We start from the raw sequence: 72,089 nt of genomic DNA, 5'->3' as shown, positions 1-72,089 counted from the left end.
GGGCTGTGCGACAGCTATCAACCCTTTGTCAACTCATCAGGATGCTCTCCATCATGGATTTAGCACAGATTGCTGACAAGTACATCATAATTGTAATCGGTGTAACAAGTCAATAAATAGCAAGGGAAGCTGAACCCCACAGAATAGCACTGACCTTGTTATTTTCACATGCGCATGAAGATTTGAATGGTGTGGCTAAGCACGACACTCATACCATCATATCAATGTTAAACTTCAGACTAATAATACAGATGACCGCACTCAAAAACACCATAGCAACTGCCGTGTACAAAACGCGAAATTCCACAAGCACATACAACTACGCACTGGGTACTAGTTTGGTTTTCATGTGCACGATTTCATTCAGGAACAAACACACAAGTCCTAAACACCAGTGTGCAGCTCCCGACAATGTTCTCTAAAGCTTCTCCAAAATGGTCTGCATCTGGGTTATCCAAACACTTTCAGTTATCAAAAGATTCACTTTGGTAACAAGACCCTTCATCCACTATCATAATGCCGACGAACCACACAACTAACTCAATTACCTTGTACATCCACGTGAACTTCCACTAAATCAGTAACATGATAAAACAGAATCCTCTCACCAAATCAACACAGTCTTCGGCGTACATGGATATACTTCAGTGGATCACTTCTTGACCTCGTCAAAATCCTCAACCAAAATGGTTTAGCATCAAACAACATAGCTGCTCAATTACTTCTGCCTATCCACTACCAGTTGCAGAAAGAACTCCTTTGGTAGTACACACCGAACGCTACACGCCCGTCAGACGCGTTCACTGACCAGAGAATCATTGTCTCTGACGTCAGCTGATTGTTGACGTATTATATTTATGACGAAATCACTTATGGGGACACAGAAACCAATGACGTGGCGCTATTGTTGACGTCACCGACTCCAGTTTGACCACATCCCCACTCTATTCCTGAGTCTTTGGGGATTCCTGCATGTATTTTGCAAGGGTGGCGATTTATTATCCGGGGCTATGCGACAGCTATCAACCCTTTGTCAACTCATCAGGATGCTCTCCATCATGGATTTAGCACAGATTGCTGACAAGTACATCATAATTGTAATCGGTGTAACAAGTCAATAAATAGCAAGGGAAGCTGAACCCTACAGAATAGCACTGACCTTGTTATTTTCACATGCGCATGAAGATTTGAATGGTGTGGCTAAGCACGACACTCATACCATCATATCAATGTTAAACTTCAGAGTAATAATACACATGACCGCACTCAAAAACACCATAGCAACTGCCGTGTACAAAACGCGAAATTCCACAAGCACATACAACTACGCACTGGGTACTAGTTTGGTTTTCATGTGCACGATTTCATTCAGGAACAAACACACAAGTCCTAAACACCAGTGTGCAGCTGACGACAATGTTCTCTAAAGCTTCTCCAAAATGGTCTGCATCTGGGTTATCCAAACACTTTCAGTTATCAAAAGATTCACTTTGGTAACAAGACCCTTCATCCACTATCATAATGCCGACGAACCACACAACTAACTCAATTACCTTGTACATCCACGTGAACTTCCACTAAATCAGTAACATGATAAAACAGAATCCTCTCACCAAATCAACACAGTCTTCGGCGTACATGGATATACTTCAGTGGATCACTTCTTGACCTCGTCAAAATCCTCAACCAAAATGGTTTAGCATCAAACAACATAGCTGCTCAATTACTTCTGCCTATCCACTACCAGTTGCAGAAAGAACTCCTTTGGTAGTACACACCGAACGCTACACGCCCGTCAGACGCGTTCACTGACCAGAGAATCATTGTCTCTGACGTCAGCTGATTGTTGACGTATTATATTTATGACGAAATCACTTATGGGGACACAGAAACCAATGACGTGGCGCTATTGTTGACGTCACCGACTCCAGTTTGACCACATCCCCACTCTATTCCTGAGTCTTTGGGGATTCCTGCATGTATTTTGCAAGGGTGGCGATTTATTATCCAGGGCTGTGCGACAGCTATCAACCCTTTGTCAACTCATCAGGATGCTCTCCATCATGGATTTAGCACAGATTGCTGACAAGTACATCATAATTGTAATCGGTGTAACAAGTCAATAAATAGCAAGGGAAGCTGAACCCTACAGAATAGCACTGACCTTGTTATTTTCACATGCGCATGAAGATTTGAATGGTGTGGCCAAGCACGACACTCATACCATCATATCAATGTTAAACTTCAGAGTAATAATACACATGACCGCACTCAAAAACACCATAGCAACTGCCGTGTACAAAACGCGAAATTCCACAAGCACATACAACTACGCACTGGGTACTAGTTTGGTTTTCATGTGCACGATTTCATTCAGGAACAAACACACAAGTCCTAAACACCAGTGTGCAGCTGACGACAATGTTCTCTAAAGCTTCTCCAAAATGGTCTGCATCTGGGTTATCCAAACACTTTCAGTTATCAAAAGATTCACTTTGGTAACAAGACCCTTCATCCACTATCATAATGCCGACGAACCACACAACTAACTCAATTACCTTGTACATCCACGTGAACTTCCACTAAATCAGTAACATGATAAAACAGAATCCTCTCACCAAATCAACACAGTCTTCGGCGTACATGGATATACTTCAGTGGATCACTTCTTGACCTCGTCAAAATCCTCAACCAAAATGGTTTAGCATCAAACAACATAGCTGCTCAATTACTTCTGCCTATCCACTACCAGTTGCAGAAAGAACTCCTTTGGTAGTACACACCGAACGCTACACGCCCGTCAGACGCGTTCACTGACCAGAGAATCATTGTCTCTGACGTCAGCTGATTGTTGACGTATTATATTTATGACGAAATCACTTATGGGGACACAGAAACCAATGACGTGGTGCTATTGTTGACGTCACCGACTCCAGTTTGACCACATCCCCACTCTATTCCTGAGTCTTTGGGGATTCCTGCATGTATTTTGCAAGGGTGGCGATTTATTATCCAGGGCTGTGCGACAGCTATCAACCCTTTGTCAACCCATCAGGAAGCTCTCCATCATGGATTTAGCACAGATTGCTGACAAGTACATCATAATTGTAATCGGTGTAACAAGTCAATAAATAGCAAGGGAAGCTGAACCCTACAGAATAGCACTGACCTTGTTATTTTCACATGCGCATGAAGATTTGAATGGTGTGGCCAAGCACGACACTCATACCATCATATCAATGTTAAACTTCAGAGTAATAATACAGATGACCGCACTCAAAAACACCATAGCAACTGCCGTGTACAAAACGCGAAATTCCACAAGCACATACAACCACGCACTGGGTACTAGTTTGGTTTTCATGTGCACGATTTCATTCAGGAACAAACACACAAGTCCTAAACACCAGTGTGCAGCTGACGACAATGTTCTCTAAAGCTTCTCCAAAATGGTCTGCATCTGGGTTATCCAAACACTTTCAGTTATCAAAAGATTCACTTTGGTAACAAGACCCTTCATCCACTATCATAATGCCGACGAACCACACAACTAACTCAATTACCTTGTACATCCACGTGAACTTCCACTAAATCAGTAACATGATAAAACAGAATCCTCTCACCAAATCAACACAGTCTTCGGCGTACATGGATATACTTCAGTGGATCACTTCTTGACCTCGTCAAAATCCTCAACCAAAATGGTTTAGCATCAAACAACATAGCTGCTCAATTACTTCTGCCTATCCACTACCAGTTGCAGAAAGAACTCCTTTGGTAGTACACACCGAACGCTACACGCCCGTCAGACGCGTTCACTGACCAGAGAATCATTGTCTCTGACGTCAGCTGATTGTTGACGTATTATATTTATGACGAAATCACTTATGGGGACACAGAAACCAATGACGTGGTGCTATTGTTGACGTCACCGACTCCAGTTTGACCACATCCCCACTCTATTCCTGAGTCTTTGGGGATTCCTGCATGTATTTTGCAAGGGTGGCGATTTATTATCCAGGGCTGTGCGACAGCTATCAACCCTTTGTCAACCCATCAGGAAGCTCTCCATCATGGATTTAGCACAGATTGCTGACAAGTACATCATAATTGTAATCGGTGTAACAAGTCAATAAATAGCAAGGGAAGCTGAACCCTACAGAATAGCACTGACCTTGTTATTTTCACATGCGCATGAAGATTTGAATGGTGTGGCCAAGCACGACACTCATACCATCATATCAATGTTAAACTTCAGAGTAATAATACAGATGACCGCACTCAAAAACACCATAGCAACTGCCGTGTACAAAACGCGAAATTCCACAAGCACATACAACTACGCACTGGGTACTAGTTTGGTTTTCATGTGCACGACTTCATTCAGGAACAAACACACAAGTCCTAAACACCAGTGTGCAGCTGACGACAATGTTCTCTAAAGCTTCTCCAAAATGGTCTGCATCTGGGTTATCCAAACACTTTCAGTTATCAAAAGATTCACTTTGGTAACAAGACCCTTCATCCACTATCATAATGCCGACGAACCACACAACTAACTCAATTACCTTGTACATCCACGTGAACTTCCACTAAATCAGTAACATGATAAAACAGAATCCTCTCACCAAATCAACACAGTCTTCGGCGTACATGGATATACTTCAGTGGATCACTTCTTGACCTCGTCAAAATCCTCAACCAAAATGGTTTAGCATCAAACAACATAGCTGCTCAATTACTTCTGCCTATCCACTACCAGTTGCAGAAAGAACTCCTTTGGTAGTACACACCGAACGCTACACGCCCGTCAGACGCGTTCACTGACCAGAGAATCATTGTCTCTGACGTCAGCTGATTGTTGACGTATTATATTTATGACGAAATCACTTATGGGGACACAGAAACCAATGACGTGGCGCTATTGTTGACGTCACCGACTCCAGTTTGACCACATCCCCACTCTATTCCTGAGTCTTTGGGGATTCCTGCATGTATTTTGCAAGGGTGGCGATTTATTATCCGGGGCTATGCGACAGCTATCAACCCTTTGTCAACTCATCAGGATGCTCTCCATCATGGATTTAGCACAGATTGCTGACAAGTACATCATAATTGTAATCGGTGTAACAAGTCAATAAATAGCAAGGGAAGCTGAACCCTACAGAATAGCACTGACCTTGTTATTTTCACATGCGCATGAAGATTTGAATGGTGTGGCTAAGCACGACACTCATACCATCATATCAATGTTAAACTTCAGAGTAATAATACACATGACCGCACTCAAAAACACCATAGCAACTGCCGTGTACAAAACGCGAAATTCCACAAGCACATACAACTACGCACTGGGTACTAGTTTGGTTTTCATGTGCACGATTTCATTCAGGAACAAACACACAAGTCCTAAACACCAGTGTGCAGCTGACGACAATGTTCTCTAAAGCTTCTCCAAAATGGTCTGCATCTGGGTTATCCAAACACTTTCAGTTATCAAAAGATTCACTTTGGTAACAAGACCCTTCATCCACTATCATAATGCCGACGAACCACACAACTAACTCAATTACCTTGTACATCCACGTGAACTTCCACTAAATCAGTAACATGATAAAACAGAATCCTCTCACCAAATCAACACAGTCTTCGGCGTACATGGATATACTTCAGTGGATCACTTCTTGACCTCGTCAAAATCCTCAACCAAAATGGTTTAGCATCAAACAACATAGCTGCTCAATTACTTCTGCCTATCCACTACCAGTTGCAGAAAGAACTCCTTTGGTAGTACACACCGAACGCTACACGCCCGTCAGACGCGTTCACTGACCAGAGAATCATTGTCTCTGACGTCAGCTGATTGTTGACGTATTATATTTATGACGAAATCACTTATGGGGACACAGAAACCAATGACGTGGCGCTATTGTTGACGTCACCGACTCCAGTTTGACCACATCCCCACTCTATTCCTGAGTCTTTGGGGATTCCTGCATGTATTTTGCAAGGGTGGCGATTTATTATCCAGGGCTGTGCGACAGCTATCAACCCTTTGTCAACTCATCAGGATGCTCTCCATCATGGATTTAGCACAGATTGCTGACAAGTACATCATAATTGTAATCGGTGTAACAAGTCAATAAATAGCAAGGGAAGCTGAACCCTACAGAATAGCACTGACCTTGTTATTTTCACATGCGCATGAAGATTTGAATGGTGTGGCCAAGCACGACACTCATACCATCATATCAATGTTAAACTTCAGAGTAATAATACACATGACCGCACTCAAAAACACCATAGCAACTGCCGTGTACAAAACGCGAAATTCCACAAGCACATACAACTACGCACTGGGTACTAGTTTGGTTTTCATGTGCACGATTTCATTCAGGAACAAACACACAAGTCCTAAACACCAGTGTGCAGCTGACGACAATGTTCTCTAAAGCTTCTCCAAAATGGTCTGCATCTGGGTTATCCAAACACTTTCAGTTATCAAAAGATTCACTTTGGTAACAAGACCCTTCATCCACTATCATAATGCCGACGAACCACACAACTAACTCAATTACCTTGTACATCCACGTGAACTTCCACTAAATCAGTAACATGATAAAACAGAATCCTCTCACCAAATCAACACAGTCTTCGGCGTACATGGATATACTTCAGTGGATCACTTCTTGACCTCGTCAAAATCCTCAACCAAAATGGTTTAGCATCAAACAACATAGCTGCTCAATTACTTCTGCCTATCCACTACCAGTTGCAGAAAGAACTCCTTTGGTAGTACACACCGAACGCTACACGCCCGTCAGACGCGTTCACTGACCAGAGAATCATTGTCTCTGACGTCAGCTGATTGTTGACGTATTATATTTATGACGAAATCACTTATGGGGACACAGAAACCAATGACGTGGTGCTATTGTTGACGTCACCGACTCCAGTTTGACCACATCCCCACTCTATTCCTGAGTCTTTGGGGATTCCTGCATGTATTTTGCAAGGGTGGCGATTTATTATCCAGGGCTGTGCGACAGCTATCAACCCTTTGTCAACCCATCAGGAAGCTCTCCATCATGGATTTAGCACAGATTGCTGACAAGTACATCATAATTGTAATCGGTGTAACAAGTCAATAAATAGCAAGGGAAGCTGAACCCTACAGAATAGCACTGACCTTGTTATTTTCACATGCGCATGAAGATTTGAATGGTGTGGCCAAGCACGACACTCATACCATCATATCAATGTTAAACTTCAGAGTAATAATACAGATGACCGCACTCAAAAACACCATAGCAACTGCCGTGTACAAAACGCGAAATTCCACAAGCACATACAACCACGCACTGGGTACTAGTTTGGTTTTCATGTGCACGATTTCATTCAGGAACAAACACACAAGTCCTAAACACCAGTGTGCAGCTGACGACAATGTTCTCTAAAGCTTCTCCAAAATGGTCTGCATCTGGGTTATCCAAACACTTTCAGTTATCAAAAGATTCACTTTGGTAACAAGACCCTTCATCCACTATCATAATGCCGACGAACCACACAACTAACTCAATTACCTTGTACATCCACGTGAACTTCCACTAAATCAGTAACATGATAAAACAGAATCCTCTCACCAAATCAACACAGTCTTCGGCGTACATGGATATACTTCAGTGGATCACTTCTTGACCTCGTCAAAATCCTCAACCAAAATGGTTTAGCATCAAACAACATAGCTGCTCAATTACTTCTGCCTATCCACTACCAGTTGCAGAAAGAACTCCTTTGGTAGTACACACCGAACGCTACACGCCCGTCAGACGCGTTCACTGACCAGAGAATCATTGTCTCTGACGTCAGCTGATTGTTGACGTATTATATTTATGACGAAATCACTTATGGGGACACAGAAACCAATGACGTGGTGCTATTGTTGACGTCACCGACTCCAGTTTGACCACATCCCCACTCTATTCCTGAGTCTTTGGGGATTCCTGCATGTATTTTGCAAGGGTGGCGATTTATTATCCAGGGCTGTGCGACAGCTATCAACCCTTTGTCAACCCATCAGGAAGCTCTCCATCATGGATTTAGCACAGATTGCTGACAAGTACATCATAATTGTAATCGGTGTAACAAGTCAATAAATAGCAAGGGAAGCTGAACCCTACAGAATAGCACTGACCTTGTTATTTTCACATGCGCATGAAGATTTGAATGGTGTGGCCAAGCACGACACTCATACCATCATATCAATGTTAAACTTCAGAGTAATAATACAGATGACCGCACTCAAAAACACCATAGCAACTGCCGTGTACAAAACGCGAAATTCCACAAGCACATACAACTACGCACTGGGTACTAGTTTGGTTTTCATGTGCACGACTTCATTCAGGAACAAACACACAAGTCCTAAACACCAGTGTGCAGCTGACGACAATGTTCTCTAAAGCTTCTCCAAAATGGTCTGCATCTGGGTTATCCAAACACTTTCAGTTATCAAAAGATTCACTTTGGTAACAAGACCCTTCATCCACTATCATAATGCCGACGAACCACACAACTAACTCAATTACCTTGTACATCCACGTGAACTTCCACTAAATCAGTAACATGATAAAACAGAATCCTCTCACCAAATCAACACAGTCTTCGGCGTACATGGATATACTTCAGTGGATCACTTCTTGACCTCGTCAAAATCCTCAACCAAAATGGTTTAGCATCAAACAACATAGCTGCTCAATTACTTCTGCCTATCCACTACCAGTTGCAGAAAGAACTCCTTTGGTAGTACACACCGAACGCTACACGCCCGTCAGACGCGTTCACTGACCAGAGAATCATTGTCTCTGACGTCAGCTGATTGTTGACGTATTATATTTATGACGAAATCACTTATGGGGACACAGAAACCAATGACGTGGTGCTATTGTTGACGTCACCGACTCCAGTTTGACCACATCCCCACTCTATTCCTGAGTCTTTGGGGATTCCTGCATGTATTTTGCAAGGGTGGCGATTTATTATCCAGGGCTGTGCGACAGCTATCAACCCTTTGTCAACCCATCAGGAAGCTCTCCATCATGGATTTAGCACAGATTGCTGACAAGTACATCATAATTGTAATCGGTGTAACAAGTCAATAAATAGCAAGGGAAGCTGAACCCTACAGAATAGCACTGACCTTGTTATTTTCACATGCGCATGAAGATTTGAATGGTGTGGCCAAGCACGACACTCATACCATCATATCAATGTTAAACTTCAGAGTAATAATACACATGACCGCACTCAAAAACACCATAGCAACTGCCGTGTACAAAACGCGAAATTCCACAAGCACATACAACCACGCACTGGGTACTAGTTTGGTTTTCATGTGCACGATTTCATTCAGGAACAAACACACAAGTCCTAAACACCAGTGTGCAGCTGACGACAATGTTCTCTAAAGCTTCTCCAAAATGGTCTGCATCTGGGTTATCCAAACACTTTCAGTTATCAAAAGATTCACTTTGGTAACAAGACCCTTCATCCACTATCATAATGCCGACGAACCACACAACTAACTCAATTACCTTGTACATCCACGTGAACTTCCACTAAATCAGTAACATGATAAAACAGAATCCTCTCACCAAATCAACACAGTCTTCGGCGTACATGGATATACTTCAGTGGATCACTTCTTGACCTCGTCAAAATCCTCAACCAAAATGGTTTAGCATCAAACAACATAGCTGCTCAATTACTTCTGCCTATCCACTACCAGTTGCAGAAAGAACTCCTTTGGTAGTACACACCGAACGCTACACGCCCGTCAGACGCGTTCACTGACCAGAGAATCATTGTCTCTGACGTCAGCTGATTGTTGACGTATTATATTTATGACGAAATCACTTAAGGGGACACAGAAACCAATGACGTGGTGCTATTGTTGACGTCACCGACTCCAGTTTGACCACATCCCCACTCTATTCCTGAGTCTTTGGGGATTCCTGCATGTATTTTGCAAGGGTGGCGATTTATTATCCAGGGCTGTGCGACAGCTATCAACCCTTTGTCAACCCATCAGGAAGCTCTCCATCATGGATTTAGCACAGATTGCTGACAAGTACATCATAATTGTAATCGGTGTAACAAGTCAATAAATAGCAAGGAAAGCTGAACCCTACAGAATAGCACTGACCTTGTTATTTTCACATGCGCATGAAGATTTGAATGGTGTGGCCAAGCACGACACTCATACCATCATATCAATGTTAAACTTCAGAGTAATAATACAGATGACCGCACTCAAAAACACCATAGCAACTGCCGTGTACAAAACGCGAAATTCCACAAGCACATACAACTACGCACTGGGTACTAGTTTGGTTTTCATGTGCACGATTTCATTCAGGAACAAACACACAAGTCCTAAACACCAGTGTGCAGCTGACGACAATGTTCTCTAAAGCTTCTCCAAAATGGTCTGCATCTGGGTTATCCAAACACTTTCAGTTATCAAAAGATTCACTTTGGTAACAAGACCCTTCATCCACTATCATAATGCCGACGAACCACACAACTAACTCAATTACCTTGTACATCCACGTGAACTTCCACTAAATCAGTAACATGATAAAACAGAATCCTCTCACCAAATCAACACAGTCTTCGGCGTACATGGATATACTTCAGTGGATCACTTCTTGACCTCGTCAAAATCCTCAACCAAAATGGTTTAGCATCAAACAACATAGCTGCTCAATTACTTCTGCCTATCCACTACCAGTTGCAGAAAGAACTCCTTTGGTAGTACACACCGAACGCTACACGCCCGTCAGACGCGTTCACTGACCAGAGAATCATTGTCTCTGACGTCAGCTGATTGTTGACGTATTATATTTATGACGAAATCACTTAAGGGGACACAGAAACCAATGACGTGGTGCTATTGTTGACGTCACCGACTCCAGTTTGACCACATCCCCACTCTATTCCTGAGTCTTTGGGGATTCCTGCATGTATTTTGCAAGGGTGGCGATTTATTATCCAGGGCTGTGCGACAGCTATCAACCCTTTGTCAACCCATCAGGAAGCTCTCCATCATGGATTTAGCACAGATTGCTGACAAGTACATCATAATTGTAATCGGTGTAACAAGTCAATAAATAGCAAGGGAAGCTGAACCCTACAGAATAGCACTGACCTTGTTATTTTCACATGCGCATGAAGATTTGAATGGTGTGGCCAAGCACGACACTCATACCATCATATCAATGTTAAACTTCAGAGTAATAATACAGATGACCGCACTCAAAAACACCATAGCAACTGCCGTGTACAAAACGCGAAACTCCACAAGCACATACAACTACGCACTGGGTACTAGTTTGGTTTTCATGTGCACGATTTCATTCAGGAACAAACACACAAGTCCTAAACACCAGTGTGCAGCTGACGACAATGTTCTCTAAAGCTTCTCCAAAATGGTCTGCATCTGGGTTATCCAAACACTTTCAGTTATCAAAAGATTCACTTTGGTAACAAGACCCTTCATCCACTATCATAATGCCGACGAACCACACAACTAACTCAATTACCTTGTACATCCACGTGAACTTCCACTAAATCAGTAACATGATAAAACAGAATCCTCTCACCAAATCAACACAGTCTTCGGCGTACATGGATATACTTCAGTGGATCACTTCTTGACCTCGTCAAAATCCTCAACCAAAATGGTTTAGCATCAAACAACATAGCTGCTCAATTACTTCTGCCTATCCACTACCAGTTGCAGAAAGAACTCCTTTGGTAGTACACACCGAACGCTACACGCCCGTCAGACGCGTTCACTGACCAGAGAATCATTGTCTCTGACGTCAGCTGATTGTTGACGTATTATATTTATGACGAAATCACTTATGGGGACACAGAAACCAATGACGTGGTGCTATTGTTGACGTCACCGACTCCAGTTTGACCACATCCCCACTCTATTCCAGAGTCTTTGGGGATTCCTGCATGTATTTTGCAAGGGTGGCGATTTATTATCCAGGGCTGTGCGACAGCTATCAACCCTTTGTCAACCCATCAGGAAGCTCTCCATCATGGATTTAGCACAGATTGCTGACAAGTACATCATAATTGTAATCGGTGTAACAAGTCAATAAATAGCAAGGGAAGCTGAACCCTACAGAATAGCACTGACCTTGTTATTTTCACATGCGCATGAAGATTTGAATGGTGTGGCCAAGCACGACACTCATACCATCATATCAATGTTAAACTTCAGAGTAATAATACAGATGACCGCACTCAAAAACACCATAGCAACTGCCGTGTACAAAACGCGAAATTCCACAAGCACATACAACCACGCACTGGGTACTAGTTTGGTTTTCATGTGCACGATTTCATTCAGGAACAAACACACAAGTCCTAAACACCAGTGTGCAGCTGACGACAATGTTCTCTAAAGCTTCTCCAAAATGGTCTGCATCTGGGTTATCCAAACACTTTCAGTTATCAAAAGATTCACTTTGGTAACAAGACCCTTCATCCACTATCATAATGCCGACGAACCACACAACTAACTCAATTACCTTGTACATCCACGTGAACTTCCACTAAATCAGTAACATGATAAAACAGAATCCTCTCACCAAATCAACACAGTCTTCGGCGTACATGGATATACTTCAGTGGATCACTTCTTGACCTCGTCAAAATCCTCAACCAAAATGGTTTAGCATCAAACAACATAGCTGCTCAATTACTTCTGCCTATCCACTACCAGTTGCAGAAAGAACTCCTTTGGTAGTACACACCGAACGCTACACGCCCGTCAGACGCGTTCACTGACCAGAGAATCATTGTCTCTGACGTCAGCTGATTGTTGACGTATTATATTTATGACGAAATCACTTATGGGGACACAGAAACCAATGACGTGGTGCTATTGTTGACGTCACCGACTCCAGTTTGACCACATCCCCACTCTATTCCTGAGTCTTTGGGGATTCCTGCATGTATTTTGCAAGGGTGGCGATTTATTATCCAGGGCTGTGCGACAGCTATCAACCCTTTGTCAACCCATCAGGAAGCTCTCCATCATGGATTTAGCACAGATTGCTGACAAGTACATCATAATTGTAATCGGTGTAACAAGTCAATAAATAGCAAGGGAAGCTGAACCCTACAGAATAGCACTGACCTTGTTATTTTCACATGCGCATGAAGATTTGAATGGTGTGGCCAAGCACGACACTCATACCATCATATCAATGTTAAACTTCAGAGTAATAATACAGATGACCGCACTCAAAAACACCATAGCAACTGCCGTGTACAAAACGCGAAATTCCACAAGCACATACAACCACGCACTGGGTACTAGTTTGGTTTTCATGTGCACGATTTCATTCAGGAACAAACACACAAGTCCTAAACACCAGTGTGCAGCTGACGACAATGTTCTCTAAAGCTTCTCCAAAATGGTCTGCATCTGGGTTATCCAAACACTTTCAGTTATCAAAAGATTCACTTTGGTAACAAGACCCTTCATCCACTATCATAATGCCGACGAACCACACAACTAACTCAATTACCTTGTACATCCACGTGAACTTCCACTAAATCAGTAACATGATAAAACAGAATCCTCTCACCAAATCAACACAGTCTTCGGCGTACATGGATATACTTCAGTGGATCACTTCTTGACCTCGTCAAAATCCTCAACCAAAATGGTTTAGCATCAAACAACATAGCTGCTCAATTACTTCTGCCTATCCACTACCAGTTGCAGAAAGAACTCCTTTGGTAGTACACACCGAACGCTACACGCCCGTCAGACGCGTTCACTGACCAGAGAATCATTGTCTCTGACGTCAGCTGATTGTTGACGTATTATATTTATGACGAAATCACTTATGGGGACACAGAAACCAATGACGTGGTGCTATTGTTGACGTCACCGACTCCAGTTTGACCACATCCCCACTCTATTCCTGAGTCTTTGGGGATTCCTGCATGTATTTTGCAAGGGTGGCGATTTATTATCCAGGGCTGTGCGACAGCTATCAACCCTTTGTCAACCCATCAGGAAGCTCTCCATCATGGATTTAGCACAGATTGCTGACAAGTACATCATAATTGTAATCGGTGTAACAAGTCAATAAATAGCAAGGGAAGCTGAACCCTACAGAATAGCACTGACCTTGTTATTTTCACATGCGCATGAAGATTTGAATGGTGTGGCCAAGCACGACACTCATACCATCATATCAATGTTAAACTTCAGAGTAATAATACAGATGACCGCACTCAAAAACACCATAGCAACTGCCGTGTACAAAACGCGAAATTCCACAAGCACATACAACTACGCACTGGGTACTAGTTTGGTTTTCATGTGCACGACTTCATTCAGGAACAAACACACAAGTCCTAAACACCAGTGTGCAGCTGACGACAATGTTCTCTAAAGCTTCTCCAAAATGGTCTGCATCTGGGTTATCCAAACACTTTCAGTTATCAAAAGATTCACTTTGGTAACAAGACCCTTCATCCACTATCATAATGCCGACGAACCACACAACTAACTCAATTACCTTGTACATCCACGTGAACTTCCACTAAATCAGTAACATGATAAAACAGAATCCTCTCACCAAATCAACACAGTCTTCGGCGTACATGGATATACTTCAGTGGATCACTTCTTGACCTCGTCAAAATCCTCAACCAAAATGGTTTAGCATCAAACAACATAGCTGCTCAATTACTTCTGCCTATCCACTACCAGTTGCAGAAAGAACTCCTTTGGTAGTACACACCGAACGCTACACGCCCGTCAGACGCGTTCACTGACCAGAGAATCATTGTCTCTGACGTCAGCTGATTGTTGACGTATTATATTTATGACGAAATCACTTATGGGGACACAGAAACCAATGCCGTGGTGCTATTGTTGACGTCACCGACTCCAGTTTGACCACATCCCCACTCTATTCCTGAGTCTTTGGGGATTCCTGCATGTATTTTGCAAGGGTGGCGATTTATTATCCAGGGCTGTGCGACAGCTATCAACCCTTTGTCAACCCATCAGGAAGCTCTCCATCATGGATTTAGCACAGATTGCTGACAAGTACATCATAATTGTAATCGGTGTAACAAGTCAATAAATAGCAAGGGAAGCTGAACCCTACAGAATAGCACTGACCTTGTTATTTTCACATGCGCATGAAGATTTGAATGGTGTGGCCAAGCACGACACTCATACCATCATATCAATGTTAAACTTCAGAGTAATAATACAGATGACCGCACTCAAAAACACCATAGCAACTGCCGTGTACAAAACGCGAAATTCCACAAGCACATACAACCACGCACTGGGTACTAGTTTGGTTTTCATGTGCACGATTTCATTCAGGAACAAACACACAAGTCCTAAACACCAGTGTGCAGCTGACGACAATGTTCTCTAAAGCTTCTCCAAAATGGTCTGCATCTGGGTTATCCAAACACTTTCAGTTATCAAAAGATTCACTTTGGTAACAAGACCCTTCATCCACTATCATAATGCCGACGAACCACACAACTAACTCAATTACCTTGTACATCGACGTGAACTTCCACTAAATCAGTAACATGATAAAACAGAATCCTCTCACCAAATCAACACAGTCTTCGGCGTACATGGATATACTTCAGTGGATCACTTCTTGACCTCGTCAAAATCCTCAACCAAAATGGTTTAGCATCAAACAACATAGCTGCTCAATTACTTCTGCCTATCCACTACCAGTTGCAGAAAGAACTCCTTTGGTAGTACACACCGAACGCTACACGCCCGTCAGACGCGTTCACTGACCAGAGAATCATTGTCTCTGACGTCAGCTGATTGTTGACGTATTATATTTATGACGAAATCACTTATGGGGACACAGAAACCAATGACGTGGTGCTATTGTTGACGTCACCGACTCCAGTTTGACCACATCCCCACTCTATTCCTGAGTCTTTGGGGATTCCTGCATGTATTTTGCAAGGGTGGCGATTTATTATCCAGGGCTGTGCGACAGCTATCAACCCTTTGTCAACCCATCAGGAAGCTCTCCATCATGGATTTAGCACAGATTGCTGACAAGTACATCATAATTGTAATCGGTGTAACAAGTCAATAAATAGCAAGGAAAGCTGAACCCTACAGAATAGCACTGACCTTGTTATTTTCACATGCGCATGAAGATTTGAATGGTGTGGCCAAGCACGACACTCATACCATCATATCAATGTTAAACTTCAGAGTAATAATACAGATGACCGCACTCAAAAACACCATAGCAACTGCCGTGTACAAAACGCGAAATTCCACAAGCACATACAACTACGCACTGGGTACTAGTTTGGTTTTCATGTGCACGATTTCATTCAGGAACAAACACACAAGTCCTAAACACCAGTGTGCAGCTGACGACAATGTTCTCTAAAGCTTCTCCAAAATGGTCTGCATCTGGGTTATCCAAACACTTTCAGTTATCAAAAGATTCACTTTGGTAACAAGACCCTTCATCCACTATCATAATGCCGACGAACCACACAACTAACTCAATTACCTTGTACATCCACGTGAACTTCCACTAAATCAGTAACATGATAAAACAGAATCCTCTCACCAAATCAACACAGTCTTCGGCGTACATGGATATACTTCAGTGGATCACTTCTTGACCTCGTCAAAATCCTCAACCAAAATGGTTTAGCATCAAACAACATAGCTGCTCAATTACTTCTGCCTATCCACTACCAGTTGCAGAAAGAACTCCTTTGGTAGTACACACCGAACGCTACACGCCCGTCAGACGCGTTCACTGACCAGAGAATCATTGTCTCTGACGTCAGCTGATTGTTGACGTATTATATTTATGACGAAATCACTTAAGGGGACACAGAAACCAATGACGTGGTGCTATTGTTGACGTCACCGACTCCAGTTTGACCACATCCCCACTCTATTCCTGAGTCTTTGGGGATTCCTGCATGTATTTTGCAAGGGTGGCGATTTATTATCCAGGGCTGTGCGACAGCTATCAACCCTTTGTCAACCCATCAGGAAGCTCTCCATCATGGATTTAGCACAGATTGCTGACAAGTACATCATAATTGTAATCGGTGTAACAAGTCAATAAATAGCAAGGGAAGCTGAACCCTACAGAATAGCACTGACCTTGTTATTTTCACATGCGCATGAAGATTTGAATGGTGTGGCCAAGCACGACACTCATACCATCATATCAATGTTAAACTTCAGAGTAATAATACAGATGACCGCACTCAAAAACACCATAGCAACTGCCGTGTACAAAACGCGAAATTCCACAAGCACATACAACTACGCACTGGGTACTAGTTTGGTTTTCATGTGCACGATTTCATTCAGGAACAAACACACAAGTCCTAAACACCAGTGTGCAGCTGACGACAATGTTCTCTAAAGCTTCTCCAAAATGGTCTGCATCTGGGTTATCCAAACACTTTCAGTTATCAAAAGATTCACTTTGGTAACAAGACCCTTCATCCACTATCATAATGCCGACGAACCACACAACTAACTCAATTACCTTGTACATCCACGTGAACTTCCACTAAATCAGTAACATGATAAAACAGAATCCTCTCACCAAATCAACACAGTCTTCGGCGTACATGGATATACTTCAGTGGATCACTTCTTGACCTCGTCAAAATCCTCAACCAAAATGGTTTAGCATCAAACAACATAGCTGCTCAATTACTTCTGCCTATCCACTACCAGTTGCAGAAAGAACTCCTTTGGTAGTACACACCGAACGCTACACGCCCGTCAGACGCGTTCACTGACCAGAGAATCATTGTCTCTGACGTCAGCTGATTGTTGACGTATTATATTTATGACGAAATCACTTAAGGGGACACAGAAACCAATGACGTGGTGCTATTGTTGACGTCACCGACTCCAGTTTGACCACATCCCCACTCTATTCCTGAGTCTTTGGGGATTCCTGCATGTATTTTGCAAGGGTGGCGATTTATTATCCAGGGCTGTGCGACAGCTATCAACCCTTTGTCAACCCATCAGGAAGCTCTCCATCATGGATTTAGCACAGATTGCTGACAAGTACATCATAATTGTAATCGGTGTAACAAGTCAATAAATAGCAAGGGAAGCTGAACCCTACAGAATAGCACTGACCTTGTTATTTTCACATGCGCATGAAGATTTGAATGGTGTGGCCAAGCACGACACTCATACCATCATATCAATGTTAAACTTCAGAGTAATAATACAGATGACCGCACTCAAAAACACCATAGCAACTGCCGTGTACAAAACGCGAAACTCCACAAGCACATACAACTACGCACTGGGTACTAGTTTGGTTTTCATGTGCACGATTTCATTCAGGAACAAACACACAAGTCCTAAACACCAGTGTGCAGCTGACGACAATGTTCTCTAAAGCTTCTCCAAAATGGTCTGCATCTGGGTTATCCAAACACTTTCAGTTATCAAAAGATTCACTTTGGTAACAAGACCCTTCATCCACTATCATAATGCCGACGAACCACACAACTAACTCAATTACCTTGTACATCGACGTGAACTTCCACAAAATCAGTAACATGATAAAACAGAATCCTCTCACCAAATCAACACAGTCTTCGGCGTACATGGATATACTTCAGTGGATCACTTCTTGACCTCGTCAAAATCCTCAACCAAAATGGTTTAGCATCAAACAACATAGCTGCTCAATTACTTCTGCCTATCCACTACCAGTTGCAGAAAGAACTCCTTTGGTAGTACACACCGAACGCTACACGCCCGTCAGACGCGTTCACTGACCAGAGAATCATTGTCTCTGACGTCAGCTGATTGTTGACGTATTATATTTATGACGAAATCACTTATGGGGACACAGAAACCAATGACGTGGTGCTATTGTTGACGTCACCGACTCCAGTTTGACCACATCCCCACTCTATTCCTGAGTCTTTGGGGATTCCTGCATGTATTTTGCAAGGGTGGCGATTTATTATCCAGGGCTGTGCGACAGCTATCAACCCTTTGTCAACCCATCAGGAAGCTCTCCATCATGGATTTAGCACAGATTGCTGACAAGTACATCATAATTGTAATCGGTGTAACAAGTCAATAAATAGCAAGGGAAGCTGAACCCTACAGAATAGCACTGACCTTGTTATTTTCACATGCGCATGAAGATTTGAATGGTGTGGCCAAGCACGACACTCATACCATCATATCAATGTTAAACTTCAGAGTAATAATACAGATGACCGCACTCAAAAACACCATAGCAACTGCCGTGTACAAAACGCGAAATTCCACAAGCACATACAACCACGCACTGGGTACTAGTTTGGTTTTCATGTGCACGATTTCATTCAGGAACAAACACACAAGTCCTAAACACCAGTGTGCAGCTGACGACAATGTTCTCTAAAGCTTCTCCAAAATGGTCTGCATCTGGGTTATCCAAACACTTTCAGTTATCAAAAGATTCACTTTGGTAACAAGACCCTTCATCCACTATCATAATGCCGACGAACCACACAACTAACTCAATTACCTTGTACATCCACGTGAACTTCCACTAAATCAGTAACATGATAAAACAGAATCCTCTCACCAAATCAACACAGTCTTCGGCGTACATGGATATACTTCAGTGGATCACTTCTTGACCTCGTCAAAATCCTCAACCAAAATGGTTTAGCATCAAACAACATAGCTGCTCAATTACTTCTGCCTATCCACTACCAGTTGCAGAAAGAACTCCTTTGGTAGTACACACCGAACGCTACACGCCCGTCAGACGCGTTCACTGACCAGAGAATCATTGTCTCTGACGTCAGCTGATTGTTGACGTATTATATTTATGACGAAATCACTTATGGGGACACAGAAACCAATGACGTGGTGCTATTGTTGACGTCACCGACTCCAGTTTGACCACATCCCCACTCTATTCCTGAGTCTTTGGGGATTCCTGCATGTATTTTGCAAGGGTGGCGATTTATTATCCAGGGCTGTGCGACAGCTATCAACCCTTTTTCAACCCATCAGGAAGCTCTCCATCATGGATTTAGCACAGATTGCTGACAAGTACATCATAATTGTAATCGGTGTAACAAGTCAATAAATAGCAAGGAAAGCTGAACCCTACAGAATAGCACTGACCTTGTTATTTTCACATGCGCATGAAGATTTGAATGGTGTGGCCAAGCACGACACTCATACCATCATATCAATGTTAAACTTCAGAGTAATAATACAGATGACCGCACTCAAAAACACCATAGCAACTGCCGTGTACAAAACGCGAAATTCCACAAGCACATACAACTACGCACTGGGTACTAGTTTGGTTTTCATGTGCACGATTTCATTCAGGAACAAACACACAAGTCCTAAACACCAGTGTGCAGCTGACGACAATGTTCTCTAAAGCTTCTCCAAAATGGTCTGCATCTGGGTTATCCAAACACTTTCAGTTATCAAAAGATTCACTTTGGTAACAAGACCCTTCATCCACTATCATAATGCCGACGAACCACACAACTAACTCAATTACCTTGTACATCCACGTGAACTTCCACTAAATCAGTAACATGATAAAACAGAATCCTCTCACCAAATCAACACAGTCTTCGGCGTACATGGATATACTTCAGTGGATCACTTCTTGACCTCGTCAAAATCCTCAACCAAAATGGTTTAGCATCAAACAACATAGCTGCTCAATTACTTCTGCCTATCCACTACCAGTTGCAGAAAGAACTCCTTTGGTAGTACACACCGAACGCTACACGCCCGTCAGACGCGTTCACTGACCAGAGAATCATTGTCTCTGACGTCAGCTGATTGTTGACGTATTATATTTATGACGAAATCACTTATGGGGACACAGAAACCAATGACGTGGTGCTATTGTTGACGTCACCGACTCCAGTTTGACCACATCCCCACTCTATTCCTGAGTCTTTGGGGATTCCTGCATGTATTTTGCAAGGGTGGCGATTTATTATCCAGGGCTGTGCGACAGCTATCAACCCTTTGTCAACCCATCAGGAAGCTCTCCATCATGGATTTAGCACAGATTGCTGACAAGTACATCATAATTGTAATCGGTGTAACAAGTCAATAAATAGCAAGGGAAGCTGAACCCTACAGAATAGCACTGACCTTGTTATTTTCACATGCGCATGAAGATTTGAATGGTGTGGCCAAGCACGACACTCATACCATCATATCAATGTTAAACTTCAGAGTAATAATACAGATGACCGCACTCAAAAACACCATAGCAACTGCCGTGTACAAAACGCGAAATTCCACAAGCACATACAACTACGCACTGGGTACTAGTTTGGTTTTCATGTGCACGATTTCATTCAGGAACAAACACACAAGTCCTAAACACCAGTGTGCAGCTGACGACAATGTTCTCTAAAGCTTCTCCAAAATGGTCTGCATCTGGGTTATCCAAACACTTTCAGTTATCAAAAGATTCACTTTGGTAACAAGACCCTTCATCCACTATCATAATGCCGACGAACCACACAACTAACTCAATTACCTTGTACATCCACGTGAACTTCCACTAAATCAGTAACATGATAAAACAGAATCCTCTCACCAAATCAACACAGTCTTCGGCGTACATGGATATACTTCAGTGGATCACTTCTTGACCTCGTCAAAATCCTCAACCAAAATGGTTTAGCATCAAACAACATAGCTGCTCAATTACTTCTGCCTATCCACTACCAGTTGCAGAAAGAACTCCTTTGGTAGTACACACCGAACGCTACACGCCCGTCAGACGCGTTCACTGACCAGAGAATCATTGTCTCTGACGTCAGCTGATTGTTGACGTATTATATTTATGACGAAATCACTTAAGGGGACACAGAAACCAATGACGTGGTGCTATTGTTGACGTCACCGACTCCAGTTTGACCACATCCCCACTCTATTCCTGAGTCTTTGGGGATTCCTGCATGTATTTTGCAAGGGTGGCGATTTATTATCCAGGGCTGTGCGACAGCTATCAACCCTTTGTCAACCCATCAGGAAGCTCTCCATCATGGATTTAGCACAGATTGCTGACAAGTACATCATAATTGTAATCGGTGTAACAAGTCAATAAATAGCAAGGGAAGCTGAACCCTACAGAATAGCACTGACCTTGTTATTTTCACATGCGCATGAAGATTTGAATGGTGTGGCCAAGCACGACACTCATACCATCATATCAATGTTAAACTTCAGAGTAATAATACAGATGACCGCACTCAAAAACACCATAGCAACTGCCGTGTACAAAACGCGAAATTCCACAAGCACATACAACTACGCACTGGGTACTAGTTTGGTTTTCATGTGCACGATTTCATTCAGGAACAAACACACAAGTCCTAAACACCAGTGTGCAGCTGACGACAATGTTCTCTAAAGCTTCTCCAAAATGGTCTGCATCTGGGTTATCCAAACACTTTCAGTTATCAAAAGATTCACTTTGGTAACAAGACCCTTCATCCACTATCATAATGCCGACGAACCACACAACTAACTCAATTACCTTGTACATCCACGTGAACTTCCACTAAATCAGTAACATGATAAAACAGAATCCTCTCACCAAATCAACACAGTCTTCGGCGTACATGGATATACTTCAGTGGATCACTTCTTGACCTCGTCAAAATCCTCAACCAAAATGGTTTAGCATCAAACAACATAGCTGCTCAATTACTTCTGCCTATCCACTACCAGTTGCAGAAAGAACTCCTTTGGTAGTACACACCGAACGCTACACGCCCGTCAGACGCGTTCACTGACCAGAGAATCATTGTCTCTGACGTCAGCTGATTGTTGACGTATTATATTTATGACGAAATCACTTAAGGGGACACAGAAACCAATGACGTGGTGCTATTGTTGACGTCACCGACTCCAGTTTGACCACATCCCCACTCTATTCCTGAGTCTTTGGGGATTCCTGCATGTATTTTGCAAGGGTGGCGATTTATTATCCAGGGCTGTGCGACAGCTATCAACCCTTTGTCAACTCATCAGGAAGCTCTCCATCATGGATTTAGCACAGATTGCTGACAAGTACATCATAATTGTAATCGGTGTAACAAGTCAATAAATAGCAAGGGAAGCTGAACCCTACAGAATAGCACTGACCTTGTTATTTTCACATGCGCATGAAGATTTGAATGGTGTGGCCAAGCACGACACTCATACCATCATATCAATGTTAAACTTCAGAGTAATAATACAGATGACCGCACTCAAAAACACCATAGCAACTGCCGTGTACAAAACGCGAAATTCCACAAGCACATACAACTACGCACTGGGTACTAGTTTGGTTTTCATGTGCACGATTTCATTCAGGAACAAACACACAAGTCCTAAACACCAGTGTGCAGCTGACGACAATGTTCTCTAAAGCTTCTCCAAAATGGTCTGCATCTGGGTTATCCAAACACTTTCAGTTATCAAAAGATTCACTTTGGTAACAAGACCCTTCATCCACTATCATACTGCCGACGAACCACACAACTAACTCAATTACCTTGTACATCCACGTGAACTTCCACTAAATCAGTAACATGATAAAACAGAATCCTCTCACCAAATCAACACAGTCTTCGGCGTACATGGATATACTTCAGTGGATCACTTCTTGACCTCGTCAAAATCCTCAACCAAAATGGTTTAGCATCAAACAACATAGCTGCTCAATTACTTCTGCCTATCCACTACCAGTTGCAGAAAGAACTCCTTTGGTAGTACACACCGAACGCTACACGCCCGTCAGACGCGTTCACTGACCAGAGAATCATTGTCTCTGACGTCAGCTGATTGTTGACGTATTATATTTATGACGAAATCACTTATGGGGACACAGAAACCAATGACGTGGTGCTATTGTTGACGTCACCGACTCCAGTTTGACCACATCCCCACTCTATTCCTGAGTCTTTGGGGATTCCTGCATGTATTTTGCAAGGGTGGCGATTTATTATCCAGGGCTGTGCGACAGCTATCAACCCTTTGTCAACTCATCAGGAAGCTCTCCATCATGGATTTAGCACAGATTGCTGACAAGTACATCATAATTGTAATCGGTGTAACAAGTCAATAAATAGCAAGGGAAGCTGAACCCTACAGAATAGCACTGACCTTGTTATTTTCACATGCGCATGAAGATTTGAATGGTGTGGCCAAGCACGACACTCATACCATCATATCAATGTTAAACTTCAGAGTAATAATACAGATGACCGCACTCAAAAACACCATAGCAACTGCCGTGTACAAAACGCGAAATTCCACAAGCACATACAACTACGCACTGGGTACTAGTTTGGTTTTCATGTGCACGATTTCATTCAGGAACAAACACACAAGTCCTAAACACCAGTGTGCAGCTGACGACAATGTTCTCTAAAGCTTCTCCAAAATGGTCTGCATCTGGGTTATCCAAACACTTTCAGTTATCAAAAGATTCACTTTGGTAACAAGACCCTTCATCCACTATCATAATGCCGACGAACCACACAACTAACTCAATTACCTTGTACATCCACGTGAACTTCCACTAAATCAGTAACATGATAAAACAGAATCCTCTCACCAAATCAACACAGTCTTCGGCGTACATGGATATACTTCAGTGGATCACTTCTTGACCTCGTCAAAATCCTCAACCAAAATGGTTTAGCATCAAACAACATAGCTGCTCAATTACTTCTGCCTATCCACTACCAGTTGCAGAAAGAACTCCTTTGGTAGTACACACCGAACGCTACACGCCCGTCAGACGCGTTCACTGACCAGAGAATCATTGTCTCTGACGTCAGCTGATTGTTGACGTATTATATTTATGACGAAATCACTTATGGGGACACAGAAACCAATGACGTGGTGCTATTGTTGACGTCACCGACTCCAGTTTGACCACATCCCCACTCTATTCCTGAGTCTTTGGGGATTCCTGCATGTATTTTGCAAGGGTGGCGATTTATTATCCAGGGCTGTGCGACAGCTATCAACCCTTTGTCAACCCATCAGGAAGCTCTCCATCATGGATTTAGCACAGATTGCTGACAAGTACATCATAATTGTAATCGGTGTAACAAGTCAATAAATAGCAAGGGAAGCTGAACCCTACAGAATAGCACTGACCTTGTTATTTTCACATGCGCATGAAGATTTGAATGGTGTGGCCAAGCACGACACTCATACCATCATATCAATGTTGAACTTCAGAGTAATAATACAGATGACCGCACTCAAAAACACCATAGCAACTGCCGTGTACAAAACGCGAAATTCCACAAGCACATACAACTACGCACTGGGTACTAGTTTGGTTTTCATGTGCACGATTTCATTCAGGAACAAACACACAAGTCCTAAACACCAGTGTGCAGCTGACGACAATGTTCTCTAAAGCTTCTCCAAAATGGTCTGCATCTGGGTTATCCAAACACTTTCAGTTATCAAAAGATTCACTTTGGTAACAAGACCCTTCATCCACTATCATAATGCCGACGAACCACACAACTAACTCAATTACCTTGTACATCCACGTGAACTTCCACTAAATCAGTAACATGATAAAACAGAATCCTCTCACCAAATCAACACAGTCTTCGGCGTACATGGATATACTTCAGTGGATCACTTCTTGACCTCGTCAAAATCCTCAACCAAAATGGTTTAGCATCAAACAACATAGCTGCTCAATTACTTCTGCCTATCCACTACCAGTTGCAGAAAGAACTCCTTTGGTAGTACACACCGAACGCTACACGCCCGTCAGACGCGTTCACTGACCAGAGAATCATTGTCTCTGACGTCAGCTGATTGTTGACGTATTATATTTATGACGAAATCACTTGTGGGGACACAGAAACCAATGACGTGGTGCTATTGTTGACGTCACCGACTCCAGTTTGACCACATCCCCACTCTATTCCTGAGTCTTTGGGGATTCCTGCATGTATTTTGCAAGGGTGGCGATTTATTATCCAGGGCTGTGCGACAGCTATCAACCCTTTGTCAACCCATCAGGAAGCTCTCCATCATGGATTTAGCACAGATTGCTGACAAGTACATCATAATTGTAATCGGTGTAACAAGTCAATAAATAGCAAGGGAAGCTGAACCCTACAGAATAGCACTGACCTTGTTATTTTCACATGCGCATGAAGATTTGAATGGTGTGGCCAAGCACGACACTCATACCATCATATCAATGTTAAACTTCAGAGTAATGATACAGATGACCGCACTCAAAAACACCATAGCAACTGCCGTGTACAAAACGCGAAACTCCACAAGCACATACAACTACGCACTGGGTACTAGTTTGGTTTTCATGTGCACGATTTCATTCAGGAACAAACACACAAGTCCTAAACACCAGTGTGCAGCTGACGACAATGTTCTCTAAAGCTTCTCCAAAATGGTCTGCATCTGGGTTATCCAAACACTTTCAGTTATCAAAAGATTCACTTTGGTAACAAGACCCTTCATCCACTATCATAATGCCGACGAACCACACAACTAACTCAATTACCTTGTACATCCACGTGAACTTCCACTAAATCAGTAACATGATAAAACAGAATCCTCTCACCAAATCAACACAGTCTTCGGCGTACATGGATATACTTCAGTGGATCACTTCTTGACCTCGTCAAAATCCTCAACCAAAATGGTTTAGCATCAAACAACATAGCTGCTCAATTACTTCTGCCTATCCACTACCAGTTGCAGAAAGAACTCCTTTGGTAGTACACACCGAACGCTACACGCCCGTCAGACGCGTTCACTGACCAGAGAATCATTGTCTCTGACGTCAGCTGATTGTTGACGTATTATATTTATGACGAAATCACTTAAGGGGACACAGAAACCAATGACGTGGTGCTATTGTTGACGTCACCGACTCCAGCTTGACCACATCCCCACTCTATTCCTGAGTCTTTGGGGATTCCTGCATGTATTTTGCAAGGGTGGCGATTTATTATCCAGGGCTGTGCGACAGCTATCAACCCTTTGTCAACTCATCAGGAAGCTCTCCATCATGGATTTAGCACAGATTGCTGACAAGTACATCATAATTGTAATCGGTGTAACAAGTCAATAAATAGCAAGGGAAGCTGAACCCCACAGAATAGCACTGACCTTGTTATTTTCACATGCGCATGAACATTTTAATGGTGTGGCCAAGCACGACACTCATACCATCATATCAATGTTGAACTTCAGAGTAATAATACAGATGACCGCACTCAAAAACACCATAGCAACTGCCGTGTACAAAACGCGAAATTCCACAAGCACATACAACTACGCACTGGGTACTAGTTTGGTTTTCATGTGCACGATTTCATTCAGGAACAAACACACAAGTCCTAAACACCAGTGTGCAGCTGACGACAATGTTCTCTAAAGCTTCTCCAAAATGGTCTGCATCTGGGTTATCCAAACACTTTCAGTTATCAAAAGATTCACTTTGGTAACAAGACCCTTCATCCACTATCATAATGCCGACGAACCACACAACTAACTCAATTACCTTGTACATCCACGTGAACTTCCACTAAATCAGTAACATGATAAAACAGAATCCTCTCACCAAATCAACACAGTCTTCGGCGTACATGGATATACTTCAGTGGATCACTTCTTGACCTCGTCAAAATCCTCAACCAAAATGGTTTAGCATCAAACAACATAGCTGCTCAATTACTTCTGCCTATCCACTACCAGTTGCAGAAAGAACTCCTTTGGTAGTACACACCGAACGCTACACGCCCGTCAGACGCGTTCACTGACCAGAGAATCATTGTCTCTGACGTCAGCTGATTGTTGACGTATTATATTTATGACGAAATCACTTGTGGGGACACAGAAACCAATGACGTGGTGCTATTGTTGACGTCACCGACTCCAGTTTGACCACATCCCCACTCTATTCCTGAGTCTTTGGGGATTCCTGCATGTATTTTGCAAGGGTGGCGATTTATTATCCAGGGCTGTGCGACAGCTATCAACCCTTTGTCAACCCATCAGGAAGCTCTCCATCATGGATTTAGCACAGATTGCTGACAAGTACATCATAATTGTAATCGGTGTAACAAGTCAATAAATAGCAAGGGAAGCTGAACCCTACAGAATAGCACTGACCTTGTTATTTTCACATGCGCATGAAGATTTGAATGGTGTGGCCAAGCACGACACTCATACCATCATATCAATGTTAAACTTCAGAGTAATGATACAGATGACCGCACTCAAAAACACCATAGCAACTGCCGTGTACAAAACGCGAAACTCCACAAGCACATACAACTACGCACTGGGTACTAGTTTGGTTTTCATGTGCACGATTTCATTCAGGAACAAACACACAAGTCCTAAACACCAGTGTGCAGCTGACGACAATGTTCTCTAAAGCTTCTCCAAAATGGTCTGCATCTGGGTTATCCAAACACTTTCAGTTATCAAAAGATTCACTTTGGTAACAAGACCCTTCATCCACTATCATAATGCCGACGAACCACACAACTAACTCAATTACCTTGTACATCCACGTGAACTTCCACTAAATCAGTAACATGATAAAACAGAATCCTCTCACCAAATCAACACAGTCTTCGGCGTACATGGATATACTTCAGTGGATCACTTCTTGACCTCGTCAAAATCCTCAACCAAAATGGTTTAGCATCAAACAACATAGCTGCTCAATTACTTCTGCCTATCCACTACCAGTTGCAGAAAGAACTCCTTTGGTAGTACACACCGAACGCTACACGCCCGTCAGACGCGTTCACTGACCAGAGAATCATTGTCTCTGACGTCAGCTGATTGTTGACGTATTATATTTATGACGAAATCACTTAAGGGGACACAGAAACCAATGACGTGGTGCTATTGTTGACGTCACCGACTCCAGCTTGACCACATCCCCACTCTATTCCTGAGTCTTTGGGGATTCCTGCATGTATTTTGCAAGGGTGGCGATTTATTATCCAGGGCTGTGCGACAGCTATCAACCCTTTGTCAACTCATCAGGAAGCTCTCCATCATGGATTTAGCACAGATTGCTGACAAGTACATCATAATTGTAATCGGTGTAACAAGTCAATAAATAGCAAGGGAAGCTGAACCCCACAGAATAGCACTGACCTTGTTATTTTCACATGCGCATGAACATTTTAATGGTGTGGCCAAGCACGACACTCATACCATCATATCAATGTTAAACTTCAGAGTAATAATACAGATGACCGCACTCAAAAACACCATAGCAACTGCTGTGTACAAAACGCAAAACTCCACAAGCACATACAACTACGCACTGGGTACTAGTTTGGTTTTCATGTGCACGATTTCATTCAGGAACAAACACACAAGTCCTAAACACCAGTGTGCAGCTGACGACAATGTTCTCTAAAGCTTCTCCAAAATGGTCTGCATCTGGGTTATCCAAACACCTTCAGTTATCAAAAGATTCACTTTGGTAACAAGACCCTTCATCCACTATCATAATGCCGACGAACCACACAACTAACTCAATTACCTTGTACATCCACGTGAACTTCCACTAAATCAGTAACATGATAAAACAGAATCCTCTCACCAAATCAACACAGTCTTCGGCGTACATGGATATACTTCAGTGGATCACTTCTTGACCTCGTCAAAATCCTCAACCAAAATGGTTTAGCATCAAACAACATAGCTGCTCAATTACTTCTGCCTATCCACTACCAGTTGCAGAAAGAACTCCTTTGGTAGTACACACCGAACGCTACACGCCCGTCAGACGCGTTCACTGACCAGAGAATCATTGTCTCTGACGTCAGCTGATTGTTGACGTATTATATTTATGACGAAATCACTTATGGGGACACAGAAACCAATGACGTGGCGCTATTGTTGACGTCACCGACTCCAGTTTGACCACATCCCCACTCTATTCCTGAGTCTTTGGGGATTCCTGCATGTATTTTGCAAGGGTGGCGATTTATTATCCAGGGCTGTGCGACAGCTATCAACCCTTTGTCAACCCATCAGGAAGCTCTCCATCATGGATTTAGCACAGATTGCTGACAAGTACATCATAATTGTAATCGGTGTAACAAGTCAATAAATAGCAAGGGAAGCTGAACCCTACAGAATAGCACTGACCTTGTTATTTTCACATGCGCATGAAGATTTGAATGGTGTGGCCAAGCACGACACTCATACCATCATATCAATGTTAAACTTCAGAGTAATAATACAGATGACCGCACTCAAAAACACCATAGCAACTGCCGTGTACAAAACGCGAAATTCCACAAGCACATACAACTACGCACTGGGTACTAGTTTGGTTTTCATGTGCACGATTTCATTCAGGAACAAACACACAAGTCCTAAACACCAGTGTGCAGCTGACGACAATGTTCTCTAAAGCTTCTCCAAAATGGTCTGCATCTGGGTTATCCAAACACTTTCAGTTATCAAAAGATTCACTTTGGTAACAAGACCCTTCATCCACTATCATAATGCCGACGAACCACACAACTAACTCAATTACCTTGTACATCCACGTGAACTTCCACTAAATCAGTAACATGATAAAACAGAATCCTCTCACCAAATCAACACAGTCTTCGGCGTACATGGATATACTTCAGTGGATCACTTCTTGACCTCGTCAAAATCCTCAACCAAAATGGTTTAGCATCAAACAACATAGCTGCTCAATTACTTCTGCCTATCCACTACCAGTTGCAGAAAGAACTCCTTTGGTAGTACACACCGAACGCTACACGCCCGTCAGACGCGTTCACTGACCAGAGAATCATTGTCTCTGACGTCAGCTGATTGTTGACGTATTATATTTATGACGAAATCACTTAAGGGGACACAGAAACCAATGACGTGGTGCTATTGTTGACGTCACCGACTCCAGTTTGACCACATCCCCACTCTATTCCTGAGTCTTTGGGGATTCCTGCATGTATTTTGCAAGGGTGGCGATTTATTATCCAGGGCTGTGCGACAGCTATCAACCCTTTGTCAACCCATCAGGAAGCTCTCCATCATGGATTTAGCACAGATTGCTGACAAGTACATCATAATTGTAATCGGTGTAACAAGTCAATAAATAGCAAGGGAAGCTGAACCCTACAGAATAGCACTGGCCTTGTTATTTTCACATGCGCATGAAGATTTGAATGGTGTGGCCAAGCACGACACTCATACCATCATATCAATGTTAAACTTCAGAGTAATAATACAGATGACCGCACTCAAAAACACCATAGCAACTGCTGTGTACAAAACGCAAAACTCCACAAGCACATACAACTACGCACTGGGTACTAGTTTGGTTTTCATGTGCACGATTTCATTCAGGAACAAACACACAAGTCCTAAACACCAGTGTGCAGCTGACGACAATGTTCTCTAAAGCTTCTCCAAAATGGTCTGCATCTGGGTTATCCAAACACCTTCAGTTATCAAAAGATTCACTTTGGTAACAAGACCCTTCATCCACTATCATAATGCCGACGAACCACACAACTAACTCAATTACCTTGTACATCCACGTGAACTTCCACTAAATCAGTAACATGATAAAACAGAATCCTCTCACCAAATCAACACAGTCTTCGGCGTACATGGATATACTTCAGTGGATCACTTCTTGACCTCGTCAAAATCCTCAACCAAAATGGTTTAGCATCAAACAACATAGCTGCTCAATTACTTCTGCCTATCCACTACCAGTTGCAGAAAGAACTCCTTTGGTAGTACACACCGAACGCTACACGCCCGTCAGACGCGTTCACTGACCAGAGAATCATTGTCTCTGACGTCAGCTGATTGTTGACGTATTATATTTATGACGAAATCACTTATGGGGACACAGAAACCAATGACGTGGCGCTATTGTTGACGTCACCGACTCCAGTTTGACCACATCCCCACTCTATTCCTGAGTCTTTGGGGATTCCTGCATGTATTTTGCAAGGGTGGCGATTTATTATCCAGGGCTGTGCGACAGCTATCAACCCTTTGTCAACCCATCAGGAAGCTCTCCATCATGGATTTAGCACAGATTGCTGACAAGTACATCATAATTGTAATCGGTGTAACAAGTCAATAAATAGCAAGGGAAGCTGAACCCTACAGAATAGCACTGACCTTGTTATTTTCACATGCGCATGAAGATTTGAATGGTGTGGCCAAGCACGACACTCATACCATCATATCAATGTTAAACTTCAGAGTAATAATACAGATGACCGCACTCAAAAACACCATAGCAACTGCCGTGTACAAAACGCGAAATTCCACAAGCACATACAACTACGCACTGGGTACTAGTTTGGTTTTCATGTGCACGATTTCATTCAGGAACAAACACACAAGTCCTAAACACCAGTGTGCAGCTGACGACAATGTTCTCTAAAGCTTCTCCAAAATGGTCTGCATCTGGGTTATCCAAACACTTTCAGTTATCAAAAGATTCACTTTGGTAACAAGACCCTTCATCCACTATCATAATGCCGACGAACCACACAACTAACTCAATTACCTTGTACATCCACGTGAACTTCCACTAAATCAGTAACATGATAAAACAGAATCCTCTCACCAAATCAACACAGTCTTCGGCGTACATGGATATACTTCAGTGGATCACTTCTTGACCTCGTCAAAATCCTCAACCAAAATGGTTTAGCATCAAACAACATAGCTGCTCAATTACTTCTGCCTATCCACTACCAGTTGCAGAAAGAACTCCTTTGGTAGTACACACCGAACGCTACACGCCCGTCAGACGCGTTCACTGACCAGAGAATCATTGTCTCTGACGTCAGCTGATTGTTGACGTATTATATTTATGACGAAATCACTTAAGGGGACACAGAAACCAATGACGTGGTGCTATTGTTGACGTCACCGACTCCAGTTTGACCACATCCCCACTCTATTCCTGAGTCTTTGGGGATTCCTGCATGTATTTTGCAAGGGTGGCAATTTATTATCCAGGGCTGTGCGACAGCTATCAACCCTTTGTCAACCCATCAGGAAGCTCTCCATCATGGATTTAGCACAGATTGCTGACAAGTACATCATAATTGTAATCGGTGTAACAAGTCAATAAATAGCAAGGGAAGCTGAACCCTACAGAATAGCACTGGCCTTGTTATTTTCACATGCGCATGAAGATTTGAATGGTGTGGCCAAGCACGACACTCATACCATCATATCAATGTTAAACTTCAGAGTAATAATACAGATGACCGCACTCAAAAACACCATAGCAACTGCCGTGTACAAAACGCGAAATTCCACAAGCACATACAACTACGCATTGGGTACTAGTTTGGTTTTCATGTGCACGATTTCATTCAGGAACAAACACACAAGTCCTAAACACCAGTGTGCAGCTGACGACAATGTTCTCTAAAGCTTCTCCAAAATGGTCTGCATCTGGGTTATCCAAACACTTTCAGTTATCAAAAGATTCACTTTGGTAACAAGACCCTTCATCCACTATCATAATGCCGACGAACCACACAACTAACTCAATTACCTTGTACATCGACGTGAACTTCCACTAAATCAGTAACATGATAAAACAGAATCCTCTCACCAAATCAACACAGTCTTCGGCGTACATGGATATACTTCAGTGGATCACTTCTTGACCTCGTCAAAATCCTCAACCAAAATGGTTTAGCATCAAACAACATAGCTGCTCAATTACTTCTGCCTATCCACTACCAGTTGCAGAAAGAACTCCTTTGGTAGTACACACCAAACGCTACACGCCCGTCAGACGCGTTCACTGACCAGAGAATCATTGTCTCTGACGTCAGCTGATTGTTGACGTATTATATTTATGACGAAATCACTTAAGGGGACACAGAAACCAATGACGTGGTGCTATTGTTGACGTCACCGACTCCAGTTTGACCACATCCCCACTCTATTCCTGAGTCTTTGGGGATTCCTGCATGTATTTTGCAAGGGTGGCGATTTATTATCCAGGGCTGTGCGACAGCTATCAACCCTTTGTCAACTCATCAGGAAGCTCTCCATCATGGATTTAGCACAGATTGCTGACAAGTACATCATAATTGTAATCGGTGTAACAAGTCAATAAATAGCAAGGGAAGCTGAACCCTACAGAATAGCACTGACCTTGTTATTTTTACATGCGCATGAAGATTTGAATGGTGTGGCCAAGCACGACACTCATGCCATCATATCAATGTTAAACTTCAGAGTAATAATACAGATGACCGCACTCAAAAACACCATAGCAACTGCCGTGTACAAAACGCAAAACTCCACAAGCACATACAACTACGCACTGGGTACTAGTTTGGTTTTCATGTGCACGATTTCATTCAGGAACAAACACACAAGTCCTAAACACCAGTGTGCAGCTCCCGACAATGTTCTCTAAAGCTTCTCCAAAATGGTCTGCATCTGGGTTATCCAAACACTTTCAGTTATCAAAAGATTCACTTTGGTAACAAGACCCTTCATCCACTATCATAATGCCGACGAACCACACAACTAACTCAATTACCTTGTACATCCACGTGAACTTCCACTAAATCAGTAACATGATAAAACAGAATCCTCTCACCAAATCAACACAGTCTTCGGCGTACATGGATATACTTCAGTGGATCACTTCTTGACCTCGTCAAAATCCTCAACCAAAATGGTTTAGCATCAAACAACATAGCTGCTCAATTACTTCTGCCTATCCACTACCAGTTGCAGAAAGAACTCCTTTGGTAGTACACACCGAACGCTACACGCCCGTCAGACGCGTTCACTGACCAGAGAATCATTGTCTCTGACGTCAGCTGATTGTTGACGTATTATATTTATGACGAAATCACTTGTGGGGACACAGAAACCAATGACGTGGCGCTATTGTTGACGTCACCGACTCCAGTTTGACCACATCCCCACTCTATTCCTGAGTCTTTGGGGATTCTTGCATGTATTTTGCAAGGGTGGCGATTTATTATCCGGGGCTGTGCGACAGCTATCAACCCTTTGTCAACCCATCAGGAAGCTCTCCATCATGGATTTAGCACAGATTGCTGACAAGTACATCATAATTGTAATCGGTATAACAAGTCAATAAATAGCAAGGGAAGCTGAACCCTACAGAATAGCACTGACCTTGTTATTTTCACATGCGCATGAAGATTTGAATGGTGTGGCCAAGCACGACACTCATACCATCATATCAATGTTAAACTTCAGAGTAATAATACAGATGACCGCACTCAAAAACACCATAGCAACTGCCGTGTACAAAACGCGAAATTCCACAAGCACATACAACTACGCACTGGGTACTAGTTTGGTTTTCATGTGCACGATTTCATTCAGGAACAAACACACAAGTCCTAAACACCAGTGTGCAGCTGACGACAATGTTCTCTAAAGCTTCTCCAAAATGGTCTGCATCTGGGTTATCCAAACACTTTCAGTTATCAAAAGATTCACTTTGGTAACAAGACCCTTCATCCACTATCATAATGCCGACGAACCACACAACTAACTCAATTACCTTGTACATCCACGTGAACTTCCACTAAATCAGTAACATGATAAAACAGAATCCTCTCACCAAATCAACACAGTCTTCGGCGTACATGGATATACTTCAGTGGATCACTTCTTGACCTCGTCAAAATCCTCAACCAAAATGGTTTAGCATCAAACAACATAGCTGCTCAATTACTTCTGCCTATCCACTACCAGTTGCAGAAAGAACTCCTTTGGTAGTACACACCGAACGCTACACGCCCGTCAGACGCGTTCACTGACCAGAGAATCATTGTCTCTGACGTCAGCTGATTGTTGACGTATTATATTTATGACGAAATCACTTATGGGGACACAGAAACCAATGACGTGGCGCTATTGTTGACGTCACCGACTCCAGTTTGGCCACATCCCCACTCTATTCCTGAGTCTTTGGGGATTCCTGCATGTATTTTGCAAGGGTGGCGATTTATTATCCGGGGCTGTGCGACAGCTATCAACCCTTTGTCAACTCATCAGGATGCTCTCCATCATGGATTTAGCACAGATTGCTGACAAGTACATCATAATTGTAATCGGTGTAACAAGTCAATAAATAGCAAGGGAAGCTGAACCCTACAGAATAGCACTGACCTTGTTATTTTCACATGCGCATGAAGATTTGAATGGTGTGGCCAAGCACGACACTCATACCATCATATCAATGTTAAACTTCAGAGTAATAATACAGATGACCGCACTCAAAAACACCATAGCAACTGCCGTGTACAAAACGCGAAATTCCACAAGCACATACAACTACGCACTGGGTACTAGTTTGGTTTTCATGTGCACGATTTCATTCAGGAACAAACACACAAGTCCTAAACACCAGTGTGCAGCTGACGACAATATTCTCTAAAGCTTCTCCAAAATGGTCTGCATCTGGGTTATCCAAACACTTTCAGTTATCAAAAGATTCACTTTGGTAACAAGACCCTTCATCCACTATCATAATGCCGACGAACCACACAACTAACTCAAATATCTTGTACATCGACGTGAACTTCCACTAAATCAGTAACATGATAAAACAGAATCCTCTCACCAAATCAACACAGTCTTCGGCGTACATGGATATACTTCAGTGGATCACTTCTTGACCTCGTCAAAATCCTCAACCAAAATGGTTTAGCATCAAACAACATAGCTGCTCAATTACTTCTGCCTATCCACTACCAGTTGCAGAAAGAACTCCTTTGGTAGTACACACCGAACGCTACACGCCCGTCAGACGCGTTCACTGACCAGAGAATCATTGTCTCTGACGTCAGCTGATTGTTGACGTATTATATTTATGACGAAATCACTTGTGGGGACACAGAAACCAATGACGTGGCGCTATTGTTGACGTCACCGACTCCAGTTTGACCACATCCCCACTCTATTCCTGAGTCTTTGGGGATTCCTGCATGTATTTTGCAAGGGTGGCGATTTATTATCCAGGGCTGTGCGACAGCTATCAACCCTTTGTCAACCCATCAGGAAGCTCTCCATCATGGATTTAGCACAGATTGCTGACAAGTACATCATAATTGTAATCGGTGTAACAAGTCAATAAATAGCAAGGGAAGCTGAACCCTACAGAATAGCACTGACCTTGTTATTTTCACATGCGCATGAAGATTTGAATGGTGTGGCCAAGCACGACACTCATACCATCATATCAATGTTAAACTTCAGAGTAATAATACAGATGACCGCACTCAAAAACACCATAGCAACTGCCGTGTACAAAACGCGAAATTCCACAAGCACATACAACTACGCATTGGGTACTAGTTTGGTTTTCATGTGCACGATTTCATTCAGGAACAAACACACAAGTCCTAAACACCAGTGTGCAGCTGACGACAATATTCTCTAAAGCTTCTCCAAAATGGTCTGCATCTGGGTTATCCAAACACTTTCAGTTATCAAAAGATTCACTTTGGTAACAAGACCCTTCATCCACTATCATAATGCCGACGAACCACACAACTAACTCAAATATCTTGTACATCGACGTGAACTTCCACTAAATCAGTAACATGATAAAACAGAATCCTCTCACCAAATCAACACAGTCTTCGGCGTACATGGATATACTTCAGTGGATCACTTCTTGACCTCGTCAAAATCCTCAACCAAAATGGTTTAGCATCAAACAACATAGCTGCTCAATTACTTCTGCCTATCCACTACCAGTTGCAGAAAGAACTCCTTTGGTAGTACACACCGAACGCTACACGCCCGTCAGACGCGTTCACTGACCAGAGAATCATTGTCTCTGACGTCAGCTGATTGTTGACGTATTATATTTATGACGAAATCACTTATGGGGACACAGAAACCAATGACGTGGCGCTATTGTTCACGTCACCGACTCCAGTTTGGCCACATCCCCACTCTATTCCTGAGTCTTTGGGGATTCCTGCATGTATTTTGCAAGGGTGGCGATTTATTATCCGGGGCTGTGCGACAGCTATCAACCCTTTGTCAACTCATCAGGATGCTCTCCATCATGGATTTAGCACAGATTGCTGACAAGTACATCATAATTGTAATCGGTATAACAAGTCAATAAATAGCAAGGGAAGCTGAACCCTACAGAATAGCACTGACCTTGTTATTTTCACATGCACATGAAGATTTGAATGGTGTGGCCAAGCACGACACTCATACCATCATATCAATGTTAAACTTCAGAGTAATAATACAGATGACCGCACTCAAAAACACCATAGCAACTGCCGTGTACAAAACGCGAAATTCCACAAGCACATACAACTACGCACTGGGTACTAGTTTGGTTTTCATGTGCACGATTTCATTCAGGAACAAACACACAAGTCCTAAACACCAGTGTGCAGCTCCCGACAATGTTCTCTAAAGCTTCTCCAAAATGGTCTGCATCTGGGTTATCCAAACACTTTCAGTTATCAAAAGATTCACTTTGGTAACAAGACCCTTCATCCACTATCATAATGCCGACGAACCACACAACTAACTCAATTACCTTGTACATCGACGTGAACTTCCACTAAATCAGTAACATGATAAAACAGAATCCTCTCACCAAATCAACACAGTCTTCGGCGTACATGGATATACTTCAGTGGATCACTTCTTGACCTCGTCAAAATCCTCAACCAAAATGGTTTAGCATCAAACAACATAGCTGCTCAATTACTTCTGCCTATCCACTACCAGTTGCAGAAAGAACTCCTTTGGTAGTACACACCGAACGCTACACGCCCGTCAGACGCGTTCACTGACCAGAGAATCATTGTCTCTGACGTCAGCTGATTGTTGACGTATTATATTTATGACGAAATCACTTATGGGGACACAGAAACCAATGACGTGGTGCTATTGTTGACGTCACCGACTCCAGTTTGACCACATCCCCACTCTATTCCTGAGTCTTTGGGGATTCCTGCATGTATTTTGCAAGGGTGGCGATTTATTATCCGGGGCTGTGCGACAGCTATCAACCCTTTGTCAACTCATCAGGAAGCTCTCCATCATGGATTTAGCACAGATTGCTGACAAGTACATCATAATTGTAATCGGTATAACAAGTCAATAAATAGCAAGGGAAGCTGAACCCTACAGAATAGCACTGACCTTGTTATTTTCACATGCACATGAAGATTTGAATGGTGTGGCCAAGCACGACACTCATACCATCATATCAGTGTTAAACTTCAGAGTAATAATACAGATGACCGCACTCAAAAACACCATAGCAACTGCCGTGTACAAAACGCGAAATTCCACAAGCACATACAACTACGCACTGGGTACTAGTTTGGTTTTCATGTGCACGATTTCATTCAGGAACAAACACACAAGTCCTAAACACCAGTGTGCAGCTGACGACAATATTCTCTAAAGCTTCTCCAAAATGGTCTGCATCTGGGTTATCCAAACACTTTCAGTTATCAAAAGATTCACTTTGGTAACAAGACCCTTCATCCACTATCATAATGCCGACGAACCACACAACTAACTCAAATATCTTGTACATCGACGTGAACTTCCACTAAATCAGTAACATGATAAAACAGAATCCTCTCACCAAATCAACACAGTCTTCGGCGTACATGGATATACTTCAGTGGATCACTTCTTGACCTCGTCAAAATCCTCAACCAAAATGGTTTAGCATCAAACAACATAGCTGCTCAATTACTTCTGCCTATCCACTACCAGTTGCAGAAAGAACTCCTTTGGTAGTACACACCGAACGCTACACGCCCGTCAGACGCGTTCACTGACCAGAGAATCATTGTCTCTGACGTCAGCTGATTGTTGACGTATTATATTTATGACGAAATCACTTATGGGGACACAGAAACCAATGACGTGGCGCTATTGTTCACGTCACCGACTCCAGTTTGGCCACATCCCCACTCTATTCCTGAGTCTTTGGGGATTCCTGCATGTATTTTGCAAGGGTGGCGATTTATTATCCGGGGCTGTGCGACAGCTATCAACCCTTTGTCAACTCATCAGGATGCTCTCCATCATGGATTTAGCACAGATTGCTGACAAGTACATCATAATTGTAATCGGTATAACAAGTCAATAAATAGCAAGGGAAGCTGAACCCTACAGAATAGCACTGACCTTGTTATTTTCACATGCACATGAAGATTTGAATGGTGTGGCCAAGCACGACACTCATACCATCATATCAATGTTAAACTTCAGAGTAATAATACAGATGACCGCACTCAAAAACACCATAGCAACTGCCGTGTACAAAACGCGAAATTCCACAAGCACATACAACTACGCACTGGGTACTAGTTTGGTTTTCATGTGCACGATTTCATTCAGGAACAAACACACAAGTCCTAAACACCAGTGTGCAGCTCCCGACAATGTTCTCTAAAGCTTCTCCAAAATGGTCTGCATCTGGGTTATCCAAACACTTTCAGTTATCAAAAGATTCACTTTGGTAACAAGACCCTTCATCCACTATCATAATGCCGACGAACCACACAACTAACTCAATTACCTTGTACATCCACGTGAACTTCCACTAAATCAGTAACATGATAAAACAGAATCCTCTCACCAAATCAACACAGTCTTCGGCGTACATGGATATACTTCAGTGGATCACTTCTTGACCTCGTCAAAATCCTCAACCAAAATGGTTTAGCATCAAACAACATAGCTGCTCAATTACTTCTGCCTATCCACTACCAGTTGCAGAAAGAACTCCTTTGGTAGTACACACCAAACGCTACACGCCCGTCAGACGCGTTCACTGACCAGAGAATCATTGTCTCTGACGTCAGCTGATTGTTGACGTAATATATTTATGACGAAATCACTTATGGGGACACAGAAACCAATGACGTGGTGCTATTGTTGACGTCACCGACTCCAGTTTGACCACATCCCCACTCTATTCCTGAGTCTTTGGGGATTCCTGCATGTATTTTGCAAGGGTGGCGATTTATTATCCGGGGCTGTGCGACAGCTATCAACCCTTTGTCAACTCATCAGGATGCTCTCCATCATGGATTTAGCACAGATTGCTGACAAGTACATCATAATTGTAATCGGTATAACAAGTCAATAAATAGCAAGGGAAGCTGAACCCTACAGAATAGCACTGACCTTGTTATTTTCACATGCACATGAAGATTTGAATGGTGTGGCCAAGCACGACACTCATACCATCATATCAATGTTAAACTTCAGAGTAATAATACAGATGACCGCACTCAAAAACACCATAGCAACTGCCGTGTACAAAACGCGAAATTCCACAAGCACATACAACTACGCACTGGGTACTAGTTTGGTTTTCATGTGCACGATTTCATTCAGGAACAAACACACAAGTCCTAAACACCAGTGTGCAGCTCCCGACAATGTTCTCTAAAGCTTCTCCAAAATGGTCTGCATCTGGGTTATCCAAACACTTTCAGTTATCAAAAGATTCACTTTGGTAACAAGACCCTTCATCCACTATCATAATGCCGACGAACCACACAACTAACTCAATTACCTTGTACATCCACGTGAACTTCCACTAAATCAGTAACATGATAAAACAGAATCCTCTCACCAAATCAACACAGTCTTCGGCGTACATGGATATACTTCAGTGGATCACTTCTTGACCTCGTCAAAATCCTCAACCAAAATGGTTTAGCATCAAACAACATAGCTGCTCAATTACTTCTGCCTATCCACTACCAGTTGCAGAAAGAACTCCTTTGGTAGTACACACCGAACGCTACACGCCCGTCAGACGCGTTCACTGACCAGAGAATCATTGTCTCTGACGTCAGCTGATTGTTGACGTAATATATTTATGACGAAATCACTTATGGGGACACAGAAACCAATGACGTGGTGCTATTGTTGACGTCACCGACTCCAGTTTGACCACATCCCCACTCTATTCCTGAGTCTTTGGGGATTCCTGCATGTATTTTGCAAGGGTGGCGATTTATTATCCGGGGCTGTGCGACAGCTATCAACCCTTTGTCAACTCATCAGGATGCTCTCCATCATGGATTTAGCACAGATTGCTGACAAGTACATCATAATTGTAATCGGTATAACAAGTCAATAAATAGCAAGGGAAGCTGAACCCTACAGAATAGCACTGACCTTGTTATTTTCACATGCACATGAAGATTTGAATGGTGTGGCCAAGCACGACACTCATACCATCATATCAGTGTTAAACTTCAGAGTAATAATACAGATGACCGCACTCAAAAACACCATAGCAACTGCCGTGTACAAAACGCGAAATTCCACAAGCACATACAACTACGCACTGGGTACTAGTTTGGTTTTCATGTGCACGATTTCATTCAGGAACAAACACACAAGTCCTAAACACCAGTGTGCAGCTCCCGACAATGTTCTCTAAAGCTTCTCCAAAATGGTCTGCATCTGGGTTATCCAAACACTTTCAGTTATCAAAAGATTCACTTTGGTAACAAGACCCTTCATCCACTATCATAATGCCGACGAACCACACAACTAACTCAATTACCTTGTACATCGACGTGAACTTCCACTAAATCAGTAACATGATAAAACAGAATCCTCTCACCAAATCAACACAGTCTTCGGCGTACATGGATATACTTCAGTGGATCACTTCTTGACCTCGTCAAAATCCTCAACCAAAATGGTTTAGCATCAAACAACATAGCTGCTCAATTACTTCTGCCTATCCACTACCAGTTGCAGAAAGAACTCCTTTGGTAGTACACACCGAACGCTACACGCCCGTCAGACGCGTTCACTGACCAGAGAATCATTGTCTCTGACGTCAGCTGATTGTTGACGTAATATATTTATGACGAAATCACTTATGGGGACACAGAAACCAATGACGTGGTGCTATTGTTGACGTCACCGACTCCAGTTTGACCACATCCCCACTCTATTCCTGAGTCTTTGGAGATTCCTGCATGTATTTTGCAAGGGTGGCGATTTATTATCCGGGGCTGTGCGACAGCTATCAACCCTTTGTCAACTCATCAGGATGCTCTCCACCATGGATTTAGCACAGATTGCTGACAAGTACATCATAATTGTAATCGGTATAACAAGTCAATAAATAGCAAGGGAAGCTGAACCCTACAGAATAGCACTGACCTTGTTATTTTCACATGCACATGAAGATTTGAATGGTGTGGCCAAGCACGACACTCATACCATCATATCAATGTTAAACTTCAGAGTAATAATACAGATGACCGCACTCAAAAACACCATAGCAACTGCCGTGTACAAAACGCGAAATTCCACAAGCACATACAACTACGCACTGGGTACTAGTTTGGTTTTCATGTGCACGATTTCATTCAGGAACAAACACACAAGTCCTAAACACCAGTGTGCAGCTCCCGACAATGTTCTCTAAAGCTTCTCCAAAATGGTCTGCATCTGGGTTATCCAAACACTTTCAGTTATCAAAAGATTCACTTTGGTAACAAGACCCTTCATCCACTATCATAATGCCGACGAACCACACAACTAACTCAATTACCTTGTACATCGACGTGAACTTCCACTAAATCAGTAACATGATAAAACAGAATCCTCTCACCAAATCAACACAGTCTTCGGCGTACATGGATATACTTCAGTGGATCACTTCTTGACCTCGTCAAAATCCTCAACCAAAATGGTTTAGCATCAAACAACATAGCTGCTCAATTACTTCTGCCTATCCACTACCAGTTGCAGAAAGAACTCCTTTGGTAGTACACACCGAACGCTACACGCCCGTCAGACGCGTTCACTGACCAGAGAATCATTGTCTCTGACGTCAGCTGATTGTTGACGTAATATATTTATGACGAAATCACTTATGGGGACACAGAAACCAATGACGTGGCGCTATTGTTGACGTCACCGACTTCAGTTTGACCACATCCCAACTCTATTCCTGAGTCTTTGGGGATTCCTGCATGTATTTTGCAAGGGTGGCGATTTATTATCCGGGGCTGTGCGACAGCTATCAACCCTTTGTCAACTCATCAGGATGCTCTCCATCATGGATTTAGCACAGATTGCTGACAAGTACATCATAATTGTAATCGGTATAACAAGTCAATAAATAGCAAGGGAAGCTGAACCCTACAGAATAGCACTGACCTTGTTATTTTCACATGCACATGAAGATTTGAATGGTGTGGCCAAGCACGACACTCATACCATCATATCAATGTTAAACTTCAGAGTAATAATACAGATGACCGCACTCAAAAACACCATAGCAACTGCCGTGTACAAAACGCGAAATTCCACAAGCACATACAACTACGCACTGGGTACTAGTTTGGTTTTCATGTGCACGATTTCATTCAGGAACAAACACACAAGTCCTAAACACCAGTGTGCAGCTCCCGACAATGTTCTCTCAAGCTTCTCCAAAATGGTCTGCATCTGGGTTATCCAAACACTTTCAGTTATCAAAAGATTCACTTTGGTAACAAGACCCTTCATCCACTATCATAATGCCGACGAACCACACAACTAACTCAATTACCTTGTACATCGACGTGAACTTCCACTAAATCAGTAACATGATAAAACAGAATCCTCTCACCAAATCAACACAGTCTTCGGCGTACATGGATATACTTCAGTGGATCACTTCTTGACCTCGTCAAAATCCTCAACCAAAATGGTTTAGCATCAAACAACATAGCTGCTCAATTACTTCTGCCTATCCACTACCAGTTGCAGAAAGAACTCCTTTGGTAGTACACACCGAACGCTACACGCCCGTCAGACGCGTTCACTGACCAGAGAATCATTGTCTCTGACGTCAGCTGATTGTTGACGTAATATATTTATGACGAAATCACTTATGGGGACACAGAAACCAATGACGTGGCGCTATTGTTGACGTCACCGACTTCAGTTTGACCACATCCCAACTCTATTCCTGAGTCTTTGGGGATTCCTGCATGTATTTTGCAAGGGTGGCGATTTATTATCCGGGGCTGTGCGACAGCTATCAACCCTTTGTCAACTCATCAGGATGCTCTCCATCATGGATTTAGCACAGATTGCTGACAAGTACATCATAATTGTAATCGGTATAACAAGTCAATAAATAGCAAGGGAAGCTGAACCCTACAGAATAGCACTGACCTTGTTATTTTCACATGCACATGAAGATTTGAATGGTGTGGCCAAGCACGACACTCATACCATCATATCAATGTTAAACTTCAGAGTAATAATACAGATGACCGCACTCAAAAACACCATAGCAACTGCCGTGTACAAAACGCGAAATTCCACAAGCACATACAACTACGCACTGGGTACTAGTTTGGTTTTCATGTGCACGATTTCATTCAGGAACAAACACACAAGTCCTAAACACCAGTGTGCAGCTCCCGACAATGTTCTCTCAAGCTTCTCCAAAATGGTCTGCATCTGGGTTATCCAAACACTTTCAGTTATCAAAAGATTCACTTTGGTAACAAGACCCTTCATCCACTATCATAATGCCGACGAACCACACAACTAACTCAATTACCTTGTACATCGACGTGAACTTCCACTAAATCAGTAACATGATAAAACAGAATCCTCTCACCAAATCAACACAGTCTTCGGCGTACATGGATATACTTCAGTGGATCACTTCTTGACCTCGTCAAAATCCTCAACCAAAATGGTTTAGCATCAAACAACATAGCTGCTCAATTACTTCTGCCTATCCACTACCAGTTGCAGAAAGAACTCCTTTGGTAGTACACACCGAACGCTACACGCCCGTCAGACGCGTTCACTGACCAGAGAATCATTGTCTCTGACGTCAGCTGATTGTTGACGTATTATATTTATGACGAAATCACTTGTGGGGACACAGAAACCAATGACGTGGCGCTATTGTTCACGTCACCGACTCCAGTTTGGCCACATCCCCACTCTATTCCTGAGTCTTTGGGGATTCCTGCATGTATTTTGCAAGGGTGGCGATTTATTATCCGGGGCTGTGCGACAGCTATCAACCCTTTGTCAACCCATCAGGAAGCTCTCCATCATGGATTTAGCACAGATTGCTGACAAGTACATCATAATTGTAATCGGTATAACAAGTCAATAAATAGCAAGGGAAGCTGAACCCTACAGAATAGCACTGACCTTGTTATTTTCACATGCACATGAAGATTTGAATGGTGTGGCCAAGCACGACACTCATACCATCATATCAATGTTAAACTTCAGAGTAATAATACAGATGACCGCACTCAAAAACACCATAGCAACTGCCGTGTACAAAACGCGAAATTCCACAAGCACATACAACTACGCACTGGGTACTAGTTTGGTTTTCATGTGCACGATTTCATTCAGGAACAAACACACAAGTCCTAAACACCAGTGTGCAGCTGACGACAATGTTCTCTAAAGCTTCTCCAAAATGGTCTGCATCTGGGTTATCCAAACACTTTCAGTTATCAAAAGATTCACTTTGGTAACAAGACCCTTCATCCACTATCATAATGCCGACGAACCACACAACTAACTCAATTACCTTGTACATCCACGTGAACTTCCACTAAATCAGTAACATGATAAAACAGAATCCTCTCACCAAATCAACACAGTCTTCGGCGTACATGGATATACTTCAGTGGATCACTTCTTGACCTCGTCAAAATCCTCAACCAAAATGGTCTAGCATCAAACAACATAGCTGCTCAATTACTTCTGCCTATCCACTACCAGTTGCAGAAAGAACTCCTTTGGTAGTACACACCGAACGCTACACGCCCGTCAGACGCGTTCACTGACCAGAGAATCATTGTCTCTGACGTCAGCTGATTGTTGACGTATTATATTTATGACGAAATCACTTATGGGGACACAGAAACCAATGACGTGGTGCTATTGTTCACGTCACCGACTCCAGTTTGGCCACATCCCCACTCTATTCCTGAGTCTTTGGGGATTCCTGCATGTATTTTGCAAGGGTAGCGATTTATTATCCGGGGCTGTGCGACAGCTATCAATCCTTTGTCAACTCATCAGGATGCTCTCCATCATGGATTTAGCACAGATTGCTGACAAGTACATCATAATTGTAATCGGTGTAACAAGTCAATAAATAGCAAGGGAAGCTGAACCCTACAGAATAGCACTGACCTTGTTATTTTCACATGCGCATGAAGATTTGAATGGTGTGGCCAAGCACGACACTCATACCATCATATCAATGTTAAACTTCATCATGGATTTAGCACAGATTGCTGACAAGTACATCATAACTGTAATCGGTATAACAAGTCTATCTGTAGGAACAGAAGCGGAACCCTACAGAATAGCACTGACCTTGTTATTTTTTACATCCGCAATGTGGTTTTAATGGTGTGCCTATGATGGCAAAAGACACTCCTAGCTTCATATCAATGTTAAACACGATGCCAACTACCGTGTACAAAAACGAAATTGCACAAGCACTTACAACTGGCTTCATTCAAACAAATCAGATAAGTATCAGTCTTCTCGGGATATCCTATCACGCATCCCACTGAAAGTCCAGTTATATGATAACCTATTGCTACTTTGATTCAAACGAAAGACTCCATCGTAACCACACCCACTACCAGTGGAGTCTACAATAGAGCCTGTCTTCATATCTATTACATCATAAAGCCGCTTTGGTCTGGAGCCAGCAAACTTAGTTTTGATTATCTTTGTCACAGAACTAAGAATATGTCAACTTGATCACGCTGTGGTCATTAATATCTTGGTGTCGTCATAATGTTACAAATGGACTTTCAGAAATTTGAAATATTCATATGTTTTATGTGGGTGTTCACTGAATATATAAAACTATGTCAGGAGGGACACGATGGAGATGGGACTCAACCCCGCATAAAGTACTAGAATTCATGCTTTACTAAGAAAGTGAAATCACAAATACGACTTATGTTGTATTTTCTTAACGTTATCATTGTTAAATAATAGTTGTAGTTGCAATAACACTGAACATAATATATCAGGTACCAGACCGTTTTGAACAAGCAAATTTTTGGACGTGCCAGTCATAATCAGTCGCGTAGAAATTCTTGTTCGTATAACGTTTATGAAGTATAAATAATTGTCTTGCAAAACTTACTTTCCAAACTTCCGGTTAACATTCAACATGGCAGTAGGTCTAGTTTTCACGTGCACGTAAAGTTGTCATTCGGCAGGCAGAATGTTTAAAAGTGTAATGCATCAGTTTTTTCGCACCGTAGCACGTTGCTCGTCAACAACAGTGCGGGGATATGCGCGACGGGGACACATCCCATTCCACAAGCCGACAGAGTTTGAGGAGTTAAACGAATATGATGTTGCAGACGAATCGGAAATAATTTCAGACTTGGATCATATGGAACACCAGCTCCTCCGGTCTAAAGCAGAGAAGACACGGTTTGTATTCAGATTTCTCAGATTACCTTAAATGCTCTGACAGTAATGTTCACCCGAGAGCCATGTGGTATACTATCACTGTTACAGTTCAACTTCACAAGATCACATTGCCGTGCTCAACTAACTCGACTTCGAAAGCAACATCTGGTCATACTCGAAACACCTCAAAACGGCTTTGATGGTATTTTTTCAAAAAGAACAAATTCTTAACAATTGTGAACTACATTGTGACATCAGGCATAGTTGGATTTATATCTCAAAACGGATTACAATTTTTTACTAAGAGTAGATGAAATCCGTTTGAAGACAGCATTGTCTTTATCTTGTTTTATTTATTTATTGTTTTCTTAAGTAGAAAAAAATGGATTAATCATTATCTTCAGATTGATGAATTAATCTTACATACTCTCAAATGCAACATCTAGTTGAAACCGACACACTTCAAAACGACTTTATTTTAATTTCAAGAATAAACTCCAGACAGGGCCTACATTGTCTTGCTGGGGACAGCTTGGTATAGTGGTAAGTCATGTGGTTATATGTAGGACTAGGTCATCTTAAGGTATCAAACATCTACCTGAGCTGATATTGAAAGTTTGGATACCAAACTGTGGATGTCTAGTTATTATGTATGATTCATTTTTGTTTCTCCTGTAGTACACATTTGTGTAACGGTTCATGAATCTGGATCTGTATCCTGATACTAGATGTAGATGTCTTGTTCCCTTCACTGTCTGACATACAACCTCACGGACTGGCTGTCATTCATGAATATTTGCACATTGTGATTGAATCCAAAATGGTTTGATTTGCATTATCAGTTGCCATTTTATGACCACTTATTGGGTCTGATTGCAGTGTGTATGTCTAATCATTCAAACGTGATTGACTTTGACATGCCCCAACTTATCTCAGACAAGGGGATATGATTAGACTTTTTTAAACAATCTTTGTCATGTGATTATGCAGCGTTATGTATAATACCTCAAAAATAAGGGGTTTTTTTTAGTACAAAAGTTACAGTGTGCAGCATGTTTTTCATGTATGGTACAGTGTATGGTTTGAGTTTATTCTTACAACTACAAGTGAAACCACGTTGTTATTTAAACAGGATTGTTTTGTTTCAGAGAAGAAAAGGAAGAACGGTTGCAGCTGAAAAGGAAGATTCTGCAAAGGAAATACTTCAAGAAGGTACCTGAACTGAATCTCCTCTCATGGAATGCAAAAGAACAAATTAGATATCTCCATGCTGAATACCCTTATGACTGGACTGTGACTAGATTAGCCAAGAGTTTTCCCGTATCAGAGGAGGGAATCATAGCAATTCTCAAATCAAGTTATGTGCTAAAACAACAGCAAGAAATAGTGAGACATGACAATCGTGTCCGTAAAAACTGGCTTGCTGTGAAATCTTACTTGAAGGAAAATAACCATGTGTTGGAAGACATTGAAGGTGGTCCAGTTGCAGTATCAGTGAGGCATCTAACATCATCAGATAAACTTCCTTTGGTAATAAATGCTGGTGGCATTGACAATGTTGTTGTTCCAAACAGGCTTACTTCACGGACTCACCAGAAAAAACTTGGTCTTTTTGAGTCAATAGTCAAAGATTCTAAAACTACCAGACAACCAAAACATCAGTTGGCAAAACATTTTGCTGATGATAAATCCCTACTTGAAGAAATTTCCACAATGGGTACTTTGAAGACTAACAGTGTGACAGATGCAACAAGGAAAGAGGATGCAACACAACCACAGAATCCGTCACGCCACCAGAAAAGATTAGCACAGACCCTTGGTATGGGAAAGATGGAGCTACGATCTCTCAGCAATTCACAACTAGAACAACTGAGTATGTTTGAAACTGGGCCAGTTAACAGTGTCCACCAGTCAAGACGCAATTCTCATTGGTCAGACATAGAATCTAAATGGAATACTGATAAGCAACATGAGAAGGACACAAAGAGAGAGTTTCGAAATTCAAAAGTTTCAAAGGATAAAATGGGAAGGTTTCATGAACAATCAGATTATCCTTCAGTGTTCAAGAACAAGAATTCCTCGAGTGGACGAGAAGATGTATATGACATGGATGGTTGTGTTTTTGATGAAGATGGAGAGTTTTTGTATAGAAAACCTTGACAGATTGTTGTACTTGGGATTGTCTGGGTAACAGTTTTTTTGTATGTGATGGCCACAAGATGCAAAATTGCAGCTGCTGTGTAAAGCAACCTTCACTTGCATATGAGGGTTTCAAAAAGAAAGTGTAAGAGAGTTTTAATTTATCCTATTGAACTCAACTTACAGTGGAAGCTCTCTAAACCGGCACTCATTGGGACTGTTTAAATAATCCAGTTTTGACAACATGCCAGGTTGTAGAGCTGATGATAAATGTTTAAGTCACAGATGGTGCCGAGATTTTATGCTGGTGTTGACAACCTGCCAGATTTGACAGATGCTGATTTTGACAGCTTCCACTGTATTCAAGATATAATTCATCTTTATGTTATAATAATTGTCATCTCCCTTACACCTTATTTTAAATTTTGTACCTGACTCAATTTGATGATAAATATTTGACCAGGTTTATTCAGTTTCTTAAATAGATTTGTGCCAAAACTGACTGAATGTGTCGAGAGGAGTGCAGAGAAAAGGGCAACCAGGTGTGCAATAAAGGATACAGACAGCACAGCACAGGTTAATGAACAAATAACTTTGTCGTCACTTGTGCACATGCTTCTAGATCACCTGTTTGTCCCTTTCTCTGCATTCCGCCCTCAAAGAAGTGAACTGTGCCAGTATAATGAGTGGGTATTTTATGTTTATTAGGTTTTGAGTTAGATTGCGATTCATCAGGTCCACTTTGAGCCAGACAGACTCTAATAATCTTGGTATGAGTACTAGTATTTGGTGTGAGTGGGTTGGGTTTTACACCACATTGAGTAATATTTTAGCAATATTATGGCAAGGGACACCAGAAATGGACTTCAAACAAAATACCCATGTGGGGAACCGAACTTGGATCTTCAGCTTGACGATCGAAGCCCTACAAGTTAACAGGATGATCCATTTCATTCTCAGATTCAATTGCTGTTTTACCCCAGTGCACTGTAGCAAATATCAGTAAATGTAAACATGGTAACTGTTTCTTTAGTTTTAAAACATACTACATACAACTAATTACAAAACAAGAAGATTTATTTCTTTCTCTTGAATAATAGTAATGTATGTGTACAAACTGTAACAAACAAGAATGTATGTCTTGGACTAGTGACATCCGACATCCACAATGTTCTAGCAATATGCTAGTGGTCTGGAAATAATCAAGTTAGGTCCACAGAAGTGGCCAATATAATGAATTAAAGCTGAAATGGATAGCAATTATTATTAAAATGACTGCACATTGTCAGAAATGGGCCACTATTGTTTGATAATGCGCGCAAAATGCTTGACAACAGGCCACAGTTAAGCTGACTGTGAGGTGACGTCATAAGTATCTCAGCTCTAGATATTTCAATTGCCCTCCTTTGAAGGGCAGCTGATGAAAGACTTTGGGCTTCTGAAAATGATAATGCCCTTAAAAATAGCTTATCCTTATCCTTATACTATTTCCCACACCATTATAATAAACCAAATCACTCAGCATGACCTCAATTATTTTAGATGACTCTCAAGACATGCACAGGAATCTGGAACATAGAATCCAGCCTTCAACATCATGAGCATTGATCTACACAGTTCAGCTACAACGACTTGTGTCAGTCAAGTCAGCAATCCTGGCCCCCAGCTTCTGTAAGTCATTTCCAACAACAAGCATGGGTTGCTGAATTCAAGGAATTCTTGAATAAGAGTTAGCTCATAATATCTACCCCTGCCTTGTATAATTTGCAGCAAAAGTTTGAGTTGCTTTGCCGGTTGGCAAGAAAACATATTTGTCCACTGTAACCCTTTGCATTGATGGGCATTAACGGCAATAGGACATAGTCATTTTTTTAACAAACTGTCTATCAGTGTCACAAAAATGAATGAATCTGAGACCCTTCTTTGACGCAGTTGACGTCATATCAGGATAATGGCAACTTTGTCTCAGGACTGAGTCATACAACTTCTATTTTCAACCATACAATTAGAGGAACTTGTTCCGATGTTAGCAGGAACACCACAGCAAGCACTGTTGTCAGTAAAACTACTTCCTTGGAAAAATCAAAATGGATGCTTGAGCAGGCACATAATCTATAAATAACTGAAATATTGTTCAAAATCTCACTAAACTTCCATAAATCTTCTACAACTAACATATAAACCTCTCCAAATTGTCTGCAAAAAGGGACCTGGAAATCACCCCCCATGAACTCAATATACCCAGACACAACATACTGACCTTCCGTAGGCAAGGTACTAGCAACTAGGTACAGGCTGAAATTCTAATTTGCTTGGTTTGTATGTTGTTCTGTATGCACTCAGCAATATCCCAGCTATGTGGCAGCAGTCTGTAAATAATTGATTCTGTACCAGACCAGCCAGTGAGCATGAGCATCAGTCTACGCAACTGAGATACAATGTGTCAACCAAGCCAACAAGCCTGACCACCCAATTCCGTTAGTCACATCTCCAACAAGTATGATTTGCTGAAGACCAAATTCTAAGCGGATATTCACTGGTTCTAAAACTCCGAACCATGGTGCACCAGAAATACAGCATTAAGTTACCAATACCAGGCTAGCCTCCTCGATTACCCATCGTATTATCTCCATTACCAGTACAATGTATCACCTGGACCCACTGTTACTATAGCCAAATATAGTCTGACAATGAAAACAGGTGACACAAACATAACTGCACGGGACTTGCAGCAATTTGACCTCCATCATGAAGTCATTTCTAACAGGTGAAAGTCATAGTTCAACAGTCATCTTATTCTGATAGACATATAAATGTTGGCCCCAGACCTTGATGTTGAATGTCAATTTATATCATTTATATTTGTTCTAAAGAGGCATTTTAACTGGACATTGAAACAAGGGCATGAGTAAACTTCTGTTCAAGGTGTGCAAGGTTATATACTGAACAGCAAAGGAAATGCAACTGTTTTGGGTTTTATTTTTAGTTCTGAAGTAGAAGACATAAACATGAATGCTTTTATGAGATTTAATTTTTTCAAAACTTGCGCTTCTTTTGAGGTTCAGTGTATATAACAAAAGGTAATATATTGTACTTTAGATAATCAAGGGTGCATTGATTCCAGCACTAAAATTAACCAACACATATGTCACATCACTTTTGATAATGTGTATCATAGTAGTCTCTCTTTATCTCATGTTCCAATCAAACAATACCATACTACAATTTGTTTTGTGCAAATATACTGTCCGTCTGCTGCTCCTAGTTCAAGTCCTTTGCGAAACCATTCACTGCTCTGTCAACCATTACAACAAACAGATACACCAGCGATACAGAAGTGAAGGTCACAAACATGGCCACTCCCTCAAATACAAAACGAGGAGCAAATATTTTCCACACCATGAGATGACGTCGATGTAAACCTGCAGCAGCCATGGCACCAAACACCTGCAACAGACAAGTTAGTTAATTATTGCTGAGTTGGTATGTTTCTGTATAAAACAGTTTTAGTCACTTCATGGCGTGTTGGTTAGATGAGGGAAATTTGCCCAAATAGAATATTATGTTTACCACTTGGATGAAACTCGCGTTGTGGTCAGAGTGTGAATATCTACTGGCCCGCTGTGATCGATGTCGACTGGAACTCTAATGCTGAGCATCAAAAATATGGCAGCTGGTATAGGTAAAGGTCGAATGTCATCACTTTCAAAAGTGACCTATTTTGTTTTGTTTCATGACGTTTCCATATTTGTGAAAAGTGTGTCACTGACCTCTCTTGTTTGTTGTTAGCAGTAAATGCTTCAAAAAAAGATACTGTTTTTTGTGTGTATTTTTTTAAACATTCTTTCCATTTTAGCTTTAATAACAGTAACACTATTTTCCAGGGCATTATTATTTGCACAAGCTCAGTCTTTTCAGCTGTTCTTCTTTTGGTTAGCTAATGAAACACATCTAGCTTCAGCAAATAATAAAGGCCCTGAAAAATAGCGTTACCCTTATACTGTTTACAAACAATGCTTCAGAATGGCCAATATGCTGTGATTAATAACCAAGTACATACAAACTAAAATAATTCAACAGCCTTACCTTAAATGCTGAAAACAGCAATAAACCAAACACAAGCCTCATGATGTTTTTCCTGAAAGAAGGTCTGTCATCATAAGCTACAAAGTCCCCTCGCCACACGCGGTCCTTTTTTGACACCTGTCGCATTAGCTGGGACACAATGCCCTCTAGATGAGGCCAGAACATCAATAAAGGGGAGATAACTACAAAGAACACATGTGAGGCAAATGTATTGAGAGTAATGAGGAGTGCTGGGATGACGTTGTATTTGAAATCGCCATGAAATCCAGTGAATGCTGACTCAAATCTGATGGCAGGAACAGTTGTTTGGTGTCCAGTTGCGAAGAAGAATGTCGACATAAGGAGTCCAAGTGTTACAACCGCTGACAATGGAACAAGATGATGTTTGTCTGAAATTAGGGAAACAGTGTATCAAATGAGATACGACAAAATAATGAAATGCAATTAATTTTCCTATCCAATACAAGCAGTCTGCACCTCTGTTATCGGAGATATAGTATGGAAGGTTGAGATTGTGCACTAATCATTGCAAAGTTAACAATAAATCCCCACAAAGGTACAACTTGAATTTTAGCATCAAATCTCCATGGTCTATCCCTCATACTACACACAGTATAACCCTTAGCTGGCTATCAATATAAATTATAGAGATTGAAAATAGTTAACTATTGTTATCAGAGAAGTGACTTTCATCAAAAACAACTAAAAGAACCAGAAAGAAATGAATATATTTCACACTATTGGTGAGTTGTGACATGTTTATGTTCATACTACTAACAAAACAGTGTCGTGAACACAATTTAGAATTACTCCATCAATACAATAAGTCTGGGTATTATCTGAATAAATTAAAACTTTATTCTACTACAAAAATATATGTGCAATATTATCAGTGACACTTGTTTCACATCAATAATCATTAATATTTTTTTCTATCAACGATATCGTCAGTCATTTTAGCCAGCCCTAGTAGAACTGTCTTCCCTTACTGTTTTATCTCCTTGCTTTGTGAAAGAATATGATCATATGTGGGGCATGATGGGTGAGCTCGCTAAGGCACTAGTAATCCAGTGAGCTTGACGTGTTGGGATTGAATAACTTGTGTGCAGACTCTTTCAGTGTTGTCACAACCCCTAGTGTACAGTACAGAACCCATGAATCCATTGGTATATGATCAGATGATAACCACACAAACATGTGCGAACACCTGCTTCCAGGTAGGGCAACATGCAGTAAACTTGGACAAAGTACTGTGACCATGTGTCCCAGTCCACCCAGCTGTGAATAGTACCTTGTAAGGATGAGAAAGTCACATTAACTCGATGTGCCTTGTGGTTCTAACAGTTGTATAATCCAGAGGAAGTTGAGACTGATAATACAATGTGTCACTGACATTGTCATCCAATGTTTTAGATAACTCCCCCTGTCCATATAGGTTCAAATGGGAATGATGAGTGATTAAATAACTCAACATTGGGATAAGTACACAAAACATAAATAAGACAAATGGTCCTGACACCCAAACGGACAGAGGAAGTTGTCTAAAACACCTTCAACCAAATAAGTAAGTAATTCTATATATAAAACTAATGTGTCTGTGATTTTTGGAGTTCTTTGTCCCAATCTGCTGACTACACCACCCGCTAATAAACTGACAATTTATGGTACTGAATGTTTTATTATGATATGCTAATCCTGGGACAATGTGGACTGAAGCACTGACTGCAAATATTGTATTGATAAACAAACATTCTTACACAGGGAAGTAGATAAATAACTAATTTCCTTACGGTAAAAATACTTCTAATTTCTTTCAAATTGTTTTTACTATTATCTTAAATCCATGTTCCATGTTAACAGCTTAATGCAATCATTACAAATACTTGAACTAGGGTTTGGTTTGTTGTTTAATATCATACTCAGCAATGTTCCAGCAATATGGCGGTGGTCTGTAAATATTCAAGACCACACAATCCAGTGATCAACAGCATGAGAATCTGTCTGTGCAAGTGGGATATGATAACCTGTGTTAACCAAGTCAGCAAGCCTGACCACCCTATCCTGTTAGTAGCCACTTGTGACAAGCTGAAGATCAATTCTGCCCCAAGTTTTCATGTACATGTATCCATAAAATTGTGATGCAGTTGAAATTAGGAATGCAGTTGAAATTAGGAATGCAGTTGAAATTAGGAATGCTGTTGAAATTAGGAATGCAGTTGAAATTAGGAATGCAGTTGAAATTTAACACAATGATCACAAATAGTCCATGCAACAATTTGAAAATGGTCTTCGCACTACTTTTGTTTTTAACGTATCACCAACAGATTTTGTTCATACAGTTAATGCTCCAGAAAAGAAAGGGGTATCTGGATCAGGGCATGAAGTATATGCTGTTAGAGTAGAGAGTGAATTTAGTTGTACACCGCTTTTGTCAGTATTGCTCCAATATCAACCACTACTCCTATCATCTCCTGTCGTGAGTGAGTGAGCTTAGTTTTACGCCACACTCAGCAATATTCCAGCTATATGGCCTGCAGTCTGTAACAAACCGAGTCTGGACCAGATAATCCAGTCATCAACAGCATGAACATTGATCTGTACAACTGGGAACCAATGACATGTTTCAACCACGTCAGCGAGCCTGACCACCTGATCCTGTTAGTCACCTCTTACGACAAGCATAGTCCCCTTTTACAGCAGGTATGTGTTGCTGAAGGCCTGTTCTACCCCAGACCTTCATGGGTCATCTCCTGTCGTAGTAAACATTTTCATATATCTGTACTCATTGTTATTACCTGTTGTTTCAATCTGATGAAACACGCTGGCTCCATAAATCTCCAAAAAGATATACACAGTCAGGAGCGCAAGAAGCAGACTTGGTGCCAGGCCATCACCTAGCAACAGTGACAACAACAACCCTGCCACTATGACAACCTGTAAACAGCTGGCACTGTAGACAGAACCCAGTCCATACACAACTGGCGGTTTTGCCTCTGCATCTGTCTCGGCTCTGAAGCGTTCACGGAGATGTTTATACACAGAGGGGATCACCTGGGGCCCGTGTAATCCTCTACGGGGAATCGGTATTGATGGATCCCTAGCTGATGGGAGCTTGTAGACACACAATGGCTTGAAGATGAGGATGAGGATTGAGAGGAGTAGCGATATGTAGACAAGCTGAGCCAGAAGCACCTGCTGCCACCAAGGGAGATAATCCAGTACATGCACTGGAAGTCCTTGCATGGCCCAGTGTAGACAACAGCAAACTCCTGCAAATGGATATGCAAATCTCATGCACATCACAGCTGGTGAATATCCATTGAGGTTCCCGTAACATTTTAGCCATTGGCGGACGGATATGATGAAAACTGATAGAGCAGCAATACTGAAGAAATATCTGATGTTTCTGTAGCCTACAGCATCTACTGCCAGGTTTGCAAGAGGTTTCATGAATATAGTGTTATTGCAGAACCATTGTTCCTCTCTGCATGCACGGAATGGAACCGACAGTCGAAGAAAAACACTGGAGGTGAAGGTGAAGATGAGGGTCAAGGTCACTGGGTGAGCTAATAGGCTCAGTGTGTTGACGGCCAGTTTGGATTTACTACGTCTTGCTGCTATTTCTTTATGACTCTTCTGAGATAAGTAGATTGACATGTTGTGCTTCATATTTTTCAAGCCGAACATCCAGATCATGGTTTGTGAGAAGAACATTGTCACACTATCTTCCAGTACCACGAAACTATTGGAGAAATACACAAGAAAGTACAAAACACAAATGATGATTCCAAAAATATTGTCTAAGTTTATATTCTGGGATTTCTGGCTTCCTTCAGCATTGTCATCTCCATAAAAGGAATTTTTTATCAAAATCCACAGCACAAGAAGCAGCACACCCCCGAACACAAACAACATCATCGGATTAACAAATTCTGACAGAAAGAAAGTTTGTACAATAGCATACAAGAGATACACCACACCTCCAGTCACGCCAAAACAGACAGGGATCCAGCATTCACTTCCAGAACTGGTCAAACTGCACAGTATCAGTATGTTGATACTGAAACCTACAGCCATTGTTAATAAACCAATCAAAATGGACATTACATCAAACTTAGCCCATATTCCCTGGCAAATATCCCGAACATCTGTTACAAACTGAGTATAATGATCCTCTAATTTCCTGAATCTCTTCAGAATGTCCGGAGTCTCTCCTTCTTGCACCATTGAGGTTAAAAGAGCCTGAAGATCATTCTCAGAATGTTTCAACAGTTCTTGTAATCTGCCCCACTTGTCTTTAGGGAAATCAGACGATACTTTTGAGTAGGTCTCCAGGTATTTATTGATCTGGTGTGCATTGAGACGAAGTGCCTTCACAGCGTGGTACACCTGCTTGATTTCACTGATGCTTGTCTTCCACCATGAGCAGTGTGTGAAGAGGTCCTTTATCACCATGCCCAGGTTGGAGAAGGGGATAGGCACACCCAACAAGAGCGCTAGGGTGGGGACGAGATCAGTCTGTGCCACTTTGTTAACAGCATCCTGAAATGACAGCTCAGAATCAGAATTAAGCCTTTACTCATTTGCGTGCAAATCCATTTCCTCATGCACAGACAACTTAAAGGGCTAGTAGCTTATCTTGTCTGATTTGAAGGGAATCCTAGTTTGTGAAACTGGCTTCACAAACCCTGTGGACATAGAATGAAAAAATACTTGGCTTTCTATTCACAGTTTCTATGAAAATTGTTACAACTTTACTTGCACTAACATATCTTTTCTTTCTTAAAATAAATAATTTATTGCAGTGTTGTATACTCCCCAAAATTTCAGCTAGACAATTGGTCTGGTAATTCTCAAAACTTAAAAAAACAGTTGGAAAGTTGCCAATCCAAATTTTTCTGGATTAAGAAAAATTTTGAAAAGGTAAATAACAGGAGGGAAACTGCTTAATGTTTTCAAATCTGTATCAGTCAAGACTTCAATCATTATACTCATAGTCATATTCGTCCACGGCCATCGGGTGTACAACTTTTTAAAACAAAACAGACTGTCTCGGACGGTTGGTTATTCGGGAGTTGGCAACACTGTTTATTGCCTTGACTAAAACTGAGTACTCCTATGGTTATCAAGACTTTCCACAACATAAACAGGGCTTAGATTTCCGAGGCTCTCTTTGCGCTAAGTGTGTCATGAGTTAATGATAATGTATGGCAATTACAACTATCCTCGGAAATCTAGGCCAAGGTTTACAAGAAGGTAACGCAAACACATAACAGACAACAGCCATAGCATAAAAAACATAGACAATCATCAGGTCTGTGAAATAGCATTATCTGACTGAAATAATTGATGCAACACCCCTCAAACAAACTCAAAAAAACACACTGGTTTATAATCTGTTGCTGTCAGCTGAGATGGGCTGTAGACAAACAGGCCTGCTTCTAACTCATCATCGCTGTCTCCACCATGATCGCCAGTCCTCGTCATTCCGTGATCCCCCAGTACAAACAGCACAGTATCATCTTTCATCTCCCGCGTCACATTGCTGAGTACAAAATTGAAGTTATAAACCTTCACTACGCAAGGTATAAAATGTTTTTCTAACTACACATATTGGTTTGCCAATGCCCTACCTGGTAATTAAAACTTAGTAGACACTTGAAAAAAACAACTGACATTTTAGTCAAAACATTTATCTTATAGACAACATAAGAACGATCCATCCATGAGATCTTTTCTGTCATTGTTACACTCAACTTTGGCATAAATAAGTGAGTGAGTTAGTGAGTTTAGTTTTACGTCGCTTTTTAGCAATATTCCAGCAATATCACGGCGGGGGACACCAGAAAATGGGCTTCACATATTGTACCCATGTGGGGAATCGAACCCGGGTCTTCTGCAAGACGAGCGAACGCTTTAACCACTAGGCTACCCCACTGCCCTTGGCATAAATAAGAGTTAAAATGGGGCAATGATCAGTCAAATAGTGAAGAACTTACATGTGTGCTTTACATTATTTTCATGTTGGAAGCTTCACAATCATCATCCAAAAATTGTTCCACATCATTACATGACAAGATTAGGCTCTACAGGTTATCCAGTGCAAAACATATCCATTCCATAATGATAAATACCTTTAACACAACAGGCCCCAAAGTTTTGCTGGTGTCCAGAATAAATTACAAACATTCAATATTGCCATCCAATGATATTACACAATACTGTTAGCTATTTACAGGAACTATGAATAATAGAAGTAATGCCATCACAAGTTTTTATCGCTTTGTGTTATGATGTATCATCTTAAATAAATCTGGGAAGGCTGTTCAACATAGGGACTTTTAATCCCTCTATTTGAACACTGAAGAAAACATCTTTTTCTATTTGGAAGTCCATTTTGATTTGAAGTTACATAATAAATTTGAAATATGTGAAGAGTCAGCTCAAACAAGGCAGCAATTTTGAGTGTAGATCTACGCTGAACTAACATGTAGAAGCAGAATTTGGATTTGATTTCAGTGATATCAGCCACAGAAAGTCTGTTCTAGATTAGCAATACCTAATATCACTTTCGCAACAAATGTTTGATGTTGTATTTGTATCACACTGAATTTGAGATATGGTTTGCGGGTAAACACAGAATACAGGAGCTATATGACAATGTTTCCCAAAGGCAAGATTGACCAAAAGGTAACAAATTTAGATTTTACTTCAGCTGTAAACCCAAAGGATCCTTTAACCACTCTTCAGTTCTAACACTGGCTGCCAGTATTGTCAGATGTTGCCCACTTATTATTTACCTGAGCATCTGATCCATTTGAGAAAGTTTTTCTGCCATTGCTGGATGATTAGGTCCAAACCTATGCCCACAATGATCAACTCCAAGAAAGTGGGCAATCATGATATCCCAGTTCCGTCTGCGAATTTCAGGTATGAGATGCTGAAGTATGCCATTGTCAACTGTATGAAGATCTTTAACATTGAAAGATGGAAATGGAAATGCCTTGGAAAAACGCTCAGGAAACAGTCCCATCCATGTGTCATCACCAAGAAATTTGATCTTTTTATTTTGTGAAAGTAACTGATCAATGATGTTATCCTCGGTTATTTCAGCACTAGCAAAGTTTGCCCCAGCATCTACGAAAGTGGGCAAACTACCGGTTGTGAGTCCCTTTATGCGCTGTAATGTTGTTGTTGGAGGGTCTGCAATAAATCTATATAACCTTGAATGTTTTGGTTTGCGATTTAAAACATTATTCAAGAAAGGAAGTTTGTTCAAGAAATATGAATTTGATTTCAGCTTTGAGTCATACTTCATAAATTCGTATTTCAAAGCGTCAATAACAATGATTATTGCTCTTTTGAATCTAGAATGCTGCCAACATCCCTCGTCTCCATGATCATCCTTTTGCACTGAAAATTCAGCATGACAGGTGCTGTTTTCATTGACAACCGATCGTTTCAGTAGAAAGCCTTTAGTAAAAATTAGACACCCTGTCGTGTATATCACGATCAGGCAGACCACAAGTAGACAGACTTTAAATCCCTGTTGCATTATTGAAATTAGTGTCAGTGATGTTAAAGGAAAATGGTTGAATAGTTACTACGGAACAATTTCTTTCTTGTTCATGCCTGAGGCATGGACGCAGACATATTGGAGGTACGCGCTAATTATTTCCCGATGGTTGATTGGTTCAATCTTTCAGGCGCAAATGTCTGATGCTAGTTGCCAAAGACGTATTTCAAGAGGGCTGTTCCATCATTGAAAAGTATTTACCTCTAAGAATGCTCAGTACAAGACATAATTTTGATTTTTCAGTCTTTACTACGATATATATGCTAAAGTATGTTTAAGGTTCAATGTTTTCCTGTGTTAGTTGCGTATGGTCGGAATGTGGCAGTATCGACAGTGTGTAGGAATATCGTACCTATATTGTTTGACGTCAAACTCGCCATTTTCTGAGGAAAGAGAGCCAGACTGTCGTCAAGCTAAGTTTCCCTTGAAAATGTCTGACGTTGAAGAATCTAACCAGGTAGTGACGGGAAAATTATTAGCTTACATACGCAGTTAACGAAAGCGAATAGTATAGTAATTTGGAAACTCATGTTTTACTTCATAATTACACGCATGGGTGTCATAAAGTGTTCTGTTTACCTTTCGGAAACTGTTCCAAGTTCACACAGCAATAAATTTCCGTTGTGAAGTAATTCAGTGTTTTAGTATCTGCAGAATGAGGCGAAATTATTTAAAAACAGAGTGTATGTGTATTCTTCTCTTGGATCACCCCCGGTAGTGCCGTGGCTCTTTGCAACTGATTAAGTTTGGACACAAGACTAACACACCCTCCAGTGCACTTGAGCGGTGTTTACTAATGAATAACATCGGTATATGATTAGACATAAGTTCAGAATATGTACTTAACATCAACAGCAGCATGTTAAGAAACATTCAAAGGGAATTTCACTGAGTAATGTAACACATGGCCATTTGTGTGTTTTTATCTCAATGAATGAGTTTCATGTTTTGTTGAATTCTCATATTTCAAACTTTAGAACGTGTCAAGCAGATACAAGAGGCTATATTGATTCCATTCTGTCATAGTAACTTCAAGTGTCATTGTTGGGATGGCCTTGACCCCACTTGAAGTTATCAAGACAGCCAGTCAGAAGTTGAGTACTGAATCTATGGGATTAAGCGGGTCATCTGCACTTTACAGGTCCCTGGCTTCAGCAATTAACCCAAACCCTAACCTAAGGGAGACAAGAAGTACAGTATATCTTCTTACAATGTAACTTAAGCCTAACCCTGACTTCCTGGGACCCGTAAAGTGAATTCTACCCGGATTAGGCAGCAAGACTTCTGCGCATATCCCCCCACTTAAATTGCATTCTAGTCAAGTCATATCACATTAATATACAGTGTCTGTTCTGGCTTAAATTTTCTTAGGGTCCATTGGACCCCTTCACTTAGAAATTAGGGGTCCAAAAACAAACTGTAAAGGCCCAAATTTTGGTTTATAATATGGCATTAGCAACAGAACACAGTGGTTGTAAAGATTCAAATTTTATTTTGGAACTGCAAAAACATCAATGTTCATTTCAGCAAAAGAGGTTTCTCTTTTTGTCACTTCTCCATTTTGTGACGGCTGGTGTAAGAGAAACATCCCTTACAAGAGGTACTAGAGCCAACTAAATCAGCGTGTCATGCCTCTCTCATGACAGCCTGTTTCTGTGTGACCTGTTTATGAGGTTTTAAACACTGAAACTTTCACTCAGTGAAAACCCTCTCAACAGTTGCTGTTTGGAGAGGCAGCTACTTGTGCAATCTTGAACAGATCTGGATTAGTATCAGGGTGTCTTGATGACAGTATCTGCTATAACTGACAGATACTTGTACAAGGATGCTGCTGCTGATGAACCATATCCTCGCACATTGCCCATTCTCTGATGGTCTCCTCAGCATCTACAAAAGTCCTCTCGCAATGACTAGAAGTCTATGATGTTTTCGAGTTGTTCTGTACCCCAGTGTTTTCTAGCATCTGCAACAGCAAATGAATGTCTAGTAAATACTAACTCAGGCCATTTGCACATCAGTTGTGAAATGTTTGTATCATCACAATGTGAAAAATAATCTTACTTTCATAAAGTAGACTGAAAATCATTAAATATGCTTAAAATTAATCTACAGTCTATCGTACCTTTCAAAAATGATAACACATTTTACACTTATTATATTACCTTCAGACAAGAAAGAGAGTCCTCTAAGTGACAGGACTGACATGCATGTGACAACGTCAGTAGCCACAGCTGGGAATCTGCTCTCAAGCTCACTCATGAGGTTTTGTAGGATAGCAGCCCTAACGCTTGAGAACTGCTTCTTAACACCAGCCTTTGATGTTATTGGAACACCATCAAACGGAGAAGTGCCGATCCATTTTCATCCTTCAAATACTGTAGTTGCTAGAACATTTATTCTGCATTATATTTGTTCGCACCTTTACCCCGTTCTGACGAATGCCCTTGGCGTGCCTGGGTATTTTTAGTTTGACACGAGGTCATGATGTTTTCGACCAATCCCTAAGCTAACCAAATTACCAACATTGCCAAACCCTTCAATAGGCATCATCTGATGGGCTGAAGAAATCTGTGGACCGCACCATACATTAATTTATGCAAAACCGAAAATAGATGTAAATCAAGTAACCGTTCGGGTATTGGTCATGAAAAGTGTGAGACAAATAAAACTGGTTTTGTTTAACAAACGGAAGAGTTTATGAACTGGAAACATTTATAAACATTTTGCAGTCGTCTTTGCCATGAAATAACCCAATACGCTAGGACATGTACACACAGATGTACGTTTTGGATTTGTGATAGGAAATTAATACTGCTTGAGTCAATACGTCCACACGACCCACACATTACGTAGGTGCATTCAAACTCATATTTGTGCGTCCAAGACGCAAAAATGCGCTCTTCAGCTAACACTGAGTATATATTCCTTATCTGATAATAATGAGTTTTTAACATGTTTCTTTAGTTTAACTTAATATGCTGAAACGCATATCCAGCTTATAAAAACGACACTCTAAGAACGTTTTCCTCAATGTTAAAACTTATGGGGGGATATGGGCAGAAGTCTTTCCAATAAGGCAGTTGAGACATGTAGCTAGACTGGAAGAAGTCCCACTTTCCTTACTTGCATTTCAACACGTTCTTGAATGCAGGAGAACTTCTGGAATCAGCCTCCATTTCATAAGGTCATTGTTTAGTGTTTGAAATTCATATATTTGTTGCATTCTTTGTTAGCACATGAGAGGCTTTTTATGTTCCAACGCTATAGTTCTATCCAATATTTACAAAGTCATGATTTGAGTTAACTTCTCTAAATATATAAAAATCAGTCGTATTGAAACCCTCATTCCTGTACTGTTGTGAATGATCACACATGTATGGAAAGAAAGATTACGTGTACTTTTAGATGCAACAGTATTAACAAGTGAACAATGTAAGGAATATAATGACAAGAATCACAAGATGTCATTAACATCTTATGCTGGTTTTCTGCCACTGCCTAAAGAAGATTTGAAAATGTCATTCTGAAACACTGGAGCCAGTGGATTGTAGACTTCCACTGGACCATCAACAAATGTGCTACATTTGTGCGAGGATCAGATGCTATTCATGAACACTAGTGTGTACATAGTCACATCTGAACAAGACAGTTCAGTCATAGACATGAGCATAGATCTAAACAGTTGGGATTTTGATGACATGCATCATACTTAGTGTCAGTAAGCCTGACAACCCCATCCTGTTTGCAGCCTCATACAACAAGGGTTGATTGGTTATATCTTTACAGGTATGACCCAGTGCCAAGGCCTGATGAAAAAAGGGACTGAATTTGTCCAGGACAAAATGTCTTAAGCGACTCGCTTGAAAGGATGTTAACACGCCCTCACATTTTGTATTAATCCCTTGTTTTCATTTGATTGTTTACAGGCTGACTTTGCATGGCTGAACAATTGCAGTGTTGTACAACCCACAAGTAAAACTAAATAACAATAACTATGAGTGTATCTTTCACATTATTATTTTATCCTCAGAGCCAGTCTCAGCCGCAACCTCAGATCCAACCACAGCCTGACAAGAAGGCTTTGGAGCAGAGGGAGGCTGACAAGCTCAAGGCCAAGTACCCATCTTTAAGCAACTCTGGGGGTTCCGCTTTACTCCACAAAAGATTGGCTAAAGGAGTAAGTTATACATCATGCTGTGCTTATTCTACTTGAATGTGCAACTACCCACTTGCTTGTGGTACTTATTCTGTGTTTATAGTTCATATTCATCTTTGCCACTAGTGTCAGAGGTACAGATAAGCTATGCATTTGTGTAAATTACGCAAACATTTATGTAAAATCTCAACTCCTTTCCAGTCAATTGCATACAAGTTCGCTTGAATTTTTTAAAATACTCAATAAGTTTGATCTAACATGCATACACACAAAGATGTCAAATCTTTGCTTGTATACTGTTGCGTTCCCTAGACCTACTAGACCCATGCGCTACAGATGGAGGTTACTGAGGAAAGATATGGAAAAACTTGACAGTATTGACAGGTTTTATTTCAGCATATGAACTTGGCAACTCGAAGTCCTCCTTATCTTTTCTCATATTACAAATCAAACATAAATAACACACATGTTAAAGGTCACATGCAACCGAAAAATCAAGCATAATTAAAATACAATTATCAGTTATTCATGACATATACTATACACTGCTGCTTGTAAAAAAATAAATAAACTAAATTATAAGCGTACAATCATGATTTGAAGGTGCAATATTTTGTACTTGGGCTTACTTCCCTTGAAACGAAGCCTTAGGGAGACCGAACCCAGTCATAGCGGGTGGGGGTGCACTCAAGTGTAACGATGGCTTCATTATCTGATACGCGGAGAGCTCATAGTGTGTACAGAAAGATGATCTATTTGATGAGCATTTTAGAAGTATGGCCAGTCACAAGAAAGAAAGATTCTTTATGGATAACAACTTCTTTTATTGTACTTGATGCATCGTTTCAGTATGGATTTATGTGTCATTGTCAAACAAAATCATGTGCACTAGAAGAAGTTGTGATCCATAAAGAATGTATATAGATGTGTGGGGTTTTGTAAATACCATGTTCTCTGAATTTGTGTTCGATCCAGTCAAAAATCATCTCCGTAGAGATGGTGAACTACTGTGCGGCTGGAAACTGTCATTCGTCCAAGTACAAAGCAGGACTTGAAAGTGACAAGACTTTGCACCAGTTTCCGTCAGATCCAGTCATCCGGGAAAATGGATGTAGTTTGTTTGCAACCCAGAGTCATAAAAACATGTCATGTGTACAAGTATCACGCCTGTCTAATTACATAATGTGGCAAAGACAGGACTCGGGTGCACGAGTCTTAAATCAATTTATTGTGTTTATGGCATATAGCCTGATAGGTGTCCAGTTCAAATTGCGTGTGGTCAGTGATTGAAGCTGTGTATTGCATATTGTCGTTAGCAGACAGACAGGCAGACATATATGTGTCAATAAAATAGACATTGAGCTTTCTGTGTGACAGAGGCTGCTTACCACAATCAACAAGTTTTATATGCAACGAGCAGATTATTTACTTGTTTGTGTACACAACCAAGAATAGACTACTGCTCATGACCTCATACTTCGGGCAGGCATACTGTTTCAAGCTCCACGAACCTATTCACTGAGCATGTGTCATGGGCGCAGCACAGATGTTGAAACCACTTTTTCCCCCAGCGCGGGGGGAAATTTAGTGAGTCGTTTGAACTCCAATTTCGCGGGCTTTTTTTTTCATAGGGTTTTTTTTTTTCAACTTTATAGGTTGAATTGGCATTTTTGATGATTTGTTTTGGTAAGTGCATACCGAAAGGTATCAGAATCTGCAAAGTTGTATTTTACATTGCATGTGACCTTTAACATGTGAACTTCACAAATAATGAAAAATGGCAAAATAGACAATTGAGTTTGTGGGAGGTGGGTATAATATATGTGGTTGCTCCAGGGAAAATGAGTATACCCAACTAAGATGAAATGATCATTCAAGTATTAATTTGCATATGTTCAAATACTGACCCAAGTGAATCTAATTTAATCCTGCTTCTTGCTTAAGCTTACAATAGCAGTGTTTTTGTTTTGTTGGGTTTTTTTCGTTTGTTTTTTTTTTATTTTGTTTTGTTTTGCTTTTGGATATTTTTGGTTGTTATTTTGGTGCATTATTCACTGCAGAAGGTTTCTTGATATGGTAGATATGAGACTTGCATTCAGATGGAAAGTAACAATATGCATGGAAATACAACACAGCAAGCTGAAGAGACATTAGGTGATTACAGACATTTTGCCTCTCGAAGCAACTCAAAGTAAATAGGTAATTCTGATTTTGTTTGGTTGCACATATTAAACAGAGTAATGTCTTACCTGTAGTATCTGTATAGATGTACCAATGTTTTGTAAACCTTGTGCTGTGCACTAGGTTTATGATTAGTTGAACAAGGTTCAAGGGTTATACTAGTATTTGACATATTGCAGCTGGGTTGTTTCAGTTTTATAGCAATGGAACAAGGACAAATATATATATCCATATTGCAGATATTTCATGAACCTTACAAACTTTCAATGTTTGCTTTCAGCAAAAATATTTTGACTCTGGTGACTACAATATGGCCAAGGCAAAGATGAACAACCCAAAGAGGCCTCTTGCACCCAATGAGAAACTTTTCTTGCAAGAATCAATTGGAGAGACTATTCCAACCCCAGAAACCCTTCCACCTCGCAAACTCTCACAAGCGACAAGCAAACTTGCATCAGGAGCACTCTCTTGATTGAGCAATGGCAAAGTTCCAAAAGAGACAATTTGGCTAAGGGGAGCTAACTCTAAAGGAAGGCCAACGACTGAAACAGTATCTTGGTTGTCATTGTTATGATGGTTACTGTAAGCTTGAACTGACCTGGATGGATGTGTATATAGGGGCGTGTTTCACACACAATCACACTCACAGGGATCTACATGAGTATTCCTTTGTTTTAGGTTATCAGACATACATCGTTATTCATGTGTAATTAGTGATCATGGTAGTGGAATGAAGACCTTTAGTGCTTGGTTTCCTCCTGCTTGTTGTGCCTCTTTATTGCAGAGCTTTTGTCAAGAGTTAGTGTGCATGTCACCTGCAGAGATATTCTTGTACCTAGTTATTATTGTGGTGCTTTTTTGATTTCATACCTACGAAGGTAGTGTGCCCATATCACAGTAGTCCCCATCAAGCATATCAAGCTGAAAGACAGATTCCCAGTTGAAAGTAAATGGCTTTTGTGATGAATATCTCTCAAGCGCAACATCAATATCCTCTAATGTTCTTGTTGATTTGTGACCTTTCATCTCGTCATGCTTTTATTGCAATGATACTGATTTCCATTGCTGTCTAATGTATGGGGTGTTTAACCCAGGTAGAAAGCATAATATCAGCTGGACAAAGCACCTTAGTCATATATGGGTAACATTTGCTCAGAGTTAAACAGAATTATGGATCAAACTGGCGCTTACCTACTAACTAGTACTTTCGTTAATGTAACATCCTAAAGGCTAGTAGAATTTCAGAATTTGTAGAGTGGCATTGCAGATGTATAAATACTTTGTAACTTGTTTGGTTTGTTGGTTTGGGTTGGGGGAAGGGGATTTGGGGGGATTATATTTATAAGAAAAGAAACAATTTTAGAAGATTTTGAACCTACATTAGTATTGCATAACATCAAAGTTGGAATTAACATGGTATCAATTAATATTTGTCTGTTTTGGCTTTATTTTGCATTGTTGTTGAAAACTGTACAGGCTGATCTTTAGTTTCTTTGAAGGTCTCCCATGTGTATAGCTGCCTTGTTTCTGTTCATTGGACAGATTATGAGGATAAAGATGTCACTTCAGGGTTAGAATTGTAGCAGGTAATAAAATGACACAAAGTTATTTTGCTACACTAGACATGTAAGCTGGTAAACACCTGGCACTAGTGAGTGCTTGTCACTTGTTGTTTCTTGTTTGCAGCAGCACCTACTGCCAAGAACTATGGTACTAACCATACCTACTACTTATATAGCAACTGTTGATCAAGGGATAAAGTTGAAGAATTTATTATATATGATTGTATAATCAGTAAGAGCTTCATGCATGGATCACAGGACTTCTATCTAGTTTCGTAGACTTTTCTTGTAAAAGTCAAACATTGTACGATATTTGTCCGGAGCTTTCACGTCTTCTATTGCCCACTATGAAGAAAATTATCCATGATGGCTGATATGGCAGGCGCAGCCAATATGTTAAAGATTGTTGGAATATGTCATGAAAAATATGAATGCAAGCGAACTGTGTGTATCCTGTGTATTCAGAATGTGTATATATGTAGGTCTTGTTTGTCATTTATTGTTGTATTTGTGACCATATCTCTCTCATTTAAAATGAGAAACACATTTTCTATAAGCAGATGTACATAATAGTACTATGTTCCGAAAAAATATTTGATTACTATATGTACGGGATATGGCATCAGAACAGTACACCGAACACCTCTGTTATGTCTTTTAATATAGTTAAAGCACTCCTTTTATTCAGCAAATACTTTCCTTGAAAACTTAATTTTTTCATGTCAGAAATGTTTACAGGATCTTGTGTAGGTGGTCCATATGAATTAATGTTAACAGGATTGCATTAGTGTTTTCCATCTGTTAAATATTTTTCCAGCATTAAATGTGCTATGTGTTTATGTGTCAGTTATTAATAGACTATTGTTTCAGTTGTTAGATAGTTGCACCCAAAATGCAGAAAGTTGAAAGCTACAATAAACATCACAATTATTTTTTTAGAAGTAGTAACTTGGTTTGGTGACTAGGCAACATAAATAAATCAGTGTCTTTCATGGTAAACTGCACATGAGTAAAACATACAATCATGTTACGGCTAAAATGTAAATTGTGTTAAATTATCAGAAATAATTATTTTTGTGCTAACAATGTGATAAGATATTCAGTGCATGCTTAGTAAGAGTAGCAAGTGAACTGTGTAGATTCAGGATTTCAGTTTGAAGAAGTTTTAAGGAAAGCAGTCTGACTAAAAGTTAACTAGGAAATTCTTTGTCTCTTCTGTTGTGGTGAGTCTGTCTTGTGAAAGAAGAACAATAGATGCATCAATATCAAATGTACACTGTTGTTTTAAATAGAACCATCAAGCTTTATAAATTACGCAGGAATTTTATCAGAAATAAAGTTTGATGTTCAGTTTCTAGAAATCTTACTTATTTTTCCCACTATACTCTTATTATGTGAGGACATTGTAGATAAATCAGAGCAAAAGCCAGTCACATGTTGACAAAGTTGGAATGTTGAGATGCATCCAACCTTCTGAGTACATATGTTTACTGATAGTTAATTCTGAATTCATATTTGGCCAAGTGAGTGTGGATGCCGATAACACCCATTGGTAAATTCCAATGTGTTCACAGATAAGATCAGTGTCCAAAAATTTGCTGACTATCCCAGTTACCAAAACAGTTTCCTATGGATAGAGATCCTTTTCATTTGCAGCTGCAACTGAGTGGAATCAGTTACCACAATACATTAAAGACTGACCGTTTCTGTTTAAATCCAGACTCAAAATATATCCATGTAAGCAGGCAT

The 72,089-nt window shown here is 41.1% G+C and overlaps 3 protein-coding genes across 3 annotated transcripts; 2 read left to right on the top strand and 1 right to left on the bottom strand.

The window, feature by feature from the left end:
* The first annotated feature begins 48,363 nt into the window (after positions 1–48,363).
* On the top strand, positions 48,364–51,907 carry LOC137278312 (uncharacterized). The gene is made up of 2 exons (XM_067810575.1): positions 48,364–48,661; positions 49,789–51,907. The coding sequence occupies exons 1-2, from the start codon at positions 48,447–48,449 to the stop codon at positions 50,798–50,800; spliced, it is 1,227 nt and encodes a 408-aa protein (XP_067666676.1). The 5' UTR covers positions 48,364–48,446; the 3' UTR covers positions 50,801–51,907.
* On the bottom strand, positions 51,839–62,556 carry LOC137278311 (GPI ethanolamine phosphate transferase 3-like). The gene is made up of 5 exons (XM_067810574.1): positions 61,666–62,556; positions 60,251–60,410; positions 57,661–59,407; positions 54,866–55,254; positions 51,839–54,226 (listed from the first exon to the last, which is right to left on the bottom strand). The coding sequence occupies exons 1-5, from the start codon at positions 62,418–62,420 to the stop codon at positions 54,041–54,043; spliced, it is 3,237 nt and encodes a 1,078-aa protein (XP_067666675.1). The 5' UTR covers positions 62,421–62,556; the 3' UTR covers positions 51,839–54,040.
* Positions 62,557–62,784: 228 nt separating this feature from the next.
* LOC137278313 (cAMP-regulated phosphoprotein 19-A-like) lies at positions 62,785–71,701 on the top strand. Its single transcript, XM_067810576.1, has 3 exons — positions 62,785–62,898; positions 66,472–66,618; positions 69,059–71,701. Exons 1-3 carry the CDS (start codon positions 62,872–62,874, stop codon positions 69,248–69,250), a joined length of 366 nt encoding a protein of 121 aa, XP_067666677.1. The 5' UTR covers positions 62,785–62,871; the 3' UTR covers positions 69,251–71,701.
* Positions 71,702–72,089: the final 388 nt, after the last annotated feature.

The sequence above is a fragment of the Haliotis asinina genome, chromosome 3, assembly GCF_037392515.1.
Source record: "Haliotis asinina isolate JCU_RB_2024 chromosome 3, JCU_Hal_asi_v2, whole genome shotgun sequence".
NCBI lineage: Eukaryota > Metazoa > Mollusca > Gastropoda > Lepetellida > Haliotidae > Haliotis > Haliotis asinina.
This window is presented reverse-complemented; position numbering and strand designations above follow the sequence as displayed.

Coding starts and splice junctions, on each gene's coding strand:
- LOC137278313 (XM_067810576.1), top strand. CDS start 62,872: ATGTCTGACGTTGAAGAATCTAACCAG. Junction 62,899..66,471: donor ACGTTGAAGAATCTAACCAG/GTAGTGACGGGA, acceptor TTTTATCCTCAG/AGCCAGTCTCAGCCGCAACC. Junction 66,619..69,058: donor ACAAAAGATTGGCTAAAGGA/GTAAGTTATACA, acceptor GTTTGCTTTCAG/CAAAAATATTTTGACTCTGG.
- LOC137278311 (XM_067810574.1), bottom strand. CDS start 62,420: ATGCAACAGGGATTTAAAGTCTGTCTACTTGTGGTCTGCCTGATCGTG. Junction 60,411..61,665: donor CAAATGGATCAGATGCTCAG/GTAAATAATAAG, acceptor TTTTGTACTCAG/CAATGTGACGCGGGAGATGA. Junction 59,408..60,250: donor CAGCAACAGATTATAAACCA/GTGTGTTTTTTT, acceptor CTGTCATTTCAG/GATGCTGTTAACAAAGTGGC.
- LOC137278312 (XM_067810575.1), top strand. CDS start 48,447: ATGTTTAAAAGTGTAATGCATCAGTTTTTTCGCACCGTAGCACGTTGC. Junction 48,662..49,788: donor TCTAAAGCAGAGAAGACACG/GTTTGTATTCAG, acceptor GTTTTGTTTCAG/AGAAGAAAAGGAAGAACGGT.